This window comes from Miscanthus floridulus, chromosome 3 (genome assembly GCF_019320115.1).
Source record: "Miscanthus floridulus cultivar M001 chromosome 3, ASM1932011v1, whole genome shotgun sequence".
Classification (NCBI taxonomy): Eukaryota; Viridiplantae; Streptophyta; class Magnoliopsida; order Poales; family Poaceae; genus Miscanthus; species Miscanthus floridulus.
The window spans coordinates 1,338,232-1,410,320 of record NC_089582.1 but is presented as its reverse complement, the minus strand read 5'-3'; the positions used below and the strand labels follow the sequence as shown (position 1 = coordinate 1,410,320).

General features: G+C 43.7%; 2 protein-coding genes, 1 long non-coding RNA gene and 1 pseudogene across 3 annotated transcripts; 1 reads left to right on the top strand and 3 right to left on the bottom strand.

The window, feature by feature from the left end:
• Nucleotides 1-9,410: 9,410 nt before the first annotated feature.
• On the bottom strand, nt 9,411-11,895 carry LOC136542954 (uncharacterized; annotated as a pseudogene).
• A 2,062-nt stretch (nt 11,896-13,957) lies between these two features.
• LOC136542953 (uncharacterized) lies at nt 13,958-24,582 on the bottom strand. The gene is made up of 17 exons (XM_066535558.1): nt 24,455-24,582; nt 24,150-24,363; nt 23,863-24,060; nt 23,616-23,789; nt 23,152-23,541; nt 22,901-23,071; nt 21,938-21,996; nt 17,823-18,552; nt 17,093-17,182; nt 16,748-16,984; nt 15,866-15,971; nt 15,280-15,432; nt 14,553-14,614; nt 14,401-14,477; nt 14,239-14,312; nt 14,112-14,155; nt 13,958-13,966 (listed from the first exon to the last, which is right to left on the bottom strand). The coding sequence occupies exons 2-17, from the start codon at nt 24,240-24,242 to the stop codon at nt 13,958-13,960; spliced, it is 2,667 nt and encodes an 888-aa protein (XP_066391655.1). The 5' UTR covers nt 24,243-24,363; nt 24,455-24,582.
• A 13,006-nt stretch (nt 24,583-37,588) lies between these two features.
• LOC136541238 (disease resistance protein Pik-2-like) lies at nt 37,589-47,597 on the top strand. Its single transcript, XM_066533006.1, has 2 exons — nt 37,589-38,591; nt 45,292-47,597. The coding sequence occupies exons 1-2, from the start codon at nt 37,741-37,743 to the stop codon at nt 47,294-47,296; spliced, it is 2,856 nt and encodes a 951-aa protein (XP_066389103.1). The 5' UTR covers nt 37,589-37,740; the 3' UTR covers nt 47,297-47,597.
• On the bottom strand, nt 40,063-43,238 carry LOC136541241 (uncharacterized). The gene is made up of 6 exons (XR_010780271.1): nt 43,031-43,238; nt 42,813-42,953; nt 42,285-42,353; nt 41,248-41,303; nt 40,969-41,037; nt 40,063-40,410 (listed from the first exon to the last, which is right to left on the bottom strand). It is a non-coding gene; the product is annotated as an uncharacterized lncRNA (long non-coding RNA).
• Nucleotides 47,598-72,089: the final 24,492 nt, after the last annotated feature.

Genomic DNA, 72,089 nt, shown 5'->3' with positions numbered 1-72,089 from the left:
CTGGGCCAGGCTGGCCCGGACACGTGGCGTGCTGTGGCGCAGCCACGTCACGGCCATGGGCCCTTATTGGGCTTCGTCCACAGCGCGGCTCACACCGTGTGGCTCACGGTGGACCAGCGCTCATGGTCCATGTACTTACGGCAGGGCACCTGGTGGACCAAGTCTACCGTCTCTTCTCCTTGGCTCGGCTCACGTGCACCGAGGTCACGCATGGGTGACCGGCGAGGGGGTGTTCCCCTATTTTTCCCGCGGCGGTGCTCCTACCGGCGGCGAGCTCACTGGTGAGCCCCCGTGGCGGTGTTGGTGTCCAATTGGGGAGGGGAAAGGCTTCCCCAGGCTATGGCGACTGCGATGGTGGGGTCTAGGTGGCGGCCAAGGCTCACCAAGGCGCTGGCCACGGTGAACGGTGGCTCGGCAGTGCTCGCCGGTGGTGAGGTCGCATTTGTAGGCTCTCCGGTGGCTCGACTAGGCAGACAGGGGCTTCAGCGGATCCGTGGGTGCACGGCGAAGGCGTCCAGGGCTTAAGGCAGGGCTTTGGCTTCAAGGTGGCCGTTAGGGGTGTCCCGGTGGCCACGGCGTCATAGTGACGACGGTGAGGCACGCGGGTGAACCACGGGGCTCCAGCGGGGTGGTCACGGCGTGCGCGTGAGTTACCCATGGCTTCAACGAATGGGACGAGCGAGTCAAGGAGGCGCCAGGAGCTCCTAGCAATACTGGCCACGGTGGTCGGTGCTCTGACCGGTGGTCGGGTGCTCGGACCGATGGTCTAGTGCTCGGCACGGTGGTCTAGTGCTCGGACCAGTGGTCGGGTGCTCAGACCGGTGGTCTGGCGCTCGGCACGGTGGTCTGGTGCTTGGAGGTGGTCTGGTGCTCCGGTGGTGGCTGCGCCATGGCGGTGGCATCGTGAGCGTAGCGTGCGTGCTCGGCTACGGCGTCTGGGGAACTTGGAGAGGTCTACAGCGTCCAAGGGCTTCGGGATGGTCACGGTCAACATGAGTGTGTTGTGCTGGTGTGCCTAGAGGCCAGGGATGGCCTTGGCCTACGCGCTCACGGTATGGAGCGCCATGGCCAGAGTAGCAAGGTCCGGTGGCGAGCAGGGGAAGAATCAGGGGCTCACCGTGGGTGTTGTGGAAGAAAGGATGGCGGTGCAGTGATGAGTTGCGGCCGTGTAGCTCCGGAAGCAGTGCCGTGCAGTGCCGACCTGCGATCGTGATGACGACGACGGTGTCGCCCTCGGCTCCGGCAGTGCGCGGGGGCTCCGATCCTCCTCTCACGATCCCTTCACGGCCCTTTTCTCTTGGTGTGGTGTAGCTGCTGGGCCACCAAGCGGCGGCGGATGCTGAGGGGGAAGCTAGGGCGCCGGGCGTGAGCGGCGTGCGGGCTGGCTTTATAGCCGAGCGCCATGCCTCCCATGGCGGATGGCATCGTGCGGTGGAGGCGTGTGCATCGCATCAGATGGTGGTGCGGGGTTGCATGGGCGCGGCGCAAGGGGGACAGGGTCATGCCTCGGGCGTGACCCCTTGGCCCGTCCCTGCCACTGCTGTCGGGCGCCGGTCACGTAGGCGGTTGAGGCGTGGGTGAGGAAGATGACACTGTAGACGGGGGTGGCTGACATGCGGGGTCTAGCGGGCAGCGGCTGCGAGCAAGGCAGACGGGTGCGCGGGCAATGCGCTGTGCCGGCTTGCTGGGCCGCGTGCGTGCGCACGCCGGTGCAAGGTGGGCGTGGTTGGGCTGGCTGGGCCGCGAAGCCGAGCAGCCTGGGCGGCGAGGCCTTCTTCCTCATTTCCTCTTTCTATTTTCTTTTTCTTCTTCCTTGATTTGATTTCAAATTTGGTTTGGGTATTTTGAATTCAAAATGGGTGCACCAAATTCATTGGAGTTCTTAAGCATATCATAACTCAAATGGAAATCCAAATCACATTTTGAATTAACAAAGCATGCAATACTTTATTTGTTAGAATTTAAATAAACACAATTAACTAATAACATGCCACGCTTATGTGTTAACTTGGGTCGGGGTTAGACCTAATGCATCTCTTAGGTGGGGTTTTCTATACATGACACTCATCATCACATGAGAGTTCTAAGAAAAAAAAAATTTGTAGTTGGTATTTTTAGTGTATGAATTTTTGGGTTGTTACACGTACATCTGGTCTATTCCACAAAAGTAGAAGTTCTTCAACTAGTGGCCTTAGGTACACATCGATGTCGTTGCCAGGTTGCCTTGGGCCTTGGATGAGCACTGGCATCATAATAAACTTACACTTCATGCATAACTAGGGAGGAAGGTTGTAGATACATAGAGTAATAGGGCAAGTGCTATGACTACTGCTCTGCTCCTCGAAAGGATTCATACCATCCGTACTTAAAGCAAACCTTAAGTTTCTTGCGTCATTTACAAACTCCAGGAATTCTCTATCGATTGCTCTCCACTAGGACCCATCAGCAGGGTGTCTCAACATATTGTCTACCTTACGGTCTTCTTTGTGCCATCGCAACAACTTTGCATGGTCTTTGTTTCTGAACAGACATTTCAAGCGTGGTATTATAGGAGCATACCACATAATCTTGGCAGGGATTTTCTTCATGGGACGTTCGCCCTCAACATCACCAGGGTCATCTCGCCTGATCTTATACCGCGATGCATGACATACCGGGCATGCATCTAACTTCTCGTACTCCTCACCATGGTAGAGGATGCAGTCATTAGGACATGCATGTATCTTCTGGATTTCTAATCCCAAAGGGCAGACTACCTGTTTTGCTTTGTACGTAGTGGCGGGCAATTCGTTATCCTTCGGAAGCATCTTCTTTTGGATTTTTAATAACTCCCCAAATCCCTTGTCAGATACACCATTCTTTGCCTTCCATTGTAGCAATTCCAGTGTGGTATCCAACTTTTTCTGCCCCGCATCACAAGTTGGGTATAGCAATTTCTTGTGATCCTCTAGCATGCGCTCGAACTTGATCTTCTTATTTTCACTTTCGCATTCTCTTTGTGCATCACGAATGGCCTAACAAAGATCTTCAACGGGCTCATCTTCTGCCCCTACCTCTTCTTCAGCTTCCTCCATTGCAGTATCATTGAAGGCACCATATTTAGCAATAATGTCATCATCGTCCCATTGTTCTTCTTCACCTTCTTCCATTATAACCCCGGTTTCTCCATGCTTCGTCCAACAAATATAGTTTGGCATGAAACCCGACTTCAACAAGTGTGAATGAAGACTCCTTGAGCTAGCATATTCCTTCAAATTCTTACATATGGCACATGAACAGCACATGAAACCATCACGTTTGTTTGCCTCGGCCACACGTAAGAAAGAATGCACGCCCTCAATGAACTCTTGGGAGCGGCGATCAGCATTGTACATCTAATGCCAGCTCATCTGCATTATATGACATACATACCATATTAAACTTAGAACATAATTAGTTAATTATACGACATGCATGCCACCACACAAGGTATTTATTTATGAAAGTCTCGCTACAATGTAGACAATCCCAACTACCACTAAAAATACTAAAGCTAAAATGCACTTCAGCAGCATAAGGATTTCGCGACCAATCCCAACTAAAATAGACAGATCATATGTTTGTTCAACATCTATGGGCTTCTTCCGCAGGATCACTGCCTCATCAGCCGCCGTAGCCGCCTGTGCAAGAGAGTTTTGCACATGTTCAACATACTCTTCCTCCCAGTACCAGCCTAGACATCGAGTGCCATCCCACTAAAATTAAAACAAAAAATTAGAACTCTAATCACAATCATCATGAAAATAAGTATAAATTAACTATAATCATCAAATGCGACAAAATAACTCACATTGCGAAGAGTCTTTAGACATGTCTCGATTGGATAGCACCAATGGGCCTGCATGGGCCCCCCCAAACGTGCCTCGGACGGGAGGTGCACAATCAGATGCTGCATCGGTAAGAAGAAGCCGGGTGGAAAGATCTTCTCCAGCTTACAGAGCAACACAGGTGCCACTTTTTCCAAGTCCTGAGCGACGGTCCGAGATATCTCCTTGGCACAAAGCTAGCAAAAGAAAAAGCTAAACTCTGCTAGCACTAGCCAAACATGCTCAGGGACATAGCCTCGGACCATCGCCAGAAGAAGCCGCTCAATCCATATGTGGTAGTCATGACTCTTCATCCCGTTGACTCGCATAGTGCCTAAGTTCACTCCCCTGCTAAGATTCACTGCATATCCATCTGGGAACATTAACGTCTGGATCCATTTTAGTACTTCCCTCCTTTGATCGATTTGCAAGACGAAATTGACCTTAGGCCTTTTCCAGTTCTTGTTTCGGCCACTAGGAGGCTGCATCGCTTGATTCGGTCTATCGCACAACGTCGCTAGATCCACTCTAGCCTTAATGTTGTCCTTAGACTTGTCAGTGTCCATGAGAGTTCCCCAAAGTGCCTCGGCGATATTCTTTCAGTGTGCATTACATCAATATTATGTGGCAGAAGAAGGTCATCGAAATAGGGAAGCCTCGTCAAGCCGGACTTATGAGTCCACATATGTTCCTCACCATATCCCACAAAACCACCTTCTTCATTGGGCACGAGAGCATCTATCTGAGCACGAACCTCGGCACCAGTCCTTAAGTGCGGTTTAGGGTCTGTCACTTTGACACCTTTCGTAAAGCTCTTGATGTCTTCTCTGAATTCATGGTCTAGAGGGAGGAACTGACGATGCTGGTCGAATGACGAATACTTGCCACCCTTCTTCAACCAAATGAACCTCACAGCTTCCTTGCATATTGGGCATGGGAACTTCCCGTGAACACACCAGGCGGCAAATAACCCATACGTCAGGAAGTCATGCAGGGAGTAGTGGTACCAAACGTGCATTTTGAAGCTTGTCTTTGTAGCTCGGTCGTATGTCCATACCCCCTTCTCCCAAGCATGGATCAATTCATTAATCACAGGCTCCATGAACACACCCATATTACTCCCCGGGTGTCCAGGAATTATCAACGACAAGAATACGTTATGCCGTTGAAAGGAGATGTCGGGAGGGAGATTGAGGGGGATAACAAAAACGGGCCAGCATGTGTATGGGGCAGCCATCATTCCATAAGGATTGAACCCATCTGTTGCCAGCGCGACACGTACATTACGGGCCTCAGCTGCTTTGTCACGATGTTTGTCATTGAAGTACATCCATGCTTCAGCATCAGACGGATGTACCATCTTCCCAGGATTGTACCATTTGCCATCTTTATGCCATGTCATCTGTTTCGCGGATTCCTCGATCATGAATAGCCGTTGGATCCTCGGCAGGAAAGGAAGGTGCCGTAGCACTCTCGCGGGGATCGGAAGCTGCTTTTTCTGACCATCACCAGAGTCTACCTCTAGGTACCTGGTGGATTTACACTTCGGGCAGTAATTTGTGTCCTTGTGTTCTTTCCTAAATAGGACGCACCCCTTCGGACAAACATGTATCTTGTCATACGACATCTTAAGCATACGAAGGAGTTTCTCTACCTCGTACAAGTTCGTCGGCAAAGTGTGCTTCTCCGGTAGCATGGTGCCAAACACGGCCAACATCTTATCGAAGCCTTCTCGACTCAGGTTTAACTCGGCCTTCAACCCCATTACGCATCCAACCGCATCCAGCTGAGAAATCATTGTATGCTCGTGAAGGGGTTTCTGTGCCGAGTGCAACATTTTGTAGAAGTCCTTTGCGGATTCCTCCATCTCCACCTTCTCACGTCGTTCTACGAAGTGAGCTTGGTGGGCGTCATCTAGCATGTCTGCTACCCCGGCATCATCATCAAAAGCCTCGAGGCGTGCTCTCACCACCTCCACTCTTATACGATCTGCTTCACCATGGTAGATCCACTACTGATAGCCAGGCGTATAACCATTGAACACAAGATGTCTACCCATGGTCTTCTCGTCTACCTTTCTCCTGTTGTCACATTTGCTGTAGGGACACCAAACTAGAGAATGTCCTCCTACTCCTGGGCCAAATGCATGTTTCAAGAAACGATCTGTCCCCTTCACCCAGTCATAGTTGTAGTCACTGCCGCTTCTCCAGCCCGTGTACATCCACTGACGGTCCTCCATCCTTTAACATTTACATCACAAAGTATTGTGATCATCAATTGCATCTACACGGTGTTCCTAATGTCTAATAGGTGAGGATGGGTCCTAATCCCACCCGCGGATGCGTAGATGAGGTCAGTTTCCAGGCTCCGCTCCTCTCTGAGACAGAATTTCGGTAGCACCTCCCCGCTGTTCTCCCGATACACGTCCTGCCAGGGAGAGTGTGTATCCGGAGAACAACAGGGAAGAGCTACCGAAACTCAGTCTCGGACCGAAGCAGACCATGGAAACTAACCCATCTATGCATCCGCGGGCTGTCCAAAAAATGTGGACAATCCGAAACAGATACGGTCGTAGATATGCAAAGATCCGCATACCTACGACCGTATCTCTTTCGGACAGGAGACGCCTAACTGGGTTACGCGATCTAAGACAATGATACGGGAGGAGGGCTTATTTATACCTACGGTGGCGGTGGAGTCAGGCTAGCGAGGCAGTGGCGAGTCGGGGCAGTGACGAGGCGATGCTGTGCAGGCAGATCTACAACGCCGACGAAGAGGATCGAGGTCGCCGAGTCCCCACTGACGTGCTCTTCTCTGCAAAAGAAGAAACACAATACTATAAGTTGAAAATTTCGGCAGAACCTCCCCTGTATGGGGAGGTTTCCAAAACCTGCAAGAAAAAACCAGCACGATGGCCGACAACCACATATCAAGGGAACAAATACGGCACGATGGCCGATAGCCAGATATATATTAATCCACCACCAACACACCACCACCTCCACCACCACGACCACACCACCACCACGACCACACCACGACATCCACCACAACGACCATGACCACACCACCATATCCACCACAACGACCACACAACCACATCCACCACAACGACCACACCACCACCACATCAACGAACACACTACCCTCCTTCTCCACCTCCACCTCCACCTACACCTCCACCATTGCACGCCACCACCACCTCGACCTCCACCTAGACCTCCCCCTTCACCAGCATTGTACACCATGAAGTGAGGGAAGGACATACCTAGACGTCAGAGGGACGTCGGAGGCCGCGGACAGGGCAAGGGTCGCGGACGGGGCGGCGTCAAGGGGCCGGGGTGGGGCACCTCGGAACGGGGGCGGGCACGGCGGATAGTGTGGACGGGGTTGGCGGGTGGCGCGGGGTCTTCCTCCTTCTCCGGTGGCCGGCGGATGGCGCGGAGGTTCTCCTCCTCCTCGGGGCGGGCCAGCAAGTGGGCGTGGGCGGGCGGCATGGCCGGGGCGGGGCACCTCCGGCGGGTTGAGGCGAGCGGCGGGGTGGGGCTCCTCCGGTGGCCTGCTCCTCCTCCCTCCTCCTCTGGCGGCCGGGGGCCGGGGGCGTGCGGGGTGGCGGTGGCGGCCGGGCGCGGGGCGGCGTGGGGCGCGCGGGGCGGCGCGGTGGTGGGCGGTGGGGCGCGCGGGGCGGCCGACCGCGCTACGGCGGGGGCGTGGGGCAGCCGGGCGCGCTGCGGCGGGCTGGGAGCGCGGCGGGGCGCGCGGCAGCGGTGGGGCAAAGCAGCGGCAGTGTCAACCGTTCTGTGGGCGGGGTGGGCTCTGGCCGATTTTACGGTTGGGCCCTTTGCCGAGGACCCAGATCTAGGGCCCTCGGCAAAGATTTTTCTTTTAAATATTCTTTGCCGAGGGCCATTAGCCAGGCCCTCGGCAAAGACCCCCTTTGCCGAGGGCCAGGCTAGGCCCTCGGCAAAGATTTTTCTATGGGCGGGGAATTTGGGCGGCTGGCCGATTTAGGGTTGGCCCTTTGCCGAGGGCCCAGATCCAGGGCCCTCGGCAAAGATTTTTTATTTTTTTTAAATATTCTTTGCCGAGGGCCATTGGCCAGGCCCTCGGCAAAGACCCCCTTTGCCGAGGGCCAGGCTAGACCCTCGGCAAAGAGTTTTTTTTGGTTTTTTGAACCTAGTTTTTTTGTGGTGCTATAATACATTATTTAAATCTCAATTTTAAAATTTGGGCCAAATTTGACTTTTTTTTATATTTTTTCCTAATTTATTTCTTTTCGTTGATTTTTTTTTGAATATTTCAAATTTGAACTGCAGGTGGATGGAATAATGCAATTTAGTGATTCGAAAAATGTTATTCATGGTATTTGATGTATGTTGAGTCTCTATCCACGAACTCGCATCAAATTTCGGGCATCTTCTTCATATAACATGACGAGGAACTTGAAGGAAAAGTGTTTTTAAATTATATAAAATTCATACAAAGTCCAAAAATCATGAAACTTGTTGAGGTGTCATGTTATCGCATGTATAGGCTGTGGTAAAAATTTGAGAAAGTTTCGAGCAAGTTGTGACGTCGGATGTCTAAAACCCAAACATCTCCACATGTGATCCGTCACAACTTGCTCGAAACCTTCTCAAATTTTTACCACAACCTACACATGCGATAACATGACACCTCGACAAGTTTCATGATTTTCGAACTTCGTATGAATTTTATATAATTTAAAAACACTTTTCCGACAAGTTCCTCGTCATGTTACGTGAAGAAGATGCCCGAAATTTGATACGAGTTCGTGGATAGGGACTCAACATACACCAAATACCATGAATAATATTTTTCGAATCACTAAATTGCATTATTCCATCCACCTGCAGTTCAAATTTAAAATATTAAAAAAATCAACGAAAAGAAATAAATTAGGGAAATATATCAAAAAAAGTCAAATTTGGCCCAAATTTTAAAATTGATATTTAAATAATGTATTATAGCACCACAAAAAAACTGGGTTCAAAAAACAAAAAAAAACTCTTTGCCGAGGGTCTAGCCTGGCCCTCGGCAAAGGAGGTCTTTGCCGAGGGCCTGGCCAATGGCCCTCGGCAAAGAATATTTAAAAAAAAATCTTTGCCGAGTGCCTGACAGCGGGCACTCGGCAAAGACTAACGCCAGTGGCCGCCGTGACCCATCCGGCCATATTTGCCGAGGGCCGTTTGTTTGCCGAGGGCCAGGCCCTCGGCAAAGGCTTCTTTGCCGAGGGCCTATCTTTGCTCAGGGCTCCTGGGCTGGCCCTCGGCAAACTTTGCCGAGTGCCCGAGATGTAGCCCTCGGCAAACCCACAAGCCCTCGGCAAAGAGGACGTCTCCGGTAGTGGTCATCTGTTCACACTGCCAACAGATCACGTAAGTTATTGTTTGTTTCAAGTACTATGTAATCCAATGCCTCGGGAATAAATACGGCCCTTCAAAACGCCGATTACGCCCACGATCGGGCAGTAAATGCTCGCAGCAGCGTGGAAACAAAATTGCCTTTCCATTGCCTCACATGATTTTCAGGGATGAATAACGATTAGTGGCAAAAACAGTGTGTGAGAAAGGGAGAGAATGAGACCTGCTGCATTTCTTCATCTGGATCACTCATTGGTTTAGCCCATGCAACTGTTATATTTAGACACCTTTCCTTGAAAGCTTTATGTATGCCATCCATGCATCTCTTTCAGTCTCAAGTTGAAGAAATGCATACCCACAGTTATAGCCTGGGTTGTCACAGTCAGCCATGAGTGTTACTGTATCAATGTTCTCAACTCCACTTTTGTGTAGTAGCTTCATGATCTGCTTTGAAGAGAATTAGGTGATATCAGGAAACAGACAACAATGGAGCCAAATATCCAAGCAGGTTATTCACAGAAATACAGAATAAAGAAAATGGTAGCTAGGGGTGCAATTGTACTCACATCTTCTTTCTTCCATTTGTTGTCAATATTTTCAACAACAATTTTATCATTCCCATCCAGAGCTTCAACTTGACAAAGCTTCCAACAGATCTTGTAATGGAATTTCAAATAACAGTATAATAAATTAATAATCAATATGGAGAAAGAGGAGGGGAACAAAATGTGGAGGCAGTGAAACATAAGCCACACATTCGACTTAGCCAATACATATAACTATAGCCAAAGGTCACGAATTCTGAACCCACAATTTTTTTCCCTGTACTACAAAAACTAGGGCAACAAGATACTACACCATAAATTCCAACATAGTAACATTGATACACATAGCATTTAGGAACATTCATTTTTCGGTACTAATGTTATATTGATTTATGATGTTTCATTTTGTCTATAGCACATAAACTATGTATGGTACAGAAAGTAGAATTTTTCATCCATATCTACGTATCCTACATTTTATTTTCTACAGAAAGCAAGCTTCAGGTTACAACTTACAACCAAATGCACACTGTTCAATTGTAGAATGATCATATGTTCAGAAATTAATATACAATGAAACTTAACAGTACAGCAATGGCATGACACAAGCATGTAATTTGGCACTAATATGATTCCAGTAAATGGTAACGAATAATTGGAACCATACCAGGCGTCCAAGCATGGCAACCAATCTAATAGAAGCTTAGATGTAATCAACAATAAGCGTACATTCTAATTCTAAGTTTTTAAAGGCGTTTTTTTAAAAAAAAAAAACATTGTCTGAGTCAGGCAAAATGAACAAGGCGATGGATAAAGATGTAATTAGAAAAATCAAATAAAGGCAAAAGCTTCTGCTACAAGAGGTGTGTCAATCAAACCAAGGTCAAGTTGGGGTAATTAGCAATGTTGGCACATCAACTTATACTCAATAAAATCAAAAGAATAGATTTTCTAGCACCATTTGGCACAAATATGCAGCCAGCTGGAAATTTGAGTTCAAGCATGAGAAGCTGACTTTGAATTCATCCAAGTGAGTCGAAACAACCTTCAATTTGCAGAACTCCGCAACAAGCTTCTTAGCCTGTGAGGGCTCACGGTACCGCACAAAGCAGTACCCTTTGCTCTTCGACGTCCTCGCATCCATTGCCATCCGGACCTCAGTGATCTCGTCTGCCCACCCAAACACTGACCTCACGTCTTCCTCTTTCATGTCGTTGTCGAGCCCGCAGACAATACCTCTGGCATCCTCCTTTGCCTCTCAGCCCTGTCTGAAATCCCAAATTCCTCCTTTCCTATGCTCGTACTCGCCAATTCCTTTGCCTCGCAGGCATCAGAATCAGTATTTGCCACCGGCTTACCGATTAAGGTTCCTCCCCCCACAGCCTCCTCACCAAACAAGGTTTTTTGAGCGGATCCCTACAATGTTTCATCCACATCAACGACATTGAAGCCACTAGGCAGCTCCTCGGCTTCAATTTTCCTCGCATTCTGCTCCTCGTCCGCCATTTCATCCAAAGCAGCATTTTTCCCCGCCGGTAATTCTCCAACGGCGGCCTTCCGAGCAGCTAACGTGCCCTTGGGGACAGGGTTTCTGGTAATGATGACCGTCCTCTTCATCTTGCGAGCCTCCCGTGCGAGCACCGGCCTCGCGGCGGCAGGCGGCGTCTCCGCGGCCGGAGGCGACGGCGTGGAGGGTTTCTCGTCCGCGGCCGGAGGCGGCGCCGTGGGGGAATCCACGTACGCAGGCTCCGTAGTCGTGTCCCCTTGAGGCAGCGAGTACGGGCTCAGGAACGCGGCGGCGGGAGCGGAGGTTGCGAGTGCCGGTGGGGGCGGCGGGACTGGGGTGGCCGTCTTGGGCGGGGAAGGCGAGACGCGGCGCTTCTTTGAGGGCGCCTGCGCCGACGGCAGTTGAAGAGCCCCCGGAGCTTGGTGGCGCGGCGGCGGAGAGGGCGACGGGAGCGCTGCGGAGGCCGCGGGCGGCGGAGCTTCATGACGATTCCGGCTTGGTCGAGAGAGCTGTCTCCCACTGAACACCAGCACTGCATAATGAAGAGTCGAGTCAAAGCGGAGAGTGCTCATCCAGAAGACAGAAAGGTCAAATAGGTGTCGTAGGGATCCCATCGAATTATATGAATCCGGATAAAAAAGAATCACAACAATTTTATTAAATTTTAAAATTCTAAAAATCTAAGTTAAAATCTTTCTAAAATCTAGACCATTTGATTAAGATACTAGGTTTCTAGGTTTTTTTCTATCTGGATTCTCAGAATCCAATGGATTCAAACGGGTAACTCGTGACAATTCCTGCGTGTTCGTTTCTAAAGAGTGGTTGTGGCTACGCCTGTTCTGTAACAGTGTTTAACACTCATATTGCAGCCACAGCTACAACTAAGCAATCATGCCTAATAGAGTGTGTTTTGTTGGATTGATAAAAGCTCTATCTTGAACCCGTGTGCATTATTCTGACGTGTGTCATTTAGTACACCGACCAAGTCTTTTATTCCAACTTTCAAATTTATATATTAGGTGGTGTTTAAATCGAGGGAGTAAAATTTAGGGTTGTCACGTCGGGCGTCACATGGGGTGTTCGGATACTAATAAAAAAAACAAATTACAGAATCCGTCAGTAATCGGCGAGACGAATTTATTAAGCATAATTAATCCGTCATTGTCACATGTTTACTGTAGCACCGCGTTGTCAAATAATGGATTAATTAGGCTTAAAGAATTCATCTCGCAAATTAGTCACAATATGTGCAATTAATTATGTTTTTAGTCTATATTTAATACTCCATGCATGTGTCCAAACATCCGATGTGATAGGGAGTAAACTTTAGGGAGAAGAACTAAACAAGGCCTTAGTAGTTATTGTAACACATGAATTTTAAAGTACTCTGTCTGTCTTATATTAGATAACATTCTAAAATCTCTTACGGAACCAACACAAAAGGCAAAAGGCTAAAATAGCTTTCATGGAGTAGAGATAGAGATGTATTAGTAAAACAAAGAAAAATGTATTAGGAAAACAGAAAGATGTATTAGAAATTTAGAAGTGAGAAGATCAAGTATTTTAGAACAAAGTTTAAATCCTATAAGGTTACCTGTTTTAGGATGGAAGGGGTATTTAATTCAAATTACCAAAAAAAAAACAAATATATTGAAAAAAATCACGCTATAAGTTTTGAGTTATATTTTTGAAGAAATTTTCTTCAGTGCCATATTTACCTATGGCCATTCAAAAATATAGCTCTCTAGTACTCTAACCGCAAGTTGAGGCAAGCGAGTCATTGAACCTGAAAGTCGCCACCGGCGAGGCGAGATCACTAGGCCGTCAGCAATTGATAATTCAAAGACAGAACGAAGCAACGAGGGAAATTATTTGGGAGATAAAAAGAAAAGATGAGAGGATCTAATAAACACACGGATACAAACTGGTTGTAAGTTGTAACCTCCCCTCCCGCACTCACTGTCCTCTGGGCCCACACAAAGACAAGCGTTTCACACAGTCAAACCTATGAAGGTCTGATTCTGCTTCTGAACTGTAAAGACGTAGTTCCCAAATTACGCTTCCGGCTTCCTCCCCTGTTTCAGTAGCCTGAACACCGGTGTGTTACAGCGCAGCAGAAAAACTAGTATATTATGTTATATACAGGGTCTGCATGTAGGCAGCAGAGTATATATGTTGACAGAAACTTCGGTGCACAGGTGCAACATGCTCATAGAAATATGGGCAACTACCAGATGTTAGATGGATTAGCAAAAGCATTGTCGACCTTAGTCGCAACTCGCAACATGCATGATGCAGAGAATATGCACATAGCACCACTTGCTGCAGGGGGGAGGTATAAAAGGCAAAAGCAAGGTCCCTCCCCAACCAAACTCCCAACTCCTTCCAGTTCTACACTACATATACACAGCTATATGGGGTTCTGAGACAAGCCCAGGAGGAGTCCTCTTGATCGGTGTCGCAAAACAATCATCTTTAGCTGCAGTCAGTCTGTGGAAGCCCCTGAAACAACATGCAGAATACCAGATATCAAGGCTTAATCGTCACACAATAACGTGAAATGGTGTAAGGTGCTCTTACATCTCTGTTAGTGCCAGCTGTCATGTGACATCCCTGATTTGCGAGAACAGGCTTGCCTCATCTGAACAGAGGGAGACCAATGATCAAGTCTGATCGCTAAGAAATCTGAATAAAACATAAACACAGGGGAATGATGAACACACTAGTTGTATCATTTTCCACACAAAAATAAAAGTATTACCAATGGGCTTCCCTGTGTCATTTGCTTAAAAAAGGGTGAGCACAAAGAATTCATGATGGAACAGCATACCTGAATCCCACCCCATGGTTCTTCTGATAGTACAGAATCTGAATCTGAAAGCAAAAATAGCACATCATACATGTTATACCAGATGACGGAGAGACGGATTAACGTGAGATGGGCTGCAAGGACATACCTAGTCGATATCTCCGGCTTTCATGATGATATGGAGGAGAATACTCGGTGATGGCAGGGGGCGATGCACTGTAGCTGAGATGTGATACAGATTGAAAGAAAACTATTACTCTATGCTAAGATATGCGATGAAGAGTTGTGATCGCTTAGAAATTGAGATAACCTTGAAGTTGACGTAGCATAGGTATTCCTCTCATGTCCTGCGTGAGGGTTGCGGCCCATGTAATAAGAATCAATCCCCTGTAGTAAGCAAGATTAAAACAAATACAACAAAATCAATGAGTAAATGTTTCATGCCTATATGGTATAGCTTACAAGTGCTGAGAAAGGCCGCTTCTCTCCTGACAATATGTGGGGATAATTTTGAGTAAGCCTTCCTGCTACTTATAGGGATGAAAACATCAGCAATTGGTATTTTAAAGTTGATAGCTTCAAAATAGTGGTCATAAAGCATCAAATATCTACTGAATGCTAGAAAGCTCTATATGTTCAATGTTGCATGCATCTTGTATGTCATATATGTACATAGCAAAAGTTGTATACAAGAGCAATTGCCAAAAGAAGAGGTGCAGCCAAGATTAGTTTTTAGCTAAAACATGGAACCCTCCAATATTACTATTTGCAATCATTTGCATATTAGCAAACAGATCAGGGCTTCAAAATTAAACCAGAAAATTAACTTGGTCAAAGAAAAATGAAACATAAATCCTAATATGACATCATAAAACCAGTTAGTTTGTTGAGTAACATTATTAAAAATAACAAATAAGAAAAAGTCATCCAATAATACCACCTTGTGCATTTTTAAAAATAAATGTAACATGCAAGTTATTGAGTCCATTTAAATGAATAGTTATCAACTTTATATATCCTTAGTTGAAGGTTTTGTTTCATCTAGGGGGTGAACAATGTTTATCCCTTGATGAAAGCTTTCCAAGGTAGAGATAAAATAAGTCACTGGTCTTATTAAAATACTAATATGAGACTGCAAATTAATCTGATGCACAATTTTACAGTGTTCAACTGGCCACATGAAACTAACCTGAACCAGTATGTTCATGTCTCCAGGGAACCATCTCCCTCAGAACCTGAACCAAGCCATGATCTGTTGATGACTTCTTATCCCCTGTGGGTGGAACCGCCCTGGAACTGGAAGGCAATATATGCAGTGAAGACGGCCCAAGTATTCTTTCACCTAGTGAAATCGATGAAATGGTTGAGAGAAATTGAGAAAAAGCACTTAACTGTTCATGAGCAAAATAACTTTCAAAAATAGAATTCATCTTATTAAGGCGTGCCACTGCCACCCTTAGCTCATTACAATCTATCTAAAAATGAAAAAGAGGATAACAGGCAATATATGTAGATATATAACTCTGCATGACACCTGCAAATTCAGATCATTGGATTACTACAGAAACTAGCTAACCCGATACCAGACATTGTGACCAAGAACAGCAAGAAGACAGCAGTTATATACTTATACATAAGGTATACTATGTTTACAATATTTTGTACACAGAGAAACAGTAGTTAACAGAGGAGTGAGATTGGCAACCATAAGTTAGGCACATAATCGGAAATGAACTAGAAAGAGGACGATGGGGATTCGAAAGGAATTAACTCACTTTGAGCAGTCTTTGTTTTATCTTTCTCACTAATACAAAATTTATGATCTTCCGTAATCTTCTTGCCCTTTTGGACAGATTTAGCAAGAGTGACTCTAATATTAACCTGGCATGAAACACTAAAAATGTGAGAATCATGTTAAAAAAAACCTTCCAACTTAGACTAAGATATTACAAAGGACCTTTCAACTATTTCCCATCAAAATGATTCAAGACACAAGATAGCAGCCTCATGAGTAGTGTAATTAATGAATGCAATGTCATTCCTTTTAGCTGGATGCATATCACATGATTGAGCTACAAGTTCGATGTTTCCATATTTCTTGAAAATATCTGTCATCTTAGCTTGATCCCAAGAATTCAATACACCTTCCACAAAGACTGCTTACACCTAAATGTTACCACTCTTTGGGAATTTGTGACTAGCCACTGAAAGCACAGCCAACTATGATGTTCAACTGTGACAGGGCCAATGAAAAAGGACTGAACCATTGATATACACACATACAGCAGTCTAAATTACTTCCAAAATCAAATTGTTACAGGTGCAAAATGTCATAGCCTAATGTACTTCTAAAGTCAGAATCGTAGCTGCTATGCAAAGTTTCCAGTCTTATTTGACCCAATACACCACAAATGTGTTAATGTCTTCAGGAAATGGATACCAAAAAAAGTTACAGATCACAAACAGCCTATGTATGTGTGCGTCCATGAATGTGCGTTGTTCTGCGCGTGCATGTGGCATGTGCGTCCATGAATGTGTGTGCGCGTGTGTGTCGTCATGTGTGTCATGTCTCATGTGTGTGTGTGTGTGTGTGTGTGTGTGTGTGTGTGTGTGTGTGTGTGTGTGTGTGTGTGTGAGAGAGAGAGAGAGAGAGAGACCTTGTGGATCTGTTTTTCATCTGGACCATTCAATGGTTCGGCCCATGCAACTCTTATATTTAAACCCTTGCCAAAAACATCTTTCCTTGAAAGCTTTTTGTATGCAATCTGTGCATCTTTATAAGTCTCCAGTTCAAGAAATGCAAATCCACGATTATAGCCTGGATTATTAGAGTCAGCCGGAAGGGTAACGACATCAATGTTCTCAACTCCAATTTTCTGTAGTAGTTTCATGATCTGCTTCAAAGAAAAACATGTAAGCAAGCAGCCAATTATTTAGGAGAGAATATCGAATCAAGCTGTTCACAAGAAAGAAATAGTAGCTACAAGTGCAGTTATGCTCACATCGTCTTTCTTCCATTTCTTATCATGGTTCCCAAGAAAGATTTTATCATTCCCACCCAGAGCTGCAACTCGACACTGCTTTCCACAAATCTAGTAATTGGGTTTCAGAGAACAAGGTAACAATCAATATGGAGAAAGACAAGAGAAAGGGAAACATGGAGACAATCAAACATAAGTCACTTTCAACTTGGCTAGCAGACACAACTAGCTGTGGTATCATGAAGTCCCAATGGCTTTTCATACAAACAACAGTCACAAAATATGCTAATGCATAGATTCTAACAAAGCAAAAAATGTATGGCACACACAGAGTAAAACTCCCCATTAATGTCTACCTCTTTTGCATTGCATTTGCTACAGAAAGCAGACATTTGTGTACATCTTAACACATAGTGTACAATAAGATAATGCAAGGTATGTTAGACATGATTAACCTTTACCAGATCAATGGTGCTATCCCAAGGAAGGTTAGATTTGTAAAACAAATACAGAATGAACCAAGCACCTAATGTGGCCACAAGATTATGTAACTAACAAGTATCATCCATGGCAAGTGCAGTGATGAATTCATTAATGTTATGCTCTTATAACTAGCACCGTGGAGCTTGCCCAAAACCCCACGAGTGTGTCATGCAGTGGTATTTCAAACGAAATGTTCAGGTGGGCATCTTGTGCCCTTTTGATTGTTAAACAAAAATTAATGAATTTAGCCATGTGGGTCAAGCACAACCTTAACGTTGCTGAACTTTGCAATGGCCTTCCTTGCCTGCGCAGACTCACGGTAGCGCACAAAGCAGTAGCCTTTGTTCTTCTTCGTCGTTGCATCCATGATCATGCGAACTTCCGTGATATCCCCCGCCACTGAAAGTGCTGCCCTCACGTACTCCTCCTTTGTGTCCCTACTGAGCCCACCGACAAACACCTCCGTCATCCTCCTCCTCTGCCGCTCCGACATTACCACCTCAGCCCTGTCCTCACCCTTGCTCCCCAATTTCTTCACCTCATGCTCACCACCAATATCCGTTGCCAGCCCACTGGCTAGTGTTCCTCCCCGCACCGTCCCCTTACCCAATAGTGTTTCACACACAGCCGTCCCCTTACCCAGTAGTGTTTCACACACAGCAGTGGCCGGTTTTTCAATTGTGTTTCCCCCAAAACTCTGCTCCTTCTGCACCACTTCATCCACCGCGGCAGCATTTCGAGAGGAATTGTCCGGAGCGTGTCCCTTCCAGGCTGTAACGCTCCGGCGGCAGCCAAAGCCGCCTCCACCGCAGCCTTCCGGGCTGCGATCGTGCCTTTGGGGACCCTTCTTTTGATCGTCCGTACCTTTCGTGTGATCTTCCGCGGCTTTGTTGCGGGAGCCAGTTCCGTGGCCGCGTCGGTCGGAGGCGGCGGCGAGGAGGGTTTTTCCGCGGGCCGAGCTGCAATGGGCCACGCCGGGCTGTTTTGCCTTTTCTTTTCTAATGAATTAGTTCGTGCTTTTCTAAATTAAGTTATGAACTGATCTTTGATAATTAGTATAAAATTATGTAAGTGTCCAGAAATTGTGAAGTAAATTTTGTTAGTCTCCTAAATTCATGCTCTAGCTTTTAGTGTATTTAGCTCATACAGTTATGTGGTATCCTTAGGGTTACTTTATTTATTGTAATATGTTTGTCGTTATTAGGATTATTTAGAGAAATAATTTTTGTGATGAAATGGTAGAAGTGCTAGCTCTAAAAAATCTACAGAAGACTCGTAACATTATTAGGCACTCACGGTAATTTTTGTAGCCATATAGTAGGTTGATAAATAGAGTAGCTAATACTCCATGTTTTATCGTATATAGAGTAAATCGATATCAAGAATAAGAATGCCTTTAGTTGCTAAGTTATTGTATGAAATGTCTCGTACCTATTTAGTGGAAATGATAAGTAAGTAGCGTCTTAGTTGGTAGAGCTAGTTTAGTATCTTGACAGATGTATTTTTATTTTAAGAGTTGTTGTTGTCGTATTACTAAGTGTTGCATCATCATTTCATGCATGTAGATAATGAATTAGCAGAGTTCGTTCCTGTGGGCGAACAGGAGTTCGAGGAGATCATTGAGGAGTTAAGGGAGGAGATTCTCATATAGGAGGGAGCCCCGGAGTCGTTCATTGCGTACTTTGTTGACACACCGTCTGCCCAAGGCAAGGCCCGGTGCATAACCCTTATTTTTGAATGATCATGGAAAATATATATGTGATGTGCATTTACGTTACAGGCATTTTATAAAAACTACATGCATAAATATACTTACCTATGAGTTCTACTAGTATAGGTCGAGTAGCTGCTATGCTCAGGGTATCGGTAGCGTGAGTAACCTACCGTTGCTCATAATAGGTGAAAATTATGATCACTCATAATAAAATAGTGAAAAGAAAAAATGGAGACCGGGCAGGGATATGGTTTGGGTATTGGTGGGTGTAAGAGGTTGTGTCCTGTGGCCAACAAGGCATAGCTTGGTTACACTTTTTCTCTGTCTGTGTCGGTTAAAGACCGACCGTTGCATTGGGTTCTAGGCAAGTCACCGATTTATTATCCCGAGCACATATTTGGGTATGGGCGTAGGGAAGGATTGTTGCTCTCTTGTCGTGGGTTCTGGCTCTTTCCGGACCGACTGATTGGAGGCACGGATGGTGGAGGTCTAAGCACCGCACTGAGTCTGGGACTCAGGAGCGGGGGTTTGGAGTCCAAGTTTGGACGGGGATAGACCCCATGATAGGAGAGTGATGGGTTGGTCCTACTTGTGCCTGGGGTACAAGCAGGGCATGTGTTTTTAGGGTACCCAGTTGGGCACATTGATTCGAGAATCGCCGAGCAATCCGGTACGGCTTGTCTACAGTCTAACACCGTAGTAAGAACTGAAAGATGAAAGGTGATGAAATAGAACTGTTTGCTCAACTCTTGCTTGAAAGCCAAACATGTGCTTACATAGAATGACTAGATAATGAATTAATCACTACCGGACTCCTTGAGTTTGCCGAGTGCCCGAAACACTCGACAAACTACGTAAAACACTCGGCAAATTAGTCGCCGAGTGCCACACTCGGCGAATAGCACTCGCCATAAATAGTACCGGCAAAGCCAACTTTGCCGAGTGCCATTTATCGGGCACTCGGCAAACATTTTGCCGTGTGCAGTTTAGCTCTCGGCGAAAGTAAACGGTCGTAACGCCGGACCCGCCGTTAACAGTTACTTCGCCGAGTGTCAAACGGCAAGGCACTCGGCAATTTTTTTTTAAATATTTTTTGGTTTTTAGAATTCCTTTTCGCCGAGTGCTGCGCTCGGCAAATGATAAACATATGCCGAGTGTGGCACTGTAAGACACTCGGCAAACATTTTTCAAACAGTATTTTGTTTTTTTAAAAATCCTTTTCGCCGAGTGTTGCACTCGGCAAATGATAAACATATGCCGAGTGTGGCACTGTAAGACACTCGACAAACATTTTTCAAACAGTATTTGGTTTTTTTTTAAAATAGCTTTTCGCCGAGTTTCTTGGTGATAACACTCGGCAAATTGTGTTTGCTTTGCCGAGTGTCTTGGTCATAACACTCGGCAAAGCCTCAGAAATCTGATTTTTTTTTTGTTTTTGCATTACATTTCACAGCACATATATATATATATATATATATATCACAGCACAGATATGTTTCACAGCACATATATCACATATATATATCATCTCCACACACCACATATCACATATGTCACAATAATCCACAATGGTACACAAATGTCATACCACAATACCAACATAAGGTTCGAGTTTAAAGTATCCACCACAAGTGCATTACAAGCATAAGTGCAACACAAGGAATAAGTTCAACACATGAAAAGAAGCAAATCACCAATGAGACCACGGCGACTGCTGCGGTTGGTCTTGAGGTACATCGTTTGATGCCGCCGATTGACCCTGCACAAAGAATAGATAAGATTAATTCTCTGGAGGAGCTAATCGATTGGTTAAACTTCCATTGATCTGTCAGAAGAAACTTTTAGTCTCCTTAGAGACGTCTGTCATGCATATCAGCACGATCTTGTCATGGACTCATGATTAGATCTGTCATAGTGAATGAACTTCAATAGTAACTTTTTTCCGTTGCTAATTTCACGATTTTATACAGAAAGTAGTAATTAATTACGCTTATAATAGTGAAGATAACATTGAGTAGCTTGTATTAATTAAGAGGTTGAAAGTTGTAGAATGACAGGGCTACTTTTGGGTGACAAAAATGATATGAATGGCTTGGCTGGTAAAACGCAATTGCTCCGCTGTACTACGTTTGTAGCCAGTAGGAGGAGTACCTACCTAGTCCTAGCTAGGCTAGCATCTAGTAGGGCGACTACTGACTGCTACGTACTCTACGTTATGAACAAGTGGCCGCTGCAAGAGAGATTCCTGTTTACTGACGATATTAAAAAATGGATTCACAAGGTCCTCAGCACAGGGTGGGAAAAAAACAACGGTAGACAGGAACATGCAACATGATCATGATCGGTATAAACTAATCCAGCCATCCAGACCAAGCGTCTACTTGCACTGAAACTACTAAGTGGCCTTAGATCTGAAAGGAGAAGCGAACAAACAACTGCACCAAGAATATGGTTTTCTTGCTCCCGTTCCATGTCCATAGCAGTGACAAGTCTAGTTTCCCATGCGCTGCTGATGCTTGGCTGCGTGCCCAAGGCAGATCCGATCATTGCAACTGTGCGACCCACTTGCGTGTTTGCTCCAGATAAAAAACGGAAGGAGAGACAAACTGATCTGGTTTCCGTCTTCCAATCCTCCTTCGCCGATGCAGGTGACAGCGCTGGAAGCTCACTTTCCCAGCCCAACTGCCCAGTAGAAGTTACAGAACCAACAGATGGGTGACGAACATGCCTGACACAGGTGCAAATGAATAAGAATAACAGCGCTAGCTCCAGCCTCGCTCTACTTGCCATACGTAGCGCACTGCACCACGACGTGCGTGCCGTGCACTCCCGTGAATTCCGGCCGTTGCGTTGCGGGCAGCTAGCCCTCAGCGGCACATGGACGGGGCTCGATCTGTGCCTGTGCTCACTGTTCACTGTCCATGGTCCACGTTTTCTGCATGAGCTTGTAGTTTAGTCTACACACACTGCCGGATCGATAACGATCCATTGGCTACAGATTACACACATATCTGGATGGATGCACTTCTAGGCAGGTGTGAACAATCTGTAACTCTGTGAGGCACTTCTAGGCAGACTCCGGCCATACTCCGTGAGGAGATCCATTTAATTCATGGATTTGACCTCTAAATTCAGTTTTTTGGATCTGGATTACGTGGAGGCAAGACGTTTGGCAGGATTCCGATAAAAAAAACGTTTGGCTGGATTTTATGAACTGAAACTGTTTTTAAAATCTAGAGCTGCTGAAGCTCTTCGGCATAGGCCGTAACCCAGACCTACTCCAGATCCCCCAGTGGTTCCATCAGTACACGCAACCAAATTAAGCGAGACGAGGTAGAAGCCTAGAAGGCCAAACGAAGACAAATGTATGCAGGTAGCAGGCGATAAAGCTCCAATCCTTAATTAGTGTGACTTTTCAAGTTTTATCTACAGTTGTACATGTTAAGAGGTAAAGCAGCAAGAGCTGCTGCAGCGAACATGGAACAACACCCAAACCAAGGTAAGCAAAAGGGGCAGAAGTGAACTAGCAGCTCTACAAACTGCAAATTAACAAGCTGAGTAACCTTTGATGCAAATCACCCCATCATTCCCATTGCTAAAGACTAATCGGCACTGAGGATAGATGTACTCACAGGAGTGTCTTCAGGACGAGGAGGAGGAAGGAATAGCGCTTGTGGCAGAGGTTCACCCATCTTCGCGCCGAGATTTTGCATCCACTGAAACATGTGCTCCTGCCTCTGCCGATCAGCGTCAGTCTTCGCCTCCAACGCTATTCTCTGCCTCCTCTCTTCTTCAAGCTCGGCCTACAAAATTTCACCCCACTGTTACAATGGAAGTCAAAGGTATGTAAGAAACAATGAACGACGAATAAAAGAGTAATAACCTGCAAAGTCTGCATGGCGTGCTGTGTACTGGTCGGCCGTGGGCGTATGGGCGGCCTCTGGCCCGTGTCGCTTGCTCGGATCTGGGAGAGAGTGGGGGTAGTGGCCGTGTCGACGACGCTGTCGCCAAGCCAGTACCTGCCATGCTTCTTGCCTCCTCCCACCCTCATGACAAGGTCACCTTCGAAATCTTGGGTGCTCGGATCGTACTCCGGCCCATGGACCGCCTTGGCCGCCGTTGTGTACTCGGTGAGACGGCTTTGGATGGAGGGATTGCTGTACGCCGAGGGGGGGTCCTCCGGGTTGAAGTCGACGGCGGACGTCGCCTTGCCCTTGTGGGCCATAGCCCATGCCTTCACCTGGGAGCAAGGTGCGCCACCATGTGACGCCGACTGTGAAACAAACAGTAAGATCATTAGAAACTATGCAGAAGCAAGCGTTGGAATACATAAATGAAGTCACGTACCCATCTCTCCGCGTACTCGGCAAGGGTAAGGTTCCCCTGATGGTGTGGTGCACCTGTCATCATCAAACGCCGCTCCCGACAAGCGGCGTGTGTCTCCGACCACTCCGGGGAGCACCACTTGTCCACCATTTTCCTCCAGCACTCGCCTTTACCGGCCACCCAAATTGGAGGCACCTACACGTCAACATGCATTTGTCATATAAGAACACAGTAAGTGTACTTAATCTCAGGAAGAAACAGTATTTACCAGCATGTATTGCTCTTTGGTCAGCGTCAAGGTTCTTGCGAGGTCTTTGTCGATCTTCACTTCCTCGAAGACAGCTTTGTATTGCTGTACAGCCAAGATACGCGCCTCGTAGTGCATGTCCTTCACGAGCTTGTAGCAGGCTTTGTGAGCGTGCCTCTCGGCCCTCTCCTCGTATCCCTCGTCACATCTGTAGTAATCCTGCATATAAACATTATGTATGTAGTCATTATTTCAAGGATGTGATAGGAATGCGATGTATTGAGCAAGATAGTGCGGGGAAGGCTTACCCACAGCTCTTTCACAACCCGCTGCGCCTTGTTGTCGAATTTCCTGCCTTCCCGATCTCGTGCATCGGGGGCAGAGGCGTAGTGCTCGAACATGTAGGCCGGCTCCACCCCTCCTGCCCAGGCCACCAGGCCGGGGAAGTGTTCCCTACACAGAAAGCCCAGGATTCCACCGGGAAGGCGTTTGTGATCACCTGCAGCCACAACCTTCCATCCCCTGTCCAAGTGATTAACGAAAAAATATTAGTTTGTATTTTGCCATGTTAAACATATCAAATGAAGTAGCGATAACATCTTAAGATACTTACCTTGGCCCATTGGGGCGAATCACCGGCCGTTTCGTGAAAGGTATAGCCTATTCCGGGAGGCGTGAAGGGCCTCGCAACCAGATCTTCGAAGCAGAGGAAGAGGAACCCCCCGCCGAGGGCTCCTTGTGCTCGCCCTCCTCCTCCTCGTGCTCGCCCTCCTCCTCGTGCTCGCCCTCCTCGTGCTCGGCCTGCTCCTCGTGCTCGGCCTGCTCCTCCTCTGCCTCCTCCTGAGGCGAGGGAGGTACAGGCGACGGCGGTCGAGTCGCTGCACGCGCCTGCCGACCCTGGCCTCTCGGCCGACCCTGGCCTTTCGGCCGACCCCTGCGCCTCCGCGACGGCTCCTCAGCTGCAGGAGCCTCCTCAGCTGGAGCGGACACCGAGCTCCGATAAAACGACCCGACGGACCTCATACCGCCCATCATCTTTTGTCAATCACCTGCAATTAAAAAGAGTAAACCAATAAGCACATATAAACAGGACAACCTGAAAAAGAAATGCAAAATAAACGAAACATAATTAGAAAATGATAGTATTACTTGTATTAGAAATAGGCATCATGATCGGGATCAGCTGGATCATAACTCTCATCATCACTATCACACATGTCGAAATAATCAACACTATCCGAAGGACCAATGTTGTCATCATCGGCATTGCCTATACGCACTCGCTCAAGTAATTCTAAGTCTTGCATATTTTCCACCTCATCTCCGTCGTCCTCTTCATCAACCCTTTCATTATCTACTTCCATTTCGATCGCACCGGTTAAGTCTATCTCAAAACTCCCTTCTAGCCCCTCCTCTTGATAGAACTCCCCGTCTAAGTTGTAATCTTGATCATTTGGGAGAGGTAGTCTACCATGTGGCGATGTCTTCTGCACAATATACCAACCCTTAAGACGGTCGTCGTTTGGGCACGCGTATGGCAGATAATAAACTTGCGTCGCCTATTGAGCAACAACATAGACATCTTCCCCTAGATAGACGGAATCCTGACGAATTTCGACCAGCCCAAGATTAGGGGTCCGTCTCGTTACTGCAGGATCAAACCAATGACATTTGAATATGACAGGCTTAAGGGGTTTGGAACCCGAGGATGCGTAGCTGGGGTTAGTCTCCATGGTCTACTCCGATCCGAGACAGAATTTCGGCAGCACCTCCCTGTTGTTCTCCAAATACATGTCCCGGTAGGGAGATTGTGTATCCGGAGAACAACAGGGAGATGCTGCCGAAACTCTGCCTCGGAACGGAGTAGACCACGGAGACTAACCCCATCTACGCATCCTAGGGCTGTCCAAAAAACGTGGACAATTCGAAAAAGATACGGTTATCGACATGCAAAGAGCTGCATATTTCTAACCGTATCTCTTTCGAACGGGAGACGCCTAACCGGGTTACGTGCTCTACAAACATGCATGATACAGAAAAGAGGGGTGTTTTATGCCTCACCTCGCTGTCCCGCAAACAGGAGAAGCCTCAACCGCTACAAGGTCCACGGAACACCAACAAACAGGCAGAAGCTTCAGTCCTCCCTAAAAGAATAAGTCTGTTCAAATTTAAAATATCTTATATTTAACCGAATTTATAAGAAATAGTATCAACATGTATGAATTTAACCACCGACAGCAAGCTAGACTTTGCCTTTGACCTAAGTCACTGTAAGCCAAAACTCCTATCCAGTCAGCATGTTCATCCAATCATGGACCACCACATCACTTGTCAGCTTCCAATTGAGCCCAGTCAGCAGCCGGACATGGCAATCTTGTAATATATATACCTTCTATTAGTCAAACTAAAAATTGTTTGATCTAGCACTATTCTAGAGTTACCTTCTATCAGCTAGTTAGTGTCATACAAAGTAGACTGCGTCCTCGTTCATCATCATTAGGTTACTGACATATGACTATACTCATAGGCATGCTACAACTAGGAAGATTGCTAATGAAAAAAACAGCCTACAAATTTTCAAAATATGGGGTGTCAGGCACTAGTTAACAGCTGTGGCTCACACCTGCGAATCTGTTACGTGTTGGGCTATCGCATAGATGGCCTCCTTGGATCCACTTAAGGTCCCGTCTGCTTCTAAAAAAACTTAAAATTAGCACCTGCTCTACTACTAATTTTAGCAACTCTCAGAGATCAAACTTGAGATGCTTGACTCTTCATAAAATTTAAAATAACTTATAATTTAAAATGAATCGAGTATTAATGTATGTTATAGGATGCTAAAGTTAGCAAGATCCAAATAGACCGTAGTACCTAGTACTCCTTTTCATCCTGAAATACGAGATACCTGAGCAATTGTAGGATCAAATAATATTCGCTAAAAAACTAACTCACTCCTCACTAGTTAGTTTGGTTGTCAAGTTGTTTAATTTCCTAATAACACATAGTTTTTAATTAAAACACATTCATACTTGTTATTGATTTCAGCTATCAATTATAGAAGTCATTTTGTTCAAGATGGACCTAAAAGTCATACATGGATGTGGTTTAAAAAAGCAAACAGGCATAGTTAATGTTGAACGATCAAAATACCTTATTTTTTTGAACATTTGATACTTTGTATTTTGACTGGGAGCGAGGGAGTATTTATTTTTGTCTTTATTTACCAATAATCATCCTTCAAAAGTTGGCCAACCATAAGACTCGCACCCATGATCACGCATACACAATGAAAGACATGCTCAAAAGAGGAATATCTAGTCCATTCCTCCCTTCTGGGTTTCAAAACGATATTTACAAATCAACTGTAGATTAAACTTTAAGCAATTAGACTTCAAAAGGCAAATCTGACTCAAAAAAGGATATCAAGGATAGTAGGAACATAATCAGACTAATAATCACAAATCATGACAACCTGCTAACACCAATTCAAGCATTCATCAGCCATCAACTCTAATTTATAAACTATCTCCATCCTCAAATGAACAGCTATTTTTGAAATCACTCTGATGGTGTCTAAGCAGGACAATATGAGAAGCAGTGAGAATACAATGGGGCTTACCGGATAATGGGGGAAGCGGTGGGATCCTGCGGTGGGCTCCTGCGGCGACGGCGAAGTCTCAAGGTTCTCTCCACAACCCTAGGGCGGTTTCGTGGGCGTGCTCGCGCCCGCGCTCGGTTTCGCGGCGGGGACAGGGGCGTGGGCCAGCCGGTGGCTGTGGCAGACCGGCCGGGCGGGGGGGAGGTCGACGGCCGGGCGGGCGGGCGGGGTGGGGAGGGAGGGGGCCGCGGAGTGGGGAGGGAGGGGGGCGCGTGGGGGGGAGCTCGATGGCGGCGGGCGTGGGGAGCACGATGGAGTGGGGAGGGAGGAGGGCGCGTGGGGGGGGGGGGAGCTCGACGGCGGCGCGAGGGGAGGGAGGTCGACGGCGGCGCGAGTGGGGAGGGAGTGGAGTGGGGAGGAATGGAGAAATGGCCAGAGCCGGCCCGCGGCCTATCTATTTTGCGGCCTGTTTGCCGAGTGTCGGCCCGATACGACACTCGGCAACGTTTTTAAAAAAAATTCCATCAGTTTGCCGAGTGTCGACCGATGGCGCACTCGGTAAACTACTTAAAAATCCCTGTTCTCCCTTAAAAAATTCCATCAGTTTGCCGAGTGCCATCTATGCAGCACTCGGCAAACTTATTTCTATATTTCATGCTACCCTTTTCTTTCCTCTACTTAATTACTTTCCTCTATTTCATGTTTCACTAATTTCATGAAATGAACTTGCATTACACTTTGTTAGGTGCACTCACAAATGTATATTTCAAGCTTGTACAAAAATTGGACTATTATTTCCTGTGTTTGTATATCACGCATATAAAATTCAATAATTGCGACGAAAGAATTAAAATTACGAAATGGCTCCGAAAAATTGCCAAAAATTCACAAGAAGCGATCTTTGTTCTCTATTATATATACAAAAAAATTTGAAGTGAAACTCCAAATCGACATTCAAATTGTCTCCTCATCTTACCGGATCTTTCAAACATCTCAGAAACTTCTCCGGAGATGATCCGATTTGTAAGCAACGTACGTGTCAACTTTGCCGAAACACTCTTAATTTTTTACCATAGCCTCCACGTATGATATCATGACAACTCGACGAATTTCATGATTTTCAGACTTCGTTTGTTTTTTATAGAATTTTTAGACGTTTCTGCCACGCGTTTCTGCTCATGTTTCGCGAACACAATGTTCGAGATTTCTGGTCTGGCCTTGGATACGGTATCAAAACAAACTCAGTGAAAAGAATATCATTTTTTATTCACTTTTTTCGGATATTCGAAGCACTTGCAGTTCAAATCCAAAAAATTACCGAAAATTCATTTGACTAAAATAAATTGATGAAATATAGTAAAATAACTCAGAAATGTACATTACTTGAACAGAGAGCAACATGTATTGTAATACAACAGTACAAAAAGTTTGGGGGGGCAAAACCAAAAATAAAATGTTTGCCGAGTGTAAGATTCTGACACTCGGCATATAACAGCGTTTGCCGAGTGTCAAAAGGTGATACTCGGTATCGATGTGTGTTTGCCGAGTGTTGTATTTTGGCACTCGGCATATAGGATAACGGAGATCGACGGTGTTACTAGACATGAAGTTGCCGTGTGTCTATTTTTTGCCGAGTGTAGGCACTCGGTATAAACTGTTATGCCGTGAGTTTTATTTTTGCCGAGTGTCGGTTGTGGGACACTCGGCAAACACCATGTTTGCCGAGTGCCCGAAATCGTGCCCACGGCAAAGGTGGGGACACTCGGCAAATTAGGTGTTTCCGGTAGTGAATCATGACTGCTAATAATAACAGAAATAAGGATTTACTATTAATATTGCTTTCTACAAAAAGGAAACCAAAAAACCATAAAACTTATCATATCCATTGGAGTCAGAAAATTATTCCCACTAGTCGGATAAGTCTTGCGAGTACATTGTGTACTTAGGGTTTATTTACCCCTGTTGCAGGTGCAGTTTGAGGAGTAGCCGTTGCGTGAAGGATTCTTTCTGGTGGGCACAGCCGGATCCTTATTTATTATCGATAGATGTTTATTTGAGTTTTATTTTTATTTCGCTGTTTAATATTCCGCACTCTGAATTTGGTACTGTAATAATATATTTTTAAGAACTCTGGATGTATGAAATGGACTAAGTATTATAACTCGTTTTCATTATTGGATCCTTGGGGAAAAATGTGGATCATTCGGGCTCTCCCTTGGGCTGTGCTCGACGGAACCCGCCCGATGTAGCTCGCTCTCGGGGCGCTTAGTGTCAGTGGAAAACGAGCGCCTCCGTAAATGCGTTATTTCAGACGGTTCTGCCACATATATATTGAAGCCACAGATACCGGCGTGAGCCGGGGGGTGGCAGGGCGCATGGCCCGAATACATAGTTTAAGAATTACATTGGGGGAGAGATAGACTCAAATAGGCAAATTATTACAACAGAAGGTAATAGAGGATGTGATCATCCCTACATAGAAATATTTTCGGGTGAGAATTGAGGGCACAGGGTCATCCCTCTTTCACACAAATATCCCACCGTCTACTTCTTCCTTTTCATGTCAAGTGTGGTCATCCATTGTCATAGCCATCTATCTATTCGGCCCAAGTCCTCCACCACCCGCACTTCTCTCTCACTCACCACGGTGAATGTAATGCCAAACGATAGCTGACAATTGGTCCCCACACAACCGCATCGATAAATTGTGACCGACAGTTTCCTACTTCCACAAACCAAACTGAAAACTAAGATTGTTCCTTCCTCCGAGCCAAACAAGTAAATTGAATCATTCCATTCCGAAAAATCTAGGGGATCATTTCATCCTCTATTGTCAACCAAACTCGTGCTAGTAGTCTCCATCGAGGCAAAGGTTCAACTAGGCCAAAGCCCATGACCCATATGAACACCCAACCATAGATAATCCCTAACATGTGTGTCTAGTAAAATTGCTTTTCCACTTGAACTATCTTCCTAAATAGATTCCTTTATTGGTGTATATGGAACATAGGGCGTCCTTGGATCCTTCGCTGGGTACTATGTAGCCTTCCCGAGGATGTGAATAGGAGTTGCTCGTTTGGATACCATGCCAAAGCGCCTCGAGGTATGTGCAGGCAAGGTTTTACCCTTGCTAGCGTAAGAGAACCAAAATGGCTCACCTGACCTTGCAAGGCTAGGCAAGGCAATGCGAGCGAGGCGGGAAAAGGCTGGTAAACAAACCAAGTGTGCCCATAGGGGGTGATTGGTTGCACGCAGGAGGCCATCCTGAGCCCCATCACAGCACCGCTCGATGCACTTGGCCGTGTTTGGATGCCTGTCTCGTATCCTTTCCCTGCTCCGTCTCATTCATCTTCACCCCTCCGTCCCGCATGGATCCGTCTTCTCGATTCCCACTTCCCTCGCGATGCAGGACGACGCGATGCACCCATGATACAGAGGCCCATGTGTCATACATTCAAAACTCCCATCTATACATGCAACCAAACAAGATCTCATCTCGTACTGGACCAACAACAAAGATAACCAAACATGACTGGGTGCACGGTTTGAGCATGCATCTCACCATCCTAGACCAACTCTCTATCCCGGCTCCTCATCACCAAAGCAACCAATCACACCCATAGTTTGTGAGTATAGCCTGTGGTCATTATAGGGTGAGCTTGGTCGTTGTAAGGACAATAATAATAAACTTTGTGATGACAATGTTAGAGACCTGCTTGCATCACTCTAGTGGGGATGCTCCGACTAGCTGCGAAGAATATACATAATGCATTGAGGGCACTAATTATTTCTGAGTGCATGCCTTCCGCAGTCATATGCATAGTACGTGTTGTACTACACTTTACATGTGCTACTTCATATATACTTCCTTCATTCTAAGGATGTATTTGATTGGGCTTTTGGAAGTCGCTTTTGCTTAAAAAAAAGCCAAAAGCCAACCAAAGGGTGAAAACCAAAAGCTGCTTTTCATAAATAGCTACTTTTGTATAGTATAGTTTTTAAAAGCATCTTAAACCCGGATTTTGGCTTTTGGCTTTCCGATTTTTGAAATGGTAAAAAAAGAGAGCTATTTTACAGTTATTTAGAGGAAAATAGTGACAAGAGGTAAGTTTTAACTTGTTTGAATTTGAACCAAATAGTTTACAGCTTTTCCACAACCCACAGCCCACAACCTATAACAGCTTTTTCAGTTTTTCCAGAAGCCACAACTCAACCAAACGCAAATTATAAGTCATTTCAATTTTCTTGCAGAGTCATAGCACCTCAAGTGGGACCAAACTTACTGAGAGAATAACAAAGATTTATGACATCAAATAGATGTACTATAAAATACAATGAATTAATGAACAATCTAATGATACTTATTTAGTATCACAAATATTATTATTTTATAATATAAATTTAGTTAAACTTGAGATGTTTTCACTTTTCAAGAAAGTTACAATGAGTTATAATTTGAGACGGAGGGAGTAATATATAGGACACTTCTAAAAAACAGCCGACCATGCGGTAGGCGAGCCGCACGGCTGCCTTCTTCCTCGTGGCAGCAGCTCCCTCGATCCCGCCATCCTCCTCTCCCGCGCCCCTCTCCAGATCCCCTCCTCTCAGGTGTCCCTCTCTGACGCCCGTCGCCCTGCCACAGCGCGTTAGGGTTTTGCCGGAGCTCCTCACTCGCGGCGGCCACCTTCTTCCCCCCTCCCGCCGACACCATGGCCATGAAGCTCCCCCACCCTGACTTGGTCTGGCCGCCTCCATCGCCATCAGAACCCTAAACCACCCTCTCGTCGCCCCCATCGCCTGGCCGGAACCCTAAACCACCCTCTCGTCGCCCCCATCGCCTGGCCGGCCTGCCTTCCTGAACCCCTTCTCTTTTAAGCCTGCCAGTAGGGGAAGAAGGGGGTGGGGCGGGCGCGATGGGGAAGAAGAACGGTATGTTGGTGGGACCCACCACGTGCGCTGGAGGGAGATGGGGGAGGTAGGCGTGCGATGAAAACGGCCTGCCGTTTTGAAGTCATTACCTAGAACATAAGCCCCGAAAGTGGGTTCCGGAGCTCCGACTCGATTCCATTCCAAACACACACAGGGGAGGTCGAGTCGATGACCCTAGTTCCTAAATTGAAATTTCGATGTCCTTCCTGGCCATGAGCTACCGACCTCCCTGGGCCAACTAACTACACTGCCCGAAAGAATCTCTATGCATCGGTGTTGCGGTAGCACCGTCGGGCCAGGGCCTTAGTTCATGGTTAGAAATCAGTATTCGGCACTGTAGCACTTTTATTTGTATTTGATAATTATTGTCCAATCATGGTTTAACTAGGCTCAAAAGATTCGTCTCGTAATTTACAATCAAACTGTATAATTAGTTATTTTTTTATCTATATTTAATACTCCATGTATGTGTCTAAAGATTTGATGCGATGGAAAGAGAGAAAAAAAACCTAGAATCTAAACAAGTCCCAGACATCGGAAGAGAACGACAAGACCGGCCAAGCTCGGCAGTTGGCGCAGAACGACCAGGCTGCCAGCCTGTAGCGGCAGGCAGCTAGGCACCACCGCTGGCGTGCCGTTTTGTCTGCCATTCCCCTATGGCACTCTGCCCTTGTCCCGCCCGTCAGGGCCCACTGACAGGCCTTCTCTCTGTTCCCGATGATTACTGTCACGTTCTTAATGGGTCGGTTGAACTTTTTTTGCGGCCCACCACTTGCAGCCATCTCTATAATCCCCTACTTAACAGCTCGTTTGTTTTTTAATGGAAAATAACTTCTATTAAACACTAGGTCCAGCCAAATCCCTGAACATCAGCATAGCTACAGAATCACGAACAAAGTCCTGCCAAAAGACAGGTGCGTTTACACAGCCTTAAGCCCATAGCAACTACGTCTGTGTTTGGTTTCTTGGCCTCCTTCTAGTCTGGCTAGCAACATGTGCAAGCCTAGATAGCCTAAGCCTGCTCTCACCAAATCAATCCTCAGTTGATAGTGTACAAATGATATGTTTAGTTGCATGATTTGTCTTGCATATAGAATCACCTCATCTTTCTACTGGTCAGTTTTACCTCTTTGAGGCATTTCATCGAGTAGATGGTGAGCATGGCCGTCGGTGCCACCAGCACCAGCATGCTCCTCTGCCCTTCGCCGATTGGCACCAGGATGGACGATGTCCGTCCCGAGCCCCCTGGAGCCTATCGTGCATATGCTCCCCAAGGATGAGGAAGACAACGAGGCTGGATGCGCCCGCGGAGAAAAAGTAGGCAGGGACAACGAGCTCCTCTAGCAACTGGTAGACGGTGCGCGGCTGAGGGCATGGAGGCGCAAGCACTGGCCGCAGTTGGGGTGTGGAGGCAGAGGTGCGAGCACCACGAGGTTGAAGACGAAGCTTAGCAGGACGCATGCGAGGTGGGAGATAGATCCACCGGGCGGCGGTCGTTGGAGTGGAGTAGAGCGCTGATGCATTGGTGGTGCCCAGCGGGGTGGATGCAGAGCCTAGGGCAAGGCCACGCCAGCAATAGGGCGACGCGAAGACCTATGCAGCGGAGACCGGCGAGGCACCAGGAAGGTGAGCGGAACAAGGACTTGCGCGAATACAACCAGGCTCTGCGAGAACAAGGGGATCAGTCGTTTTCAGGTATAGCCAGGCTAAGGGATGGTCGGTGCATTAGTTGGCCCTGGCTATGGGTCAAAAACAGGCAACCAACACACAGCTTGAGTGCATTACTGGAGCCTGGACAGGTGCCTAGCCACCCAACCAATGCAAAACACACCCATTGTGTGTGCAACTGAAATACAAACCCCGAGGACAGTGAGAAACAGAAAAAACAACAAATTCACAGAGCATTTTATCTCTTATTTTCTCTAAACATGGTGCTAAGAGCAAGGCTAATAATCTAGCTGGTCCGCTGGCTGTAAGGTTTTGTGTAGCCTTTTTTCAGCTCATCCATATAATAGTTAGTTCTTCACTATTAATATATGGTTCACTTGTCTCTCTCACAAAGCTTCTTAGTTCTTGTGGCTAAGCCGGCTGTAAACTTACATCTCGCTTCTTCTCTCTCTTCTCCTCCAACTCAATATTTATCCAGCTTACCATCTATTATTATACTTGTTCTAAGAGTCTCTATCAAAAGGCTATCGTTGATTGCATTTCATATCAACGGTCTCTAAAAAAATACACCGAATACTTAAAAGATGTTTTATGCTCAATACCCTTCACAGAAGCCGCTGCTTCAGAGCGTTGGGCATTCATCAAATGCTCATCTAGACCAGCTCCTATCGCCACGACTTGACCAGCATCAAACTTTCCTTTCAAGCAAGTCATTTTTTTTTCTACAAACGGTCTTCACCTGCCTTCCATTTACTAAAAAGTGATGGAAAATGTCAACATCCGTCACACTTGATATTGTAAAAAAAAAAAACATGAGTTAAGTCTTAGCTCTTCACTTTTGACCATCAACAGTGGTGGTTGTTCGTTTGAACCCTCGTTTTTGTTGATTAGAGCAAGTCCAATAATAGAGTCAAAGTGTTTGTCTATTAATAAGGGATAAGATATACAATAGTGGTTTTTTTAATTATTTATCTATAAGAAACTTTTTATTGTTACTTTTGCCCATGTTCTACTTTTTTTCTCTAATCCTCCTCATATTCACTTGATGTTAGGGCCCACCAATATATAGTTCTCGTGCCGTGCTTGTTGCTTGTACGAGAGCTAAGCTCTTCTCTCTCTCTTTTGACTCTTCTCTCCTCTACATCAGTATTTATTTTGCTATAAATCTATTATTATCCTTGTTCTTGATAGTGTCCCGGTGTCTATTGACTTTATTTATTAAAAAATAGTAATAATTGTGGGCTGGCCTCGGACATGGGTACATTGGTGTATACACTTTATCCCACAAAAAGTGTCATTCTCATTTTAAAAAATCAAAAATTATAAAATTTGACTAAATATATAAGAAAATATTAATATTTACGATACATAATTAGTATCATTAAATAGATCATTGAATTTTTTTTAATAAACTTATTTAAAAATATAAATGTTGCTAAATTTTTTTATAAACCTAGCCCTTGTTTAGTTCGCGAAATTTGGATTTTGGGGCTACTGTAGCACCTTCGTTTTTATTTGGCAAATAGTGTCCAAACATTGACTAATTAGGCTTAAAACGTTCGTCTCGCAATTTCCCACCAAACTGTGCAATTAGTTTTTCTTTTCGTCTACATTTAATGCTCCATGTATGGGCCGCAAACATTCGATGTGACAGGTACTGTAGCAACTTTTTGGATTTTGGGGTCCAACTAAACAAGGGCCTAGTCGAACTTAAAACGCGAGTCAGCCCTTGTTTAGTTGAACCCCAAAGTCCAAAAAGTTCAGCTTGTTTAGTTCGCGGTTAGGAATCAGTATTTGGCAATTATTGTTCAATCATGGCCTAACTAGGCTCAAAAGATTCGTCTCGTAATTTATAATCAAACTGTGTAATTAGTTTTTTTTTATCTACATTTAATACTCCATGCATGTGTCCAAAGATTTGATGTGATGGAAAGAGTTTGAAAAAACTTGGAATCTAAACAAGGCCCTAATATAAGACTGAGGGGGCTACTTGGAGCCTGTTTGGCCTACGCCTCAGTTCAGCTTGCGACGCCAAAACTACAACGCTCAGTTTCATCGCTAAATATTTGGTAGGCTCTGGCACAAAGATTGAACTAGCAGCTGCTGCGGCTGCCAAAGCTTTTGGCTAACTGTGACGTTAGCGGTTGGCACTTGCGGCGTGCCGCGGTGCAAGTTGGATGCGAGCCAAACAGGCCTTTATTTGGTTCTTCAACCTCAACTGTCGCGCCGCCGCCGCCGCCTCTGTCGGATTTCTGTCATCCCTCGCCGGCTATACTCCACGGTAGTGGCCAGCCCTTCTCCGTCCGCCGCAGCATGTCGCGGGTGAGAGGAAGGACACACGAGAAAGCCCTTTGATATTGCTTGTCTGACTCGCTTTGGTGGAAAAATCCAAGTCTCCGGCGTGTCTTGCTTTGATTTAGAATGAACGAACGCGATGAAGAGAAAGTTATTAAGCCGTGATTCGCTGAAGGAAAAGTTAGTGAATCCGGCTCCGAGCAGGAGAGGCTGGTGGGCATGGCTGCAGCGAAACACGTGCCGCGCTTTCCGTCGCCTCCGACCGTGTCAAGGCCACCTCCACCGTGGTACTCCCGTCCCTCGCCTTCCTCCCATGGACCACGCAGCCACGGCTGGCGGGAGAGAAGCCAATCAACAGGATGAAAACAGCTGCAACCCTTCGATTTAACCTGGACCGTAGATGTTGCAGCAAAAGTTAGGCGTAACTTTGGGCCTGATTGATTGGCAGTGCGACCTAGCCTGGCGTTCCCACAAGACAGGATAAGCACATGCAAAACTATTACATTTGGTTGGTGTATGTATTGAGGCTGGCTGAAAGAGAGAGTATTTGGCTACCCGCACCGCATGAGACAAAAGTAGATAAACATGTGTTACTGAGATATTTATTTTGTACAAGTAAACTTTTTAATAGTTCTTACTTTATCTTATTAACCTATGAAATATGTTAATATCATTAATATACACTAATCATACGCTAATCCAGTCACTAGTTGGCGCATGGTGTACATGCCACGGGCCTGTATCGCCAGGAATGTCCAAAGAATACGTATCCACAGATGCAGCCTCCGAGTTGCCTTTTGCACTAACTGGGACAGGCTCTGACGCTTGTGCAGGCATCAAAATGTAAGAGACTGCATGCCGTGAGGCTAGTTTGACCTCCATGCAGCCAACCAATCACGCTCTTACCGAAGAAAAGTCACCCAATCTTCGTCCCCGTCGAGGCCGAGCGCTAGCTCGGGCGGTGCGTCTTCGCAGTGGGCGAACGGCGGGTTCGATCCCTGGATCGACCGCGTTTCCTCACCGGGGTTTTCACCCTATGTCGGTGCAGCCTCTCAACGCGTGGAGATGCTCTCGAGATTCGGTTTCACGTGACAGAGCCTCATCAACGAGGCGCCGCACATGGCGTCTGGCACAGAGCTCGAGGCACCTTCCCCAGTCGCGGCCGCCATGCGGGGACGAACACGCCACGCCCACGCGGTCTTTGTCTTGCGAAGTTCGCCCCCATTTCTTGGTTCCGTGGGGTCGAGCTCTGAGACTGTGACCTCCACTACTCCTCCAGTGTCCAGACCAGCAGCATAAATCTCTCCCCAACCCCAACTGAACCGACGGCTGTGCGGCACTCTGCTTCTCTGCTGAGCGCTTCTTCTCTTTTCTTGTTACATTACACGGACACGGGGAGAGAGAGGGCTATGGAGGGCGCCCAAACCTTGCTGAGCAACGCCGGGCAGCTGCTGAGTTCAGAGTACCAGCAGCTCAGTGGCGTCGGCGGCCAAGTTGTTGAGCTGCGGGACGAGCTAGACGCCATCAATGCTCTCCTCATCATGCAGTCCGAGGCAGAGGATGGGGCCGTGGACCGCTTCCTCCATGTGTGCATGAGGCAGCTGGGCGAGGTTGCCTACGACGCGGAGGACTGCATCGACCTTTACACCCTGCGCATCAGGTCCCGGCCCACCGACGGCGTGCGCGCCTGGCTGGGACGCCTGCTCGGGACGCTCCCGTCTCGCCGCCGCCTTGCCTGTGAGATCAGAGCCCTTCGCGCCCGCACCCTCGCCATCAGCGAGCGCCAGGCGCGGTTCGGCGTCAACCGTGACGCGCTGCGCCGCTCCCCTCCTCTGCTACCCGCCCCCATGACAGTGTCCGCTCCAGCTAACGACGCCGACCGCCGCCACCGACTGGTCGGCATCGCGGAGCAGGCTGATAAACTGGCTGCACGGCTGAAGGCGCTGGTTGGCGACGAGGGTGAACGCAAGGCCGTTTTCTCCATCGTGGGGTTCGGCGGCCTTGGCAAGACGACGCTGGCCATGGAGGTGTGCCGGCGGCTAGAAGCGGAGTTCCCGTGGCAGGGGATGGTGTCCGTGTCTCAGGCGTTCGAGCCGAGCAGGGACCTCAAGGTGTTGCTCACGAACCTTCTTCGGCAGGTCGTGAAGCCCGAAAGAGCTGACGACAGGGGCATCAAGGAAGAGGCTGCCCTGGGTGCAATCGACGACCTGGATGACAACGGGCTAGCCAAAAGACTCGAGGAGCTTCTCGTGGACAAAAGGTACTACTGTACTCCTATGCTCCAATTTATACGATGTTTTGGCTTTCTAGATATTCCATCCGTTTCAAATTATAAGTCACTTTGATTTTTTTTATCGTCCATTTTGCTATGTATCTAGACATGCACTAAAAAAGTTAAAACGACTAATAATTTAGAACGAAGGAAATACGTAGTTTTTGTTAGGTGTGCCTCTAAATTAAAGGAGCTTCCAATTTATACCGTCTAATGATAAAAGTGACTTCCCACGGACCATGGTAGTTCTAATGATACCATATTTACACTATCTATTACTATTATAGTCTTCCTTTGAAAAGTTCACATTAACCCTAATTAGAAGTACAACTCCTGTAATGATTGTCACTATTGGATCTATTCTGTTTTTCTAATTACCACATCTGACATTGTGAAAATAATATAAGGCAAGCCCTTAATCTTGATCCTAACTAACCATGCATCTATGCCACTATGAAAGTATAGGCTCATAAATTTGCATTTAAATCACCGGCCCAACCATTGTTGTAAATAACCTAAAGTAACCTATAGCAATGTCGTTACACCAGTAGAGAACAAACTTTTCGTTTGGATTGGTTTTTGGCTTTAGTCTCGGCCATATTTGGGCCCGGGACCAAAGAGATGATTAGTCCCGATTGGGGCAACCAATCGGGACTAAAGTCACCTGCCCAACGGCCAGAGCCGTAGGCTTTTGCATGAGGGAACCTCTAGTCTAGGTTATGAAAAATAACATAAAGTAATTGTCTAAATTTGCATCTACCTACATCTATCATTTATAAAATACCAAAGTACTAATATATGTGCTTATACAATATGCACCTCTGATTTCTTCAATATAGAAACAAACTAACTTAAGTAATACAATCATGATGTCAGTCACCATTCGCACCAAGGTCCCATTTGGTGGAGCTCTGGTCGGCTTGGCTCTAGCTCCTCCTTGGGCCATGTAGCAAAAAGTTATTTTATCTTTCTTATCAAAATAAACTAAAAACCATATTTTTGGCTTCACCCACTACGTCAAATATGATTTCCAGGGGTGGCTACAGTGCATTTGTAGGGGCGGTTCGGCCAGCCGCCCCTACCATACCGTCTCTATAAATCATGCATTTGTAGGGGCGGTTCCCAGACCGCCCCTACAAATCGATTTGTAGGGGCGGTTGGTACTGTAGCCGCCCCTGCAAATCGATTTATAGGGGCGGTCTGGGAACACCAGCCGCCCCTATAAATCGATTTGTAGGGGCAGCTACAGTACCAACCACACCTACAAATCATTTTTCCGCCAAAAAAAATTAAATTTACAATTCACGTTGTTCGGGATCCACTCCACGAAGTAGGACGAGTTCTTGTTCTGCACAAATCAAACGGAACTTGGGCAAAACTGGACAATAAGGTTTCAGATTGTGGACATACCATGCCAGGTAGTTTCACGCTGATTTAACAAAATGTAACAAAGTTCATATAAGAAATGCAAGAAATGTATGGTTTTTTCTTTCCCTATATTCATACAAGTATGGTTGGCTAGCTGAGAAGATGAAATATCATTCAAAGGGGATATTGTTTCATATTACACAGTTTAAATAGCTGCACAGAAAAAAAAATGACTTCTGCAAAGATGCAGCATTGGATTACTTTATTGGCAGGAAAAATGATGCAGAAAATACCTACCATTAATTTGTGAATAAAAAAGTGAACGGCAGTCTTTGTAGCGCTCATGTCCGGAAACATCCCAAAGCTCAACAAAGAAGCTCCTGTCAGCATCACCCTTGATGCTATTAGATGAACTCCTTGGACTACTGTAAGTAATATGCTGCAGAATGGGAATTAATGCTTGTGTGAGAATATATTTTTAAAATTAAAACAAAAGTCCAAGAAATGGTTGTCATTCAAGTGGTGTGGAGTTAGAGTTTCATTTCATACCGATGGGGGGGGGGGGGGGGGGGGGGGGGGGGGAAGAGCTACTCAAATGACTCATTACTAATGAATTTCTCAAATTCATTAGAAAGTCACTCTGGCATCGCTGAGAAATCAGGTTGTCGAATTCATTGACAGGTTAATAGCTCTCTAAAAGCAGGAGTAGCTAAATTTCACACATTCTGATCTGAGGCCTTATAGACTACAGATGATCCAAGCTGTTCTAAAAAAGATATTTTTGGAAAAACAACTAAGTAACACCTCAGTTCTGCAGCTCTCTTATTCCAGTTTTCTCTATGCAAGACAATGACTAATTAATGAAGCAAAACTAAATCTTGGGACACATACAAATTATCAACCAATTTAACAGAAATACTAACTTAGCCAATAGAAAGAGATAACAACAGCAAAGGGTAAAAGTAGTGTTGAATTTGAAGACATTTAACAAACTTACACTCAGAAGCCAACCCGAAATAGTGCTTCAAAAGTCAATTGTATAAACAAATTTACTATAAGATGGAATCTGTAAAAGAGAAAGCAAGAGTTCATTTTACCAGGTCTGACTAACACTGTAACCTATATGCAGAGTTCACTTATGCAGCCAGTGGATCAGATCATATATTATAGCTATCTTCTTTTGAGATGCTAGATGTCAACAAGGAATAAAGAACACATATTGTTCTAACAAATGCACCGTTGCTACATCCTATAGTAGTGTAGAAGCATGGCATACCTTGATATTAATCCTGTCGATGTTGTCTTCTCCTGTGCAGCCCCCATGTCATAGTCCTCTCCATCATTCAGACATGTACAACATTAAAGTAATTAGCTAATTTGGATGTATAGTTAAAGTACAGTAAATTGAAAGGAAAAACAATTCATGTTAGTGGACACAAAATAAGGCTCAGGCACAGTAGCAGTGAAAGTGGCACTTAAAAGTTAGAACTAGTAATTAAGAGTGAGCATTGAGCACTAAGCAAAACAGTTATAAATATATTAGCATTCAGGCACAATACTCAAAGCAGCAGCACTGAAGTTGTCATATAAAATACAAAGCAAAGGTAGTATTGGTGCAAAATCCATGGACCCCAGCTCCACATTCACAGATCTAGCATGTCACATGGATCAAGAAAATGCAGCCAGTGGCAGCACAAAAATGAACATCTAAATTGGAGAAAGCATCAGAAAGTAATATTAAGCTTGGCTCCAATTCAAGCTGATCTGATCACAACGTACTGGATAACATTGAATCGCAAAATGCTACTACTAAATCAACTATCTCCGAACAACTATCCTGAAATTACTTATTCTATGTGACTCGTAATTAGCATCCTATGAATAAGCATTGTACCCTGTGTAGCCCATCTAGGAAAAACAACTACAAGCCTGTGTGAATTACAAACAAAGCAACAATGTATTAGAAACAAGAAATAATATCTAGGAAAAACAACTACAAGCCTGTGTGAATTACAAGCAAAACAACAATGTTTTAAAGCCAAATATGACTCCTACTGTTGAGCCGCCAAATTTCACCCACATTTTCAGAGCAGAAAATTTTGACATGCCACAACTATAAATCAATGATCAGAGATTCAGAATCACTTAAATTTCCTCTAACTAGTCATGCTAAGTACATTGACTAGAGACAATTGAATATTCTATTGTCTAGTAAAACTGCAATATCAGAGTAGGCATGTAACATTAAGTACTTAAAACTTAAAGGCAACAACAAGAGCTAATTACAAGAAATGAGGAAAAATTATTTTATACATGCACGGGAGCATGCTTGTACATGATAGATATGGTTGTAGAACTCCAGCTCCAAATATTCTCGGAAACCTAAGATATCAGGAGCACATGATACTCTGTTAAATAATATACAAACCCAGCATGCAGCACATATCAAAGAGATTGAGAAATTAGTACAAGGTGGAATATATTTGACATAAGTTGTTAGACTACCTCCACAAAATCATTGAGTTGTTCTATGACAGGATGTTAGTTTCATAGAAACATACTGGAAAAATTGACCTAATTTTTGTTTTTTATGCAGAATAAAGTAGATAGCAGCAAGAATATCAACACGACCATATTCCATTCTAAACCAAAACATCGATCTCATCATTTTTATGCAACTGTGAACATAGATCCTTTGAAGGAATGGAAAGAGAGAGCAGATCTAAGAGGGAGATTGAGAGAGGATAAGAGAGAGGGCACCTTGCGCAGGTTGGGATTTGAATATCCATAGTACCACTAGAGATTTGAACAATAGATTATGTGAGAATCACAGAAACCTGCCTATGCTGTAGCGCCATTGGACTAGAGCTCACTCGGGGGGTTGGGTTGCTGGGGATTGCAGCCTCGCCTGTCACTCTTCGTGGAGGAGTCCTGTCGCCGTGGCCACCACACCCGGTTCCCAGCGACGAAGTAACAAGTCCTCTGCTAATTGAAGGAGAGAGACTGAGTAGATCTGAGAGGAAGAAGTTGGCAGAGAGAGAGAGAGATTGATTTCTCACCATGGCTGCTGCACCACCGAAGGCTGGAGCACCGTTGCTGCGCCATCGCCTTCATCCCGGCACCACGACCACTCATATCTAGCGAGCAGGGTCGGCGGTGGCTGCTACGCGTGGGTATGGACTCAGGAGGACGTGGCGGTGGCTGCGGCTCGCGGATCGGGAGGACGCAGCAATGGCAGCTTCGCGCGGGTCGCGAGGACGCGACGGCGGCGGATGCGGGAGGGGGTGAGGTGGCGGCGGCGGCGGCGGATGCGCCCGCTTGGGTGGGTTGCTGCCCTTGTCCGAGTGCGCGGGCGGCGGGGAGACGACTGGTTGGGGGACGGCGTGAGAGGATAAGGATGGGAAATTTTTTCCCCTCGTGCGCCATTGCGCGCTCTTTTTTCACGCTGCTGTCTCTGATATGTGGGTCACAGCCAGCGATTGGAGCGCGCGCTCAGCTGGCTTTTGCGGGGAAAACTGGTAGGGCATTTGTAGGGGCGGCTCAATCACCAGGCACCCCTACAAATATCAACTCCGGGGGCGGCTGGTGAGTGAGCCGCCCCTACAAATCAGACCCATTTGTAGGGGCGGCTCGTATCACCAGCCGCCCCTGCTGTTTCATTTGTAGGGGCGGCTGGTCTCTTGGATTCCGAGTACGTCACTGTAGGGGTAGCTCCATCACCAGCCACTCCTAAAAAAATTTGTTCTGTTGCTAAAAACCGTTTTTCACGTAGTGACCAGCTCTGGTTTCTCCACGCACTATAGCAAGGAGTTGAAGTCGTGACAAACATGACCTTGTATACATATTTGTATAAGAAACAATGGTCACATATCTGTTTCTAGGTCAAGCATATTAGTTGAAACTAAGGTTTTAGCTAAGTATATGTCAAATACACATAGAGACATGTGGCAATCACCACTATAGAAAACTTGCTAGAGGCGGACGGGATCGATTAACGGAGACGGGCATTGCAACCGCTTCCAATCAAACGCCTCCGTTAATGCAGATTAACGGGGGCGGTTGCTTTGCCCACCTCAGGCGGAATCAATTAACGGACCTCCGTTAATATTCTCCAGAAAATCCAAAAAACTTGTCAGAAACTTGTCAGACACATATTTGAGACTCTAGATGACTTTAAATCAGAAACTTGTCAATATCAAACATGTAGATTGGGTCGGCCACTAGAACTTTGGTATTAACTATGTGAACATTTGGGATCGTTTAGGAATTCTAAATTTTAAATTTTAAAATCTATAACATTCGAACGCGTATTTGGGACTCTAAATATCTTCAAATTAAAAACTTTTCAACTACAAAGTTGTAGATTCTATTGAGAACTTTAACTTTTGTATAGACCATGTCAACATCCAAGATCATTTGACAATTTTAAATTTCAAATTTCAAAATCTGTGCATTTACATCAATGCTTTGGGACCCTAAACAATTTCAATTCAAAAACTTTTCAACTACAAAGTTGTAGATCTTGTCGAGAGCTACAATTTTGATATAAAATTTGCCTTCATCCAAGTTCATATGAAAAAGTTATGAATTATTTTTTGTTGCAATCATTAATCGAGGCATACATCTTAAGGCACCCGCCTCCGTAAATGGATTTACGTAGGCGGACCCTTAGAACGACCGCCTCCGAAAAAAAACGACCGCCTCCGAAAATAAACGATTAATGGAGAAAGACGTCTTAAGTTGCCTGCTTCGGTTAATGGATTAACAGAGGCGGATGCTTAATGCTGCTCGCCTCTGTTGAGCATTAACCAAGAGGCAGGTGCTCGGGCGGCGGCCCTGCCACCTATTAACGGAGGCGACCATCTAGCCCGCCCGCCTCAGATAATAAAATGGCACTGTCTCGCAAAATCTTTTCTATAGTAGTGAATGTGGAAAACAATGAATGGGTATTAAAAAGTATATAGTAAGTATAATTGGAAACTAAAATCTATCACAACTAGGAAAAGATAAGAAAATATCTATATAAATACCGTGTTAGAACACGAAGAATTTGAGAGGAAAAATGCAAGTAGTTTGAATAGATGCGCCCTAAACTTATCTATGAATTTCTAACACTTCCCACTCTTCTATTATGTATAGAGCATGAGTTGATAGACTAGTATAAGAAATAATAATAATTGCACTTCCCACTCTTGTAACCTTGTTCTGCAAAAATAAAGAGACTGCACATAAACATTTTCATACATTTTGCACATGAGGGGTCATAAATTGCCTTATGGATATATGGCTAAACTAACTATATTACATATGCTTAAACCAGGTACCTCATAGTGATTGATGATGTTTGGAGTGTGCGAGCATGGGAGCCAATCCAATCCAAGCTACCAGAGAACAACAAGAGCAGTAGAATCATCTTGACCACTCGGATAGAAACAGTGGCCAATGCATGCAGTCCTGCTAGTTTTAGTGGCCTTTGCATTCATAAAATGGAACCCCTTAAGCTTGAAGATTCCAAGAAGTTGTTCGTCAGTAGAGTGTTTGGCTCCATGGATGTCGCTTACCCCAAGGAGTTTGAAGATGTAATGAGCGACATCTTGAAAAAATGCGGTGGGCTGCCAATGGCCATTATCAGCATTGCTAGTGTTTTGGTAGGGTACAAATCACCAGGAGGCAAAGATAAGTGGGATAGAGTCTGCAAATCACTTGGTTCTCAAATGGAGATCCACCCTACCCTTGAGGGGATGAAGCATATAGTCACACTTAGCTACAATCACCTCCCACATGAGCTCAAGGGTTGCATGATGTACTTTAGCATTTTTCCAGAGGACTATGTGATCAGAAAGCACCGACTATTGAGCAGATGGATGGCTGAAGGATTGGTTCATCAAAAGCGGGGGTTGACTATGTGGGAGGTTGCAGAGTCTTACTTGGACGAACTCTTAAGTAGGAACATGATTGAAGAAGCAGGCCATTTTGGTGGTTATGCCTGGAGGGAGCAAACATACAGGGTGCATGACATGCTTCTTGAGGTCATGGTGTCCAAGTCCTTGGAAGCTAACTTTCTTAGCCTGCATGGAGGGCAGTATAAGGGGATGTTGTATGACAAGATCCGTCGCCTCTCCATCCATGCTGACGTAGAAAGTGTAGATTCTGTAGCAAAGAGAAATGTTGAAGGCCGCCGAGTCAAGGATAATTTGAACATACAACATGTTCGATCACTGAGCATGTTCCAGCTCCATGGGCAAGACAAGCTCCTAAAAACGCTATGCAACTTCGTCCTCTTGAGGGTGCTTGACCTAGAAGACTGTGAGGGAGTAACAAACAAGCATGTAAGGTATGCCTGCAATCTATACCTACTTAGGTTCCTAAGCTTGAGGGCCACAAACATAAGCAAGGTGCCTAGGCAGATCGAGAATCTAGAGCATTTACAGACGCTTGATCTAGCTGACACACTTCTTACTGAGCTGCCAGAAACAATCACAAAGCTGGAGAAACTTGAGTACATATTCATCTCCAACAAGGATGATTATTGGGAAACTTGTTGGACTATGCCCCGAGGAATCAACAAAATGAAGGTTCTACATTTGCTGCGTAGGGTATCTCTTGGGAATGACTCTAAAGTTGCCCAAGAGGTAGGTGAACTTGAGGAACTAGAAGAGTTAGACTTATCCATCGACATCAACAAGGCCATTGATGAGGAGGTTCTCAAAGAACTTGCTCTGTCCATAAGTAAGATGCACTCACTGCGGTGGCTCAGTATCGGACGACATGGAAGTAGTAATAATGGTGGCAAGATACTGAACTTTCTCCATGACCTACCAACACCACCGCGACTCCTCCAAACCCTTTGGATCACAGGTGACATTGCCAATGGATTGCCCAGCTGGATCGGGTCACTCACACATCTTGTTAGTTTTACTACTCTGGATACAACCCTTACCGGTGATGAGCTCTTTGGCGTCCTGTGTATGCTGCCCAACCTGAAGACATTGTGCTTGTTTTGGGACTGCTACAGCGGGGATGAGCTGGCTGCATGCACCAGCCACAAATTTCCGGTGCTCAGGGACCTGATACTTGGAGGTTATCTACCCAAAGTTATTCGGTTTGAGGAAGAATCGATGGAAATGCTTGAGATGCTTCACTGTGACATGACGGAGAGGAGCATCGTTGGCATTGAACACTTGACCAACCTGAAAAAGGTTAAGCTCGACTGTCAAGGTGACTATCATGCACTAGTCGTCGACACAGTACTTGAGCAGATGAAGGCTGAGAATGATAGGCGCTCGAGGTCCAACCAATTCCAAATTGCAGTTAAATATTGGTGATTGTTGTATCGTCTTAATTACTACTGTTGAGAACATCAAATCTAGTTCTCCGACCGTGTCTCTTTTGTACCCTTTATAGTACTGCTGCTTTTCCTCCTAATGTTATGTAGTCTTCCCAAAAAAAAGAGTTCCCTTGTCTTTATGGAAAACTTACTAGTTTGTGTGTACACTGTTGTGCACTTGTGATTTCAGGTGAGCCTTCCACAGACTTGTGTTTGTGTTGGACATTACACGCGCTACTTGATGTCTATACGTACCTCCCGCAGTGCGAATTAAGGGACCCGACTACCAGAGCCCTGCTTCCCAAATCTCAGTTTCCCTTCCTGCTGACGGCTGTCGTGCCCTCGGTAGTGCCTATCCCGCCTAATTCGGCAGTTGGCACTTGGCTTGGCGGCTTCGCGTCGGAATGAACGACTACCAGGCTGCAGCGCAAGGGACCGTCCCCCTATGGTTATGTCTCTCTGTGTCTCTGCCCTCGTCCCGCGCACGGCCAAGCCAAAGGTCTAGAACGAGGGGCCTCCTCTGTCCTCTGCTTGACGACCAAAGGATGGTGGAAGGTTGGTTTTTCTGGTCTCTTAATTCATTTTGGGACAGCGCTCTACTTTCGCTTGCTGTGAAGGCGGCTGTACTTTCTGGTGTTTTGCTACCGATGCCGGAAGCGCATGCAGGGCAGGTCGCAGCCCAATCAACAACAACTCCAAGCCACAAAGTCGCCTAACAGGAGTGCGACATCTCCATGGACCGTAGTCCTGAGAGTGCAGGAGCTGACGTGCAGCTGCAGCCTTGTTCTCCCTGGCATCGATAGCAAAGCACTGTTGCTCCTACACGATGAGGAGGGTCTCCTGGCGTCGAAGACGGAGGGAGGGCCTGCCCAATGCGTGTGCAGGGGAGTATTGCAACGGCTACGGCAGCATGAGGTTGCTGCTCTGCTTCGACGACTTTATGGTGAGCTATGTTAGCATTGCTCAAAAAGGATGATCCTAACCCTGTATCATAGAGTTAAGCAATGAACGCGAAACTGGGACACAGCGAGGAAGTCGCACTAGGTGGCCTAGCCCAACTCATGCACTACCGGGCTAGGGTCATGTCTGGCTAGCGTGGATCAACTCATTTATTCGGATACACTTGTTATCTCAATCTACCTCTGTTGGAGTGCATTGAGATGAAGATGAAAATTAAAATAAGTTTCATCTCAATTCACTCAAAATACGAGTGTATCCAAACAAGACCTTGGATGGTGTCGCGTGGCCTGGATCAAACCTAAATAGGAGGTTGAGTCGTGCATGCCCGACGGACTGCCATCAATCGCTAGTACTTATTCAAGTGAGTTATGAACACTACTAGTGCCTACGTTAAAGCAGGCGGTCAAAATGGCTTGACAGAGGCGGACAGGGCATCCGCCTCCGATTAAGTGTATACATTAATGGCGCTTTACGGAGGCGGGCGCCACGGCCGCCTCGGTGAACCATATTAACGTAGGCGGCTTACGTTAATATGCTTTAACGAAGGCGGTCGTTAGAAGGCACCCGCCTCCGTTAAAGGATTAACGGAGATGGCCCTATTTAATATGCCGTGTTTAAAAAAATTTGCCATTTTATTTCAATTTGAATTCTCTTTCACAAGTTAAATACAGACAAACAAATATAAAATATTGTGCAGATCCCTTTTATGCTCCTTTTTAATATTGTCGTAGACATGTTAAGCAGTGGCGGAGCCACAGCCCTGCAAGTCCGACAGCTACTAGTATATATAGTAGTATATACATAGCTGTATTTCTGTATCTATATCTATACCTAATATTAAAGAGGCAAAATTTCTCTCCCATTTTTTTTTTTGTCCGGCCCTCTCTAACTATGTGAATGTGGTCTCTGTTCGACTATGTAGGCTACAACCGTCCTGTTTTATATGACATATGCAAGACTTCTTAAGGTAACCTAGATAGCTAGGAATTCTAATCCAAATACGGTGTATGTCTTAGTCGGAATCCAAATAGAAAAGGATAAGATTAGAAATCTATTCTAATATTAAACCACAGCGAGTTTTGTAGTTTCAGTTTTTTTTATCTTAATCAGAATCCAAATAGAAAAGTATAAGAGTAGAAATCTATTCTAATATTAAACCACAACGAGTTCTGTAGTTTTAGTTTTTTTTTTAAAAAAAAAAATCTGTTTTTTTCCAAAAACGTTGAGACCCTGTGGATCAGAAAGAGCTGTCCTTGTCGGTTGAGATCCTGTGCGTCAGGAAGACAAGCTGAGTCCTTGTCGATCGTACACTTTTTCTAATTACCTTTCCTGTTCGGATGTTTTTTTCATGCCTTTTTTAATTTCTTTTTTCTTTTTTCTCCAGTACCGATTACGTTTGGTTACGGTTTCGTTTTCCATTCTTATTTATCACATTCAACAAAACATGCTTCCATTCTATTATTTTTATTGTTCACGTTCAACTAAATGTAAATGTGAAAATATAAACAAGTATTATATAAATAATAAAAAAAGAATAAAAACAACACAATATATAGGCTTTGAACTCCTGACCATCACTATCACTACGAAATAAATATTTGTACCACCAAATTATTAATGTAATTTCAGTCCGTAGTCTAATCGATCAAACCATGAAACTAGATCTTAAGTAGTTTGTTATCCAGTCTGATATAAATAAATGTGCATCATGTACTTATGTACCTGTGCAATCAAAGATAATAGAACGATGAGGAAAATCAAGAGAGGCCTTTTGTCATAATCATCAGACATACTAGCCCTTGATACATGAATAACTAACTCCACACTGATTTGAGTTAGTGATAACTAACTCCACGACTCCACGATGACTTGAGTTACAGATTTTTACTGTCTCCAAAAGAATTAGTGAACCTTGATAATTAACTGTATCAGAGTTAAGCAATGAACGTGAAGCTGGGCCACGGCGAGGGAGTCGCACTAGGCGGCCCAACTCACGCACTACCGGGCTAGGGTCGTGCCTGGCTAGCGTGGATTAACTCATGCATTAGGGCTTGTTTGATGCACTCGTTATCTCAATCCACCTGCGTAGGAGTCCATTGAGATGAAAAATAAAATAAGTTTCATCACAATTCATGCATAATACAAGTGTATCCAAACAAGACCTTAGATGGCGTCGCATGGAGTGGATCAAGCCTAAATTGGAGGTTGAGTCGTGTCTGCCTAACGGACTAGCATCAGTCGCTAGTGCTTATTCAAGCGAGTGATGAACACTACTAGTGCCTACGTTAACAACAGAGGCAGACACAGGGCGTCACCCTCCAATTAAGTGCCAGCGTTAATGGCGCTTTACGGAGGCGGGCGCCCTGGCCGCCTCCATTAACCATATTAACGTAGGCGGCCATAATATCATTAGTAGAGATCAGACTTTCAGTTTTTGGCTTTAGTCCCGGACATATTTGAGCTCAGGATTAAAGGTAGGATTAGTCCCGGTTGGAGCCACCAACCAAGACTAAAGTCCCCTGCCCAATGGCTAGAGCCGTAGGCTTTTGCAGGAGGAGACCTCTAGTCCCAGTTGGTGTCTCCACGATATGATTTAATGGTGGCGGTCGTTAAAAGGTGCCTACCTCCATTAAAGGATTAAAGAAGATGGCCCTGTTTAAAAAATATTTTTTCCATTTTATTTGAATTTGAGTTCCGTTTTCACAATTTAAAAACAGACAAACAGATATATATAATATTGTGGAGATTCCTTTTATGCTCCTTTTTAATATTGTCGCAGTTATGTTAAGAGTCATGATAAAGAGGGTGAAAAATGATTGGCGGATCAAGGGTATAGTACTGTTGAGATTAATTAATTAAGTGATCAAATTGTTAATCTCGTCATTAGCAGACGGTTCCCTGTAGACATAATAGATAGGCACCTTTTCATCTGAGTCACTGACAAGGCAACTGCCTATTGTATATATACACTACAGTTCATCAATGAGAATACACATCGGTCATTTTGCACCAACATACATGTTGCATTTGTAATTTTATAATAGAATTGGGTATGTTGGTGCCCCCAAATCCCTTTTGCACCACATACATGTTAAATTAGCTAGTGACTTAGATGCAATTTAACAAAGTTATCCATAGAATTGGAATACTTTGATTACTGTATGTTTAAAATTGCAATATATATCTTATTTATTTTGGTTAATTAACACAAGGTAATGGAGTCTATGGCATTGGCTGCGCTTAATTCCTTGTGAATTATCCTGCCTAGAGACCATGCCATAGCAGTGATTAAATCATCCGTTACTGAGAGGTCTACATCATGTTCCTCTGAGACTTGATGATTACCTACACTGTGTTTTTACCCAAAATAATGGTTTTGGATTGTTATAAATGGTCTACATCCACGCAATGATTACCATTTTCATCATATTATTTTGCTATTACACAAGATGGTAGAGACCTAAGCAATGGCTGCGTTTAATTCACTCGTGAATTATCCTGCCCAGAGACCATGCTTAGGCAATAATATATTTGCCCACCATAAAGATCTACTCTTTGTCTTTGACATAGAGACTATCTACCTTGTGTATATTAAAATTTATGATTACCTACATCACTCCAAAACTATGATAAGATATAAATTTAAAAAAAATATTGCATTTAAACTTTACCATGTTGATTTTAATTTACCATACGGTAAATTAATTAATCCATAGTTGTCCACGTAGGATCATAGCCACTAAGGAGTTTGAGGAACTCGCGTCAAATGGTAGCAATTACCCTATATGGGCTTCTGATATCAAGATAGCGCTTGCATCTCGTAGTCTTTTGGCTACAATTTAGGAACCCCAAACTAGGGTTGTCCTGCAAGATAAGCATACCCATACTGCTTTGGCTTTGCTACGGTTTTATATTCATAAGGACCTTAAATCTGAATATCTTATGATTGAAAATCCTCACGAATTATGGGTCGCTCTTAAAGAGCGATATGAGCAGCAAAAAGAACTTATTTGGCCTGAGGCCAATCATGAATGGAATCATTTACGTCTCTAAGATTTCGAAGCTGTGGCAGACTATAATCACGTTGTTCATAGGATTTGTTCTAAGTCAAAGTTTTGTGAGAAAGAGCCAACAGATGCAGACAAGATAGAGAAAACACTCTCTAATATGCTTCCTTCTGATAGAGTATTGCAACAGCAATATAGGGCTCATAATTACCAACTTTATTCCTAGCTTATTCATACACTGACTTAGGCAGAAAAACATGATGAACTTCTTCCGAAGAATCATCATAAGTGCCCTGTTGGTTCGGCGCCTCTGCCTGAGGTTCACAACGTACAAAAAAATACTAGGAATAAGTTCAATGGATTTTTTCCAAAGAACAAAACTGGTAAACACAAACACAACAGGAGACAAAGGCCTAATTCAAACAAGAGGAAGAGGGACAATGCGAAATCCAAAAATGACAATAAGTGTTATAGATGTGGAGATTTTTCGTATTTTGCCAAGAATTGCTATGCACCTAAGCATCTGGTTGCTTTGTACCAAAAGTCCTTAAAAGAGGTCAAGCTAGCAGGAGACACAAGATATGAGGCACACTTCAATCTTGCATCTGAGGCTGTCCCGAAAGAGGGTTCTTCCAATCAGGCCCGTAAAGAACAAGTGAGCAACAATTCTCTTAACATTGAAGAGAATCTTCCATCGACAGACAACATGCTCCTAGACTTTGGTTCTGGAGACATGTTTGGAGATTTGGACTAATCTCGGTCCAACATTTGATATCTCACTTGATAAATGTTGTAATAGTTTGAGTCATACAAACATATAATTGTTTTGGGTTGTATTATTAAGTGTGCTTGAGAGTTGTACAAATTTATTTATATTGTTGTTAAGTTGTACCAACTCATTGATATTGTAATATCATACTCTTGTACTTGATATTCAATATATTGTACGTATAATTCTATATGTTACTGTTTACACCAAAATTTGGAAAGAAAGAATGCGGGAACTCAAAGCTTCCAAGATTGTGTCAAGGAATCGATTAGATGTGAATCGGTATGAGCTGGTTTGGATGCGATATCAGATTCGGCTATTTTATAGATGACGTCAGCAGACGGCGTCCATGGGCTATGCTTGAATGATGATAGAAAGGTGTGTTGGACTCTACAAATAAGGAAAATTTAGGGTCCAAATTATTGTTAAGTTAGGAAGTTTTCTTTTATTCGAAGAATTATAATGGGTCGTGTTTGAATATGATTCATATTTACGTTTTGGGTATAAATATTAGACCTCGGTTATTGTACAAGGACACGAACAATCAATCAATACAATCTTTCTAGCTTTTGCCATCACATTAGGAGTAGGAGTACTATAGATCTTGGTGAGTTCTTCAGCAAAAAGGGTTGTATCGACTAATTGACCTCCAACTTGCTTGTGAGTACCGTCATGACTTGTATTGTACTTGTAAAGCAGCATCAACTGATTAATCTTTTATGAGCTATAATATAAGTTAGTTATCCATCCATATCATTGTTTGTAAGGCTGCATCAGCTAATTGATCTCTTACGAATCATAATATAGATCAAAGTTATCAATTTTGTGTTAAATAACTTGTTTAATACAATATCACCAGTTAACAAATCGGCTAAGATTAGTAAGATTTTCCTTGCTGTTTTTGGTTGATTTACCAGTTATCAATCTTGTTATAATTAATGTTTTATTAATTATAATAAATCACCCAATTGAGATAGAGATAGATCAGCCTCAAATTATCTTAATTGGTCATCCTTTGATCTGGTCACGCTTTAAATCTTATAATTGATGACTTAATTCCGCTAGATCGGCTGTTTTATCTCTATTCCAATCAAATATAGTTTGCATTCAAAGACATGTTTCCATCTTGAATAAATTCACTAGTTAATGAGATCTAATCTAATGACACTACCATAGCTATATCGATCCAGTTGAACCTCACTGGTAAGACTTTAAATTAGAAATTATCGATTAGTGGTTTTGTTCATGATCGAGATATGCACTCTGTTTGTTTGCTATGCCTGCATCGGCTATTTTAGCCGATGCACTTGTGCTTTCACACATATAACATGTTTTCATGAATCTGTCGACCTATAGATGGTTTTATAGATTCTTTGGCTTTAGTATGTTATCATTATCATAGCTGTATCGATCCGGTCGAACTTCACTGTTGATGATAATAGATTAGATTCAGAGTATTTATAGATTCATTTGTGTTAGACAGTCGATTTGTTCGCATGTTATACTTTTTTCATCAAACTTATCGGCTCAATGCTTTATACTGATTATGTTCCATTTAGCCGATGATGTTTTCTTATATCGCTTCATTGCTAATTATCAACCCTATAATCGATTGATAACATCAATCGACCATTTGGTCATATATATTGGAATCTGAAATTAAGGAAAGATCTTCTGATTTTTGTATTTGGGTGTATTGTACTTGTTTTTGTCTAGATTAACCAGTCACCATAAATCTACTATAATCCATGAGCATCAGTTATTTTGATTCATATCATTATCATTTAATATTAGCCGATAATCCTTGATGTAAAGATCTTTATTTCATGGATACGCCGGATATCGACTATTTAAACGATAGCCTTATTGAATCGGCTATCTAGCCATACATTTGGAACTGTCTGGAGCAACATCGACATATTCCACCTTAAATTATTGATAAGATTTCTTTTCCTTGTCAATTGCAGGTCAAATTGACTGGCACATCGTTGGGTTTTCAGAATCGGCTAGTTCTGTGTTGAAGCCAAGCAGATCTCAAGACTCATTTCCACTTAGATATTTTGGCTTGCTATGTGTTGATCACATTGCCATATTTTTGTGTCAACACACTTTTTGGCGCGCCTAGTGGGACCACAATCGTCATGATGGTTCACAACAATAAGGACATTCTTATGGTGCCTTATGAAGACTTACCTGATGTGGAAAAAGATGTCATTAGTAAGGCTATAGCGGAGTTTCATAACAAGTGCTTGTTGTCATATACCAAAACAAGTGACAATAAAGTTATTCAAAAATATCCACTGCCGAGAGTTTTGATACATGGACAGTCAGATATAGATGAGGCTGATGATAGGCATTTCTTTGTAGAAGCTGTCAACAAATCTGTTCATGATACAATGCTGAATCATAATACAGCTTTCTTGAATACATTCCACAATACCATGAAGGAGGGGTTTCATGAATTTTCACTTGATCAGGTTGGACTGGCTTATTACAATATTCTACATCCGTCGACTCAGGGGACTAATCAAGCCGGTACTAGCCATCAAGAAGTAGCACTAGTTGAAAGTGATGATACCTAGGCAATTCCGAATTCATCTGAGCAAATTCAGGGTGCTACTACTAATCAAATACAACATAATCCTGGATCATCAGCGCAACATGTGCAACAACCAACAGGGCAAGTTCAGAATCAGATGGTTAATTTTGGTACATCAGGCCAAATACTGCCATCGGCTCAAAAAATAGCACCATCAGTTCAAAGAATTCATAGAGATACAGATCCTAATGTTTTTAATCAGAGATTTCAAGCCACAAATTAGCAAGGGACCCGATAGATAGATATTCCACAAGGATATCATTATGGCACAGATTATAATATCCTTAATATGATTCCAAATCCAAGGTATCAAGGCACTCAAAATTTTAATCCACAGATGAGTCAGCAATTGCCAAGAAATTCAAACTCAAATGCTGATGAATTGTTGCTCAGAGTAACTAAAATGATGAAAAATTAGTTCGGTTTAAAACCAAAAGGGCAAACTTTTTCGTACAAACGTCTATATCCATAGTGGTGTGATTTGGTGGCCCTTTCTACAAACTATAGGCTTCTAGAATTTGCTAAGTTTACTGGTCAAGATAGCACAAATACAATAGAACATGTCAGTCGATATCTTACTCAGTTGGGTGAAGCCTCTGTTGAAAAGTGCATCGAGTTTGTTTCTTCTCTTTATCCCTATTAGGGACCACTTTCACTTGGTTTTCATCATTAGCGGTTAATTCTATTGCCAATTGGAGTGACCTTGAGAAGAAATTTCATACATATTTCTATACTGGGATAGGGGGAAAGAAAAATCATAGATTTGACAACTATAAGGCAAAGAGCTAATGAATCGGGTGTTGAGTTCCTGCAGAGGTTCCGAGAAACAACAATTTATGCTTTTCATTGATATGACTAATGATCAGCTAGCTGCTTTGGCCATTCAAGGAATGTTGCCAACATGGAGAGAAAAACTGCTTGGGCAAGAATTTGATAATTTTAGGTCAATTGGCTCAATGGGTGGCAGCACTTAACCAGCCAATTCTAGAATATGCGGCAAAGATACCCAATTCCGAAGAAGACTGCAATCGCTAAAGCTTATAATCCATAGTTAGTTGATGATGATGGTGAGGATGATGAAGAGGAGGAAATTGCTGTACTAAATGGAATTGGGGTAAAAAGATAGTTATGTGTTCAAAATCCTTGGGGAAAAGAAGTTGAAGAAAGTTATGATTTTGACGTTACAAAAGCAAGATAACTTTTTGATTTCTTGCTTGAGAAGGGATAGATTAAAATTGCCTGTCAATCATGTTATATTACCTCCCGATCAGTTGAAAAATAAGAAGTTCTACAAATATCATAACACTACTTCTCATACTACTAATGATTGCAGAATTTTCTGGCAGCATATCCAGAGGGCTATTCAACAGGGGAAGCTTAAATTTCATACAGCTCAGAAAATAAAAGTTGTTGATAATCCTTTCCCAAAGGATCAGAACATGGTTGATGCTAAGTTGTTCAAAGGGAAGACTAAAGTTCTAACATCATCTAGGGCAAGAGAACCGAAATAGTTGATCTAGAGATACAAATATCGGCTAATGAATATGGAGAAATTAAAAGGTGTTGTGACCAACAAAAGAGCCGATATGAGCAGGGAGAGAAGTCGAGAGATGGGATGATGAGACCACGTGTCACATCTTGAATTCTATTGAATAGATGGCAACGGCAAAAGAAAAAAGGATTATCAGCGCTAGTTAGAAGAGAAAGAATATTAGCGTTAACAAGAAGAAGAGAGATATGAAAGAGAACAAGCTAAATCACATTGGGAATTGCCCTTTCTTCAGACATTGTTGGAATGAAGGTTTGAAATTGCCTACTAGAAATAATTACCCAGAATGTTGCGAACAATATTGGGAGTTTAGGCAATCTCAAGCCAACTGCTGGTCTATCCATGCTCGAATTGAGTGTCAACATAATAATGCGGATTGGCGCTTAAAAATAGAAGCATTCATGATCGGCTTGTGAAGTGAGTTGTTGATCAAAATTGGGCCGATTATGAAGAAGAAGATGATGAAGAAGAGTATGTTTGGCAGGAAAGACAGTGGTATCTAGGAGGTTTGACAAGAAGTCAGAAGAGGAGGATACAACGCCTAAGGAGTAGAGAATTAGAACATGCTCAGAAATCTGGTAAACCTCAAGTATGGCGTGCTAAACAAATAGCCGATAAGGGTTAACCATCGGCTAATATTCAAATGGCTTTTCTTTTGCCATCAGAATTTAAAGCTCCAGCAGATTAAGAAGTCTATTCAGGATTTTGATGCATCAGAGTACGAAGAGATGGTAGCCAAGTTGACAGTGATGCAGCAAGCTATATTTGATAAAGTAGATAAGCATTGGCACTTGAAGGCTTTATATGTGAAAGGTTTTATCGATGGGAAGCCGATGAGTAAAATGTTGGTTGATGATGGTGCCTCTGTTAATCTTATGCCTTATACTACTTTTCGCAAGCTTGGTAAAGGACTAGAAGATCTGATTGAGACTGACATGATGCTTAAAGATTTTGGGGGTAATGCTTCCAAGACTAGGGGGGCAATAAATATTGAACTGACAATTGGAAGTATGACTTTGCTCACTACGTTATTTGTCATTGATGGAAATGGTACATATAGTTTACTCCTCGGTCATGATTGGATTCATGCAAATTGTTGTGTACCATCGACTATGCATCAATGTTTGATTTAGTGGCATGGAGACAACATTGAGCTAGTTCATGCTGATGATTCTGTGAGTATAGCAACAGCTGATCCAATGTATTGGGAACTAGAAGATTTTGAGTGTTTTTCTGGCAAGTGATGGGAAGGAGGCTTCATTAGAATCAATGATGAAGGCCGATAGTCGATCCGAGCAGTCGGCTCTGAAAGTTTGTTTTAATGGATAGTCTAATAGATGGTACAGATGGTAAACTAGGATATAGCTTTATGTCGGCCGATGAGTTAGAAGAAATGGATATTGGTCCTAGAGATAGACCTAGACCAACGTATGTAAGTGCTAAATTGGATCCTGAGTATAAGCAAGAATTGATAGATTTGTTAAAGGAATTTAAAGATTGTTTTGCTTGGGAATATTATGAGATGCCTGGTTTAGATCGATCAATTATTGAACATCGTTACCAATCAAACCTGGATATCAGTCATTTAAACAAGTTCTGAGGAGATTTAATCCAAATATTCTTGATGATATTAAGGAGACTGAAAGACTACTAGAAGCAAAATTTATCTGACCATGCCAATATGCAGAGTGGATATCGAGTGTAGTTCCTGTGTATAAGAAAAACGGAAAGTTGAGAGTTTGTATCAATTTCAGAGATTTGAATAAGGCTACACCAATGGATGGTTATCTGATACCAATAGCCGATATGTTGGTAGATGCAGCAGCCGAGCACAAGGTTATTATTTTTATGGATGGTAATGCAGGATATAATCAAATTTTTATGGCTGAAGAAGATATAGCAAAAATAGCTTTTAGGTGCCCTGGTGCAATCGACTTATTTGAGTGGGTTGTGATGACTTTTGGATTGAAGAATGCTGGTGCAACTTATTAGAGGGCGATGAATTATATTTTTTATAAGTTGATTGACAGGATTGTTAAAATCTATATTGATGATGTGGTGGTAAAATCCAAAGGGTACAAAGAACATCTGGATGATCTATGGGAGACTTTGGAGTGCACAAGAAAACATGGTTTAAAGATGAATCCTAATAAGTGTGCATTTGGAGTGTCAGCTGGATAATTTTTGGGTTTTATGGTCCTTGAGAGAGGAATTGAGATTGGTCATAAAAGTATGAAAGTAGTTGATGAGGCAGTACCTCCAACTAATAAAATAGAGTTACAATCTCTGCTTGGTAATATTAATTTTATTAGAAGTTTATTTCAAATCTATCAGAAAGGATTCTGCCATTTTCTCCTTTGTTGAAATTGAAAAGTGATCAAAAATTTAAATAGGGTGACGTACAACAAAATGCGTTTGAGGAAATAAAAGAATTCATGAAGTATCCACCTATGCTGGTTCCTTCTCAACAAGGTAAGCCTTTTAAGTTGTACATGTCGGCCGATAGCCAAACGATTGGATCGGCCTTGATGCAAGAGTTTGAAGGAAAAGAATGAGTTGTTTTCTATTTAAGTAGAAGACTTTTAGATTCAGAGACAAGATATTCTGCTATTGAAAAGCTATGCTTATGCTTATGTTTCTCCTGCACTAAGCTATGACATTATTTATTATTGGCTGAGTGTACAGTGTGTCTAAAGCTGATGTGATCACACACATGTTGTCAATGCTGATATTAAATGGGAGAATGGGAAAGTAGATTCTTGCATTATCAGAATTTGACTTAAGGTATGAATCGGCTAAAGCAGTCAAAGGGCAAGTAATGACCGATTTTATTATTCAACCCCATAAACCAAGCATCGGCTATGTGGAACCAATACCTTGGACATTGTTCTTTGATGGATCATCATACAAGCAAGGTGGTAGCATTGGTATTGTTATTGTTTCACCTCGGGGGGCAAGTTTTGAGTTTGCCTTTCAAACCAAACCAATGACCACCAACAATCAAGCAGAATATGAAGCTATTCTTAAGGGACTTCAACTTTTTCAGGAAGTAAAGGCTGAGTCAATTGAAATATTGAGATTCACAGCTAGTTATTAATTAGTTGATCGGCATGTATGAATGTAAAGATGATATTCCGAAGGAATACTATGATGAATGTCGAAGGTTACTTGAGGAGTTTCCCCTTACTTCTCTTCAACATATTCCAAGAGCACAGAATCAAGAGGCCAATCGATTAGCTCAGAATGCGTTAGGCTATCGAGTGTTCCAAGAAATCTTAAGCAGTGAGACCTTGGCTAATGATTGGAGAGTTGAGATAGCTAGTTACCTCAAGAATCCATCACAGAAGGTTACCAAAAAACTGAGATATAAATTGACTAAGTATGTCTTGTTAAATGATCAGTTGTATTACAAAACAGTCGATGGAGTTTTGCTTAAATGTTTAAGTCAAGAAGAAGCAAAAGTGTTGATGGGTGAAGTGCATGAAGGAATATGCGGGGCTCATCAATCGGCTTATAAAATGAAATAAATTATTCGCAGGTCTAGATATTTCTGGCCAACAATATTAGAAGATTGTTTTGAATATTACAAATGGTGTCAAGATTGTCAGCATTTTGGTAATATTAAAAAATCACCTGCATCAGCTATGAATCCAATAATTAAGCCATGGCCATTTCGAGGTTGGGGAATTGATTTAATTGGCCAGATTTTTTCACCTTCAAGTAGAGGGCACAAGTTTATATTGGTGGCAACAGATTATTTTACCAAGTGGGTTGAGGTGATTCCTTTGAAGCTAGTAACCTCAAAGAATATGGTTGATTTTATCAGGGAGCATATTGTTTATCGGTTTGGGATTCCTCAAACCATTACTACTGATCAAGAGACAATGTTCACATTTGAAGAATTCAGAGATTTTGCTGACAGTATGGGAATTAAATTGATAAATTCTTCTCCTTGTTATGCTCAAGCTAATGGCCAAGCAGAGGCGTCCAATCAAATTTTGATTAAGTTGATTAAGAAGAAAATTAAAGAGCAACCAAGGAAGTGGAACTTGACACTTAATGAAGCATTGTGGGCATACAGGATGGCTTGCCATGGATTTATTAAATCATCACCTTATGAGTTATTATATGGGCATAATGCAGTTCTTTCTTGGGCGATTTAGGCTAGATCAAGACGTGTTACATTGCAAAATGATTTGACAGCCGAAGTCTATAAAAACCATATGATGGATCATTTGGAGGACTTAAGTTGTCATCAGCTGTGTGCTCTTGAGAATATTGAGTCCAATAGATTAAGGGTTGCAAGGCATTATAATAAAAAGGTCAAGAACAAATAGTTTTGTGAAGGAGAATTAGTTTGGAAAGTAAAATTGCCGATTGGGTCTAAAGACTGGAGGTTTGGCAAATGGTCACCTAATTGGGAAGGTCCATATTGGATTAAATGTTGTGCGCATGGCAATGCTTATATTTTGGAAACGCTAGAAGGGGAAGAGGAGTTTGATAGAGCGGTCAATGGAAAATTTATAAAAGTATTATCCTAGCATTTGGATTAATGCTTGATAGCCGATTTGTTTAGTCATTGGCTCTAATAGCCGGTACCAGAGGGTATCGCCATTACTTCAAAAATTAACCTGAAAGGGTGAAAGCCGATACGATATGTATCGTCTATAGAGCAAAAACAAACGCAAAGGCAATCATGATTCATATTATGGTAGTTTCAGAATTCATAAGGGAAAAGCATAAACTTTATTCATTCATCATTTGCTCCTAGTACAAACTAATCAAACACCTTGTTCATAACATCCTGGGTTGGTGTGATATCCACAATGGCTGTTGCAGCATCATCGAAGTCCTCAATCCGATCCTCGTGCATGTCGGGATCATCGGCCATTGAGAAGCTCGGCTCCATGGTGCAGAGATCGTGCCTGGTCTAGACTTGGGCCGCAGCCAAGGCCACCGCCGCGCCACGATGGCCGCCATGGAGGGCAATCTCCTAGACGCACATCTAGATGTCGTGCAGGTGGTTGATGAATAGAGGACCCCAGGCATTGATTGCCACTATAGCTGCGTTCGCTGCCAGTTGGAGATTTTCCAACTGCACCATCAGGGCTAGTAATCGCAAAAGCAAGAAGGGTGTCAAGAAAAGAGCAGTGAAGATAAAAATAAGGGTTTTTCTTGGAACTAGACTTACCCTCCACCATGACGTTGGACTCGGCCAGCCTCGCTCGAGCGGCGTTGCCTTCCTCCTCTGTGACGAGGAGGGCGGCCTGGGAAGCCTCAAGGCGGATCTCAAGCTGATCATTTTCCTAAGTTGGCTCGGAATAACGGTTCGTGGTAGCCCTCCACTCCCAGAGGAAGCAACGGGCGTCGTCACCGATGTACGAGTTGGAGGAGTCCGACGATGAGTCTGGCGTGGGGGTAGCGGCAAATGCAGCATCGGAGGGCTCGTCGGCCCTAGGAGGAAGAGGACAGAGTCTATCATTCAAGACGAACCTATAAACAAGTTAGAGGATGATTCATTGTCATGAATAGAAGGTGTTTGATCTTACCTCATGCGGCAGAGGCGCTAACTCATCAGCATGTTCTCCTCTAGGACCTCCTCAGCCACGTGCTGCTGTAGGAGAAGAGGAAGAAACCGCTATAGGGTTCTTGAAAGTAGAAAGACGCGAGAGAATGAAAACGGTTGTAGATGTAGATGTGTTTGAGGACGAGGCCCTTGGTTGGTTTTTATATCCATGAAAGCAAGATGGTAGATATCTTGGAACATGAGAAAGCAATCTCATTTAATAGAAGGGGAAGCGCCGCTTCGCTAATAACGAGGAGAATGCGACGTTATTGACTGAGAAGGAGTTTGAAGGGTTTTTGCAACAAGGGCTATTTTCAGATTCAATTAAGTCAGTGTAAAGTCAGGATTAGGAATCGGCCAATTTAAATCGGCTATTCTAACCGAACCAAGAAGTATAGTAGACCAACAAGAGGAGTACAGTTATCATCAGGTTTACACAGAATATATACTACAAATTCTAGAACATAAATTACAAGTTAAGAGCATCATGAATTGCTCTTAGTGCTTTCAGCCGAATAGCATCAACCTCTGTAATTTGTTGTTTGTCTTTTTTGGCTAATCCGGGAATGCTCTCAAGACTACTGCGAATAGCTTTGCCTTCTTTAACCTTGGTCAACATCTCTTGTTTCTTCTGTTTGATGGCATTGGGATCTAAGTCAAGTTAGATTCATGATGATCAATGGTAGCTTTCACACTTTCTAGGTCCTATTCAAGCTCAGCACGCTTAACTCTCAGCTAATTCAGTTCTGGTTCAATTTTGGAAGAAAAAAATCTTCTGATTGTCGATCAATTGTGCTAATACTTTGGCTTCCTGCTTGTTGGAGTTCTTAGCCATCAAAGCTTCATGGTCAGTCAGATTTCTTTGAGCCTCTTTCACCTCGGGAGCTTGATCTTCAATATTGGACAGAGGTATCAAGGCTTCAGCAAGATTTGGGGACAGATTATCCTTAATGGCTAAGCAGATTCTTCTCATTGGATCTGCGTCTGGGACCAAATCGACTATGTTCCTTTTGAGCATTGGCAGCATGTTTTTAGCTAATTTTTGGTCTCATCTGATAAGATTTCTTGAGAAGAAATGGCTGATGAGCTTATCTCGCTTTCATCTATATATTCCTTGAAGTTGAAAGAATAGCTCAAAGCTAGAGAGTTAAGTGCCTATACGTAAACAAAAGGAGTCTTATTAGAAGTAGTAAATGAGTTGACAATGAAGTGGATGGTGAGAGGGAGACAATACCTTTTTCTAAAAGAGACCATGGCTAAGGAGAAGGAACAGCCGATGTCATGTCAACATCTTTTTCAACATCCGGTTGAATCGGCTCTAGGCTTTCGATGATAGTGTCTGCAAGCATCAAGAGGCTTTTCAGTTTATAATTGTTATGGGAAGATAAATGAGCATATGAATTTCTTACCATCCATTATTTGTTGAGCTAGAGAATCAACAGTTTGAGTATCAGTGTCAACAGGGTCCTCTTCAACTGGTGAATGGTCAGATCTTTGCTCTTGTGCAGACATTTCCCTAGGTGGTATCTGATGAAAGGAAAAGATCAGAGAAGAATGAGGACTACATAAGATTAAAGGCTTGAGGAGATACCTTGGTAGCATCAGGTGGTGAGGTAGAGAGATTCTCATTTTCTGTCATCTAGGGTCTATCAGGGACATCAGTTGCTTCAATTGTAATAGACTCCTTAGGAGGATTAGCCGATGAGCGATTAGTAGGTGCTAATTTAAGTGTCTGGGACAACAGTTTGGCACCCAAAGCAGATTGGGATGCAATAGTCGATGGGTGCAAAAAGGGAATTGGATTAGAAGTTAAATATCATCTTAAGAGGGAAAACAAGTTAATTTACCTAAGCATCTGATGATTTTGTTCTGCAAAGTCTCTTCCTAGTGGTGGTTTTCTGAGTCACACCTTTGGTTGCTTTGCGTTTTGAAGACTGATATATGAGTATTGTTGGGGCAGCTGTGGTTTTCATCAACTTTTTCAGGGTGGGTGCAGTAGATCCCATTCTTGAGGCTAGACATGGTGGATAATACTCTATCAGATGCCCTTTCTTGTCCACACTTGGGGGATCAAACTCGGTGTCCTACAAAAAATCTGTTAGATGAATTGATAAGAGAAACTTGATAATCCTTTTAAGAGGAAAAATGTGAGTTACCTCACTATCAGAAGCAAAGTCGTCGTCTAAGGCCAAACAATTAGGACGAATTAAGTTGTAGAAGAGGTGAGAGTGTCATTCTTGCCACTAGGAGTCAAACAAGTTTGAAGAGAAGGTGGCTCTTGTCCACTCTTGCAAACAAAAAGAAGGGAGATCTGATCCCAATTGAAAGACTCTAGAAGCTTCTATTATTTCACTGATACCTTCTCTTGGCTTAAGAGTATTCCTAAAGAATAACTGAGAAGGCAGTTGTCCAAGGCCGAATTGACGGCCCACAAAAGAAGGGTTGTAGAATTTATAAGTTGGGAGATTGTCTAGGAGAAAAGCACCAGTAGCCATTTTGCCATGGCCATGGCAAAATTTGGCTGGCAATATATAGGGTTTGATAATGCAACTAAAAATTGCAGCAGTTGTTTCATCTAAGCAACCTGATTCAAACCGGAACTTAACTGGCAGAACTAGTTCATTATCTTCATCATAAGGCAGCCAAGTCAAGATGTTTGCATCAAATCCTTTGTAAATTTTTTTGAAAAGGTGGCCTATAGCAACAGCAATTGTTATGGTTGTGTAGCGTCACCATAATTCATGCACTACCGAGTTCTTCCTTCTTTTCCTTTGTAATCTTTAGCAAAGCTGGAAGAAGGGAAGCTCAGATTCCTGAGATTGGGTCTTATAATCTTATGCATATACAGATTCAACTATGATTGTATCAACCACCAAGGGCCACTGATAGTATGCACTGGTTCATTTTTCAACAATTGGGCGACTACTTGATGCATCACATGATAAGTAGATCCCAGCAAATATTTTCCAAGGGGATTTCATTATCGGCTGCTAGATGCTTTGCCATGTATTTATGATTATAAGTTGGTCCACAAGATGACCCACAAAAAATGAATATTTCTAGCCACATATTCAAGAAAGCTATATGTTCTCTATCATCAACAGTCGATTCATCCCCAATATGATTCAAAATATAACTTGCCCATCATGTGCAGTCTGATATTTTGGCCAATTTCTTGGATCCAGCACTTAAGAAATCATAGGGTTGCATTGATCCTATTGTCTTAAGGCCGGTTAACATGTAGATGTCGGCCAAGGTAATGGTCATTGGACCATGACCAAAACAAAAGCATTCAAAGTGTTGGACCAAAAATAATATGCAGAGATCATAAGTGAATCATTTCTCTCCATTCTAGACAATGAGAGTGTCAAGCATTGGTTTAAATCAGAAATTTCCCAAACTCCAGCTTTCTTTTCTGATACCCTCGGAACCAATCTCTTCATCCTTTAGGCATTTTGGGCCAGTTTCTAAAAGGAGTTTTGGTATTCTAGGAGATTAAATCTATTACAGATTGTTTGAAGGAGATTCAGTTGGTTTCTTGGTTGATAAAATCAGATGGATCAGGATTGTCCATAGGTCCGAGATAATAGGCACTAGGGACAACAACTGATGGAATCAAGATTTCATTCCTCATTTCCTAGAAACCAGGTGGGATGAATTTGAGAAAAAAGGGAAAATACAGAGTAGCGGCTAATACTTGAAAGACAGAAACCTAAAGGCATACCGTAGGAATGTGGTCGCTAGTCGCCATTGTAGCTGAAATGGATCTAGATCTGAGAAAGGTTATAGAAAGGTGGCTTGAACAGTAGCTTGGCAGAGCAGAAGATCTACTAGGGCTAAGGCTTTGGTTGTGGCGGCTTAGACTGTTGAAGCTTGCTCGAGGAAGAAGGGGAAAGTAAATAGACCGAGCAAGTTGAAAATGATACTGTTGGGATATTATTTAGAATTTGGCTCTAGAAATCAGGAGCCACGCGTATACTTCGGAATGAGCAGTTGTGACACGGCAAAACGACAAGTAAAATTTTTGGAACAAAATCATTTTTATCCTAAAATTGGGGGGCATGTGCTTACACCAAAATTTGGAAAGAAAGAATGTGGGAACTCAAAGCTTCCAAGATTGTGTCAAGGAATCAATTTGATGTGAATCTGTATCAGCTGGTTTGGATGCGATATCAGAATCAGCTATTTTATAGATGACATCAGCAGACGGCGTCCATGGGCTATGCTTGAATGATGACAGGAAGGTGTGTCGGACTCTACAAATAAGAAAAAATTAGGGTCCAAATTATTGTTAAGTTAGGAAGTTTTCTTTTATTCCTAGAATTGTAATGAGTCGTATTTAAATAGGATTCATATTTATGTTCCGGGTATAAATATTAGACCCCGGTTATTGTACAAGGACACGAACAATCAATCAATACAATCTTTCTGGCTTTCGCGATCACATTAGGAGTAGGAGTACTGTAGATCTCGATGAGTTCTTCAGCAAACAGGGCTGCATCGACTGATCGACCTCCAGCTTGCTTGTGAGTACCGTCATGACTTGTATTGTGCTTATAAAGCTGCATCAGCTGATTAATCTTTTATGAGCTATAACATAAGTTAGTTATCGATCCATATCATTGTTTGTAAGGCTACATCAGTTGATTGATCTCTTACGAATCATAATATAGATCAAAGTTATCAATCTTGTGTTAAATAACTTGTTTAATACAATATCACCAGTTAACGAATTGGCTAAAATTAGTAAGATTTTTCTTGCTATTTTTGGTTGATTTACCAGTTATCAATCTTGTTATAATTAATGTTTTATTAATTATAATAAATCACCCAATTAAGATAGAGATAGATTGGCCTCAAATTATCTTAATTGGTCATCCTTTGATCTAGTCACGCTTTAAATCTTATAATTGATGGCTTAATTATGCTAAATTGGCTATTTTATCTCTATTTCAATTAAATATAGTATGCCTTCAAAGACTTAATTCAATCTTGAATAAATTCACTAGTTAATAAGATCTAATCTAATTACACTACCATAGCTGTATCGATTCAGTCGAACCTCACTAGTAAGACTCTAAATTATAAATTATCGATTAGTGGTTTTGTTCATAATCGAGGTATGTACTTTGTTTGTTTGCTATGTCTACATCGGCTATTTTAGCCGATTCGCCTGTGCTTTCACACATATAGCATGTTTTCATGAATTTGTCGACCTATAGATGGTTTTATAGATTTTTTGGTTTTAGTTTGTTATCATTATCATAGCTGTATCGATTCGGTCGAACCTCACTGTTAATGATAATAGATTAGATTCAGAGTGTTTGTAGACAGTCGATTTGTTCGCATGTTATACTCTTTTTATCAAATTTATCGGCTCGACGCTTTATACTGATTATGTTCCATTTAGCCGATGATGTTTTCTTATATCGCTTCTTTTCTAATTATCAACCCTGTAATCGATTGATAACATCAATCGACCATTTGGTCATATATATTGGAATCTGAAATTAAGGAAAGATATTTTGATTTTTGTATTTGGGTGTATTGTGCTTGTTTTTGTCTAGATTAATCAGTCACCATAAATCTGCTATGATCCATCAGCATCGGTTATTTTGATTCATATCATTATCATTTAATATTAACCGATAATCCTTGATGTAAAGATCTTCATTTCATGGATACCCCGGATATCGACTATTTAGTCAATAGCCTTATTGAATCAGCTATCTAGCCATATATTTGGAACTATCTGAAGCAACACCGACATGTTCCACCTTAAATTACTGATAAGATTTCTTCTTTTTGTCAATTGCAGGTCAAATTGACTGACACGTCATTGGGTTTTCAGAATCAACAGGTTCTGTGTTGAAGCCAAGCAGATCTCTAGACTCGTTTTCGCTTAGATCTTCTGGCTTGCTGTGTGTTGATCACATCGCCATATTTTTGTGTCAACAGTTACATTTGAGTATTTTAATTACATTTGTTTTACATATAAATGTCTGTTGATCTCAATCTAAAGGAGAAAGAATTATGCCTTGTGAACTCATGTACCACAAACTCTATACTTAGAGAGATAAAATATTTCCAGACTCTTAAGAAAAGAGAAGAAAATATTATGACCATTGCTGGTCACAATGCGTTAATAGTTGGTTCAGGAAGAGCCATTATTACTCTCCCTATGGGTACACAAATTACGATGGAGGATGCCTTGTTGTATCCCGACTCGACTCATACCCTTCTAAGTTCTAGATACGTCCGTAAGAATGGTTTCCATGTGAAAACACATGGAAAATAAAGAGGAATTCCTTATCTTTACCAAACTTACTAGATATGGCAAACAAATCTATGAAAAGATTTCTTCACTCCAAACTTGCCGAGACATTTGAATACAGTCAGAGGGTCCCGAGTATCGGGATGACTGTGAGCGTTGCACTCGCTAGCAGTAATGGCTTCTCGAGTTTCGAGAGACGTTTGAGTGGAAGTCTTCTACCCATTTGAATGCACTACTTGCACGTCATTGAATCCTATAAAGAATAAGGATCATGGTGCCTGGGAACCTGAACCGCTCCACTTCCTACACTTTTATTTTGTGGAACCCTCTTGGTGACTGGGTCCGTCTTTAATGCCAACCACCATCTCTCCCACCACCGTCCTTAGGGTGCTTATTTAAGCTGAGGCGTGGGAGGCCAGCGAGTCTCACCCCTCCTCGCTCCCCCAAATCCCTTAGCATTAGACTAAGTGAGAGAGTGGCGACCCCTTGCATGCGCCATGGTCCATGGCGCTTCCTGGCAGTGGCACCGTCGCTAGAAGAAGGCCTTAAAGATCGGGTTCCTCGGTGGCCTAGCGATGACTATTCTCCTTGGATGTTAGAGGAAGTTCCGCAAAGATGGCGAGGAACAATACCATTGGTTGCCCGGGTCACCAAGAACATGGTGGTTGGGCTCGTAGATGGCCAGTGCATGAGAGATCTCTAGGTCAGAATATCTGTCAAAAATCCTGGAGGGCGAAGGGCGCCTTGCTGTTGCAGGGAAACCTTTTGAGTGCACAAATCTTGACCTGGGATCTCTTAGCACCATGCATTCCCCCGACAATGGAAAATGTGGCATGGGTAGGGCTCCTCGTGGGGCTCCCCACCTCTTGGATGTTAGAGGAAGCTCATCGTGGTGATTCTCCCGAGGCATCTTCTAGGTGTCATCCCTGCTCATGAAGAAGATCCGAAGGCGGGGAATTCGGAGGCTGTAACCAAAGTACGAGCTCCTGGAATCCGATTTCCCACAAAGAGGCAAACATCCACTAAAATAAGGTAGTTCGAGCCCATTTGAACATTTGGGAGATTTACATAGTACTCGAGGGATTTGCATCTCACGCTTGAGTACCAGAGATTTTAGGATCAGCTAGCGACCCACCCGAACATCCCTCTCACTCTATGATGGTAGGGTTGGACTTTCATGGTTCTGGGCTGAAACCACCGACTGCGCCTACCGTTTTGGTGGGCTACGCTAGGTTTTGGACCAGGCAGATTCACTAGCAAGTTTTGGGCCTTTGGCCTAGGGTCCGTAAGTTTTCGACTAGTTTAGCCGCCTTTACAAGTAGGCGAGGGTGGAGATGGTCCATCCCTTTGCCACCGCCGAAAAAAGTAGAAGTGCTCACTCCTCTACTTACCTTGACCTAACAGGTGTTGTCATATCTAGATCCCGCTCCCGGCAATCACAGTGATGGCGCCGAGAAAGACCTGGCCAAGAAAACCAAAATCATTAGTTTAGTGGGTGAAGAAGATATGGGCTCGAAGAGTAAGGTGGCATGGAGTCCTATCCCTAGTTCTCCATGGGAGGTATCGACGGCGATGGAGGAGGACATCAAGAGTCTCGTGATTGAGGGATTCTTGGCGCCGAGGGAGCTTTTTGGGTACTAGTATGCCCTGTGCTAGGAGGTCCCTGCACCTGATTCTGGTGAAATTGTAGTCTTTGTTGACTTTTTTCACCATGGATTCAGGGTTCCAATCCATTGGTTTGTTGGAGATCTCCTCCAATACCATGATGTGTAGGTACATCACCTGACCCCAAATGGGATCATGCTTCTAGTGATGTTCATTTCCTATTATGAGGATTTCACGGGGATCGAACCCCACTGGGCGTTGTTTTGCCGCTGCTTCGATGTTCTTCCTCAATCGGGCTGGAAGGTCGCCGATAGCCTTTGGATCAAGGCGGCCGATAAGTCTCCATTTTTCCACATAGATCTCCCCTCCAACGTCCCAAATTGGGCGAAGAAATGGTTTTATGTCAATGGTTGCTCTACGCCGGCATTCTCCCACAAGCTTCTCCCTCCTCTGCCCATAGCAGAGAAGGAAGATCTACCTAAATCTGAGTTAGAGGAGGCAGATGAACTTGAGAGTGACCTGCAGGAATAACACCGGAAGAGAGGAGTTACTGGTCAAGCTTGCCTAGCGGCCTTCTTTTGAAGGTGGATCCAACCGCTGCGGGAACACATGACCCTGATGTGCGATTCTCCCGATGCTGTGAGTTCGTCGGGGGAACCCATCGAGCCGATGACTACACTCCAAGTGCTCGTCGTAACCAATAAGGTGCTGGGTTTGAAGTCCTAGTTCACAGCAGGCAAAGACCATTTGGTGGAGCCCTTGAGTGTGAAACCAAGAGATGATGAAGGCTCGGTAAGACGTCGCTTGCTGGTTGTTAGTGGGTAGTCTATCCTGATTTCATATAACCTATTCTGCTTTGTATGCAGGTTCGCAGAAGGTATCGTTCAAGGGCCCCTTTCGACAAAGTCTGAGGGGGGATGATCGACTGTGCCGAGGTATCTACTGGTAATGGAGAGATGTCTTGACTTCGGGAGGAGTTGAGCGCTGTTACTCCCATGCCACGCCTGAGTCGTTCCAACCGCGGTGAGTCGGGTTCAGGCGTGCAGACAAGGAGACACAAGGCTGCCATGGAGGCAGTAGGCACCAATGAGGGGGAAGGAGCCCCCGAGAGGAAGAAGAAGAGGCAGCGCTGAGCACAAGCATCTGTGGTGCCAGGTATGTCGGGCAACCATGCATGTCTAGTTTACCCTAATACATATTTGTTTTTGGCTTATCATGAGTTGGTCACAGTGCCAAGGGCAGCTCTGGGGTCACCAAGGCCTACCGACGACAAGCCATCAGTGGGGACAGCTTTGGTCGTCGATGACTTTGGTCTAAAGGCAGAGTATGTCCCCTTCGAATAAGGTTCAGGAACCTCTCATAGGTGATTGAAGAAGCCTGCCCTGCTGGATGTCCCCATCGATGAGAACATGTGAGTTTTATTCCCTCACTTCCTCATTTTGATGGACGATGAGCTCCTGAC

Bases quoted from the DNA above. Each gene is read 5' to 3' on its own strand.
- LOC136542953 (XM_066535558.1), bottom strand. From the start codon at position 24,242: ATGTTCGAGCACTACGCCTCTGCCCCCGATGCACGAGATCGGGAAGGC. The intron at 23,790-23,862 runs GTAAATACTGTT...GTTGACGTGTAG, and splicing joins CCAAAGAGCAATACATGCTG to GTGCCTCCAATTTGGGTGGC. The intron at 18,553-21,937 runs GTGAGCTTCCAG...CTAATTCATTAG, and splicing joins TGGGCAGTTGGGCTGGGAAA to AAAAGAAAAGGCAAAACAGC.
- LOC136541238 (XM_066533006.1), top strand. From the start codon at position 37,741: ATGGAGGGCGCCCAAACCTTGCTGAGCAACGCCGGGCAGCTGCTGAGT. The intron at 38,592-45,291 runs GTACTACTGTAC...TGCTTAAACCAG, and splicing joins GAGCTTCTCGTGGACAAAAG to GTACCTCATAGTGATTGATG.